General features: G+C 34.3%; 3 protein-coding genes across 4 annotated transcripts; 2 read left to right on the forward strand and 1 right to left on the reverse strand.

The window, feature by feature from the left end:
- Positions 1-30,774: 30,774 nt before the first annotated feature.
- Positions 30,775-33,718, forward strand: LOC111369753 (protein NRT1/ PTR FAMILY 5.2-like). Its single transcript, XM_022991393.1, has 4 exons — positions 30,775-30,942; positions 31,184-31,401; positions 31,866-32,437; positions 32,604-33,718. Exons 1-4 carry the CDS (start codon positions 30,828-30,830, stop codon positions 33,499-33,501), a joined length of 1,803 nt encoding a protein of 600 aa, XP_022847161.1. The 5' UTR covers positions 30,775-30,827; the 3' UTR covers positions 33,502-33,718.
- Positions 33,719-36,555: 2,837 nt separating this feature from the next.
- On the forward strand, positions 36,556-43,998 carry LOC111369754 (BRCA1-associated RING domain protein 1-like). 2 transcript variants are annotated; one of them, XM_022991395.1, is made up of 14 exons: positions 36,556-36,707; positions 36,985-37,038; positions 37,126-37,196; positions 38,282-38,377; positions 38,472-38,716; positions 38,786-38,875; positions 39,738-39,977; positions 40,145-40,245; positions 40,582-40,768; positions 40,867-40,976; positions 41,469-41,559; positions 42,265-42,430; positions 43,065-43,183; positions 43,465-43,998. In XM_022991395.1, exons 1-14 carry the CDS (start codon positions 36,619-36,621, stop codon positions 43,819-43,821), a joined length of 2,016 nt encoding a protein of 671 aa, XP_022847163.1. In that variant the 5' UTR covers positions 36,556-36,618; the 3' UTR covers positions 43,822-43,998. The 2 variants fall into 2 exon arrangements, with proteins under 2 accessions (XP_022847163.1, XP_022847162.1); XM_022991394.1 differs by having other exon boundaries at positions 38,472-38,875.
- Positions 43,999-44,124: 126 nt separating this feature from the next.
- Positions 44,125-47,905, reverse strand: LOC111369755 (protein NRT1/ PTR FAMILY 5.2-like). The gene is made up of 4 exons (XM_022991396.1): positions 47,736-47,905; positions 47,070-47,287; positions 46,021-46,592; positions 44,125-45,136 (listed from the first exon to the last, which is right to left on the reverse strand). The coding sequence occupies exons 1-4, from the start codon at positions 47,860-47,862 to the stop codon at positions 44,233-44,235; spliced, it is 1,821 nt and encodes a 606-aa protein (XP_022847164.1). The 5' UTR covers positions 47,863-47,905; the 3' UTR covers positions 44,125-44,232.
- Between the last annotated feature and the right edge of the window lie 24,184 nt (positions 47,906-72,089).

Below are 72,089 nucleotides of genomic sequence, written 5' to 3' on the forward strand. Positions count from 1 at the left end.
CCACCAGTTCCTCCATTTGCTTCTTGTAGGAGGAGGAAGAGGAGGTTTTCAGTGCCCGTGCCTTTGCCATCATCCTCTAGATGGTCTTAAAGTCGGGGCGCACGGGCATCTTCTTATTAAAATTGTCTGCTAGGAACGAATCACGAATTAGTACAAGTGTTAAAAGTTCAGAATAAAGGGTAAAGACTTCAGTCCAGTTACCTTGGGATGCCATCAAGTCGTGTGTAACGAAGTGAATGTTCTTTCGAATCAACCGATGGTATGACCTCTTCTTTTGAGGCAGCTGATAGATGATGCAGATGGTGTCGAAACCTTCGGAAGACAGTTCACACCGAGGAAGAGTACCTACAAAAGAAATGTAAATATTAGTCACAGTTCGAACCGAAGAGAAATATAAAGAAAAATAACTACTATACTCACTAAGTGTTGAGTACTTCGTCGGGACCATAAGAGGCACCAGGGGGTACCCCTCCATCATGTCCCATCGTCCAGCGACCCAACACCACGAGCTCTTCCATTCTTTTATGGAGCTCGACAGATTGAGTAAGAATAGAGTGTAGGAGCCCATGAAGTAAAGTAGTACCACCTCGGGGTCTTATCCCCCCTGGCAGTTACCTTAGGTATGTAAAGGGTCTGGAAGACGGAGAAGGGCATCTCCACCCCTAGTGACACCTCTTTCCACAACATCTAGGAGCCCACCATTTGGTTCCAGGAGTTCGGATTGAGTTGGGTCAAGGCTAGCCCATAGGATCTAAGCACCATCCTAAAGAATGGGTGAATTGACAGCCTAAGTTCGGCCCTAAGGATCGCCTCACTAATGGCCACACAACCCGGCTTAGGGTAGCAGGCCCTCTCTTTGGGCCTGGGGAGGATCAGATCTATGCTATCTGAGATCCTATACTCTACCCTATGTCTCTCCAGGTCGGCCTCTCTTAGTTTAGATGAGTAGTTCGACGCACCCGAGTGCACAGAAGTATCTGCTGGGCTATCCGATCGCTTCCATATATTTTTCCCCTATTGTTGCCTTAGCTATTTCTGAAGAGGTCGTTACAATGGGCTCGTCCATCCTCACTAGTTCTAATCCCCTCCTCGAACCAGAACTCCCCTCAGAAGCCATTTTTCAGAAGTTAAAAATCCTAAAAGGTACTGAAACTTACGAGTTTGAAGGTTTTCCTAGCCGAAAATGGTGTAAGGTCACCGGATGTTGGTATTTCTCACCGGAAGTTCAAGTTTCTCGCCGGAATTGCTTAGAAAATGTCGAAAATCGCAAATGGCTTGAGAGCAAAGTGTATTGTCTGTTTTTGCAAGGATAGAAAGCTTGAGAAAAGCTCAGAGTCCGCCTTTTATAGATAGACCCATCCGATCTTCACCGTGGAATTCAAATGCGATCAATCTAAGCCGTTCGTTGCATCTTCATTTTAGGCCGTTGAAATGAAACGCCATATTTGATCTATGCCCAAGATGTCGCAGTGACCTTCACGCTTGCTTAAAACGCGTCACCTCGGTCACCACCAGCCGTCAATAATAATTAGCCGCAGCAACCTTTTAGGAGAATGGGCATGGCACCCAACTGTCACCTTGGAAATACGCAATAGTTGTCAAATCATTTGACGTCTGAATCGCCTCGGATCGAGCTCCTAACTCAACTTTACAATATTTAGACGCACCTGACGTGAAGTCTCCTATTGGTCATCACCTCGACCACTACGTTCCTTCCTAAGTTTTACAAAGTTTTAGCCATCTCCCAAATGCGTCGTCCCCTGTGGGTCAGCGCACCGATGGCAGATGAGCTCCTCACTCAACTTTACAAAGTTTAGACGCACCTGACGCGGAGTCCCCTGTGGGTCATCGCCTCGGCCGCTGCGTTCCCTCCTAAGCTTTACAAAGTTTTAGCCATCTCCCAACGCGTCGTCCCCTGTGGGTCAGTACACAGGTGGCAGATGAGCTCCTCACTCAACTTTACAAAGTTTAGACGCACCTGACGCGGAGTCCCCTGTGGGTCATCACCTCGGTCGCTGTGTTCCCTCCTAAGCTTTACAAAGTTTTAGCCATCTCCCAATGCGTCGTCCCCCATGGGTCAGCGCACCATTGGCAGATGAGCTCCTCACTCAATTTTACAAAGCTTAGACGTACTTGACGCGAAGTCCCCTGTGGGTCATTGCCTCGATCGCTGCGTTCCCTCCTAAGCTTTACAAAGTTTTAGCCATCTCCCAACGCATCATCACCCGTAGGTTAGCGCACCAGTGGCAGATGAGCTCCTCACTCAATTTTACAAAGTTTAGGCACGCCTGACGCGAGTCCCCTATGGGTCATCGCCTCGATCATCGCATTGACCTTTTTTCGTATTAATCTTCCAGTCTTGCAATGCTTCGACCTCACGTCGGTTATTGTTTCCCTTACGCAGTAACGAAGCTTTAGCGCATCTGTCTAAGATCATGGCTTCGGTTACTGCAGAAGATCGACCCACAAGCTCCCATGAGTCGCGGTCCCCAGTACCAAGGCATGCACATCCGATCAGGAAAGCAAGTCCACCCATGATATAAATATTCATACCTGGACTTGGGGGACCACTGTTACGCCCTTGTCTGAACCTCCTTGGAATGCCCACCACCACACATTTCGACCTAATAGACACCCATTCGAAGTGTTTTCGAAGTGATCTCACCAATGTCAACGACCTGATAGCACACTGCGAGATATAGGCGATCCTGCTGTACTGATCGAAGCGCCATTGTCCCTGAGGTCGAGGCGAAGTGGACCTTTGTCGGAAGGTCCGCCGTCAATTTCAGAAAGAGATTTTTGTCAAGATCCTCTCTGCACCTAAGGTTTAAATTGATTTGACGTCTCCATGAGGCTAGTTGATGTGACTTATCAACTTTATGTCAACTCAATTCGGGAGAAACAAACTTTTCTCCCACTCTACAAGCGTGGCTGATTGACGCTTATGAGCGGACGCCTCATACCGTCAGATGTATACATGTGTCCCACATCCAACGGTTCATCCCACCTATAAATACCCAAGGTTTGGTAAGAGGCAAAGGTAATGAAACTCTCACTACATAGCACTCCATAGCAAGTCTATATATTTTCTCCTCCCCCTTAGTGTTTTTGACACAACCTCTGAGTACTGTTCCGACCACCCGAACCTGATTTGATCGTCGGAGTGTATACGGTCGCCACCACCCCCGCTAGTCTCGGTCATGTGCTTCTGACCGTGCGTTGATTGTGCTCAAGGAGGAATAAGTAGAGTAGCTATCGGTTGGTCACGTAGAAGGTCCAATTTTCGAGGTCAACACATAATATTATTTTCTGGTATCAATATTGGTTTTTTTTCAAAAATTTCCTAAGTTCCAATCTAAACATGCATTTATTTCTAAAGATAATTTTTTAGATAGGATGGATTTTATACCTTTTAGTTCTAATAAAATAATTATTTGATTATTTTCTAATTTATTTTCATTAAATCTTCTTATAAATATGTACAAATTAACAAATTACCTCATTTCTTTTCCTTTTTGTTCTAGTAAAATAATTATTTGATCATTTCTAATTTATAATTAGTATTACTATTTTCACTGAATCTTCCTATCAATCCTGTACAAATTAACAAATTATCCGCATCTCTTTTCATTTGACATCCTTTAGATTTCACTCCTATTTTAATGTATATATAAAAACTTTTTGTTTTAACTAAACAATATGGTGTAAGGTAAAATATACCTCCTTTATTATTCATATCTAATTTTATTCTTCCTAATAGTCCTTATTCTAAATTTGTAAATCTGCTATCATACAAACATATTTACATTTTAGCTCCTAAATTTTCTCTGTGTAGTCTCTTTACTACTACTATAATTAATCCTAAATGAGGTCATTGAAGATTTTTATTAACAATTTCTTTATACGATTATTTTTCTATTAGTTTTGAAGATACGAATTGGTCTTCATGTGTACATGAAACATATCTTTCTACATAACATGATATATTACAGATTTGTTAAAGATATTTCCTTTCTTATAAATGTCTAAAACTTTCTCAATTTTTTAACGTATTTTGTCTAAAAATTTTATCCATTCCTCAACATCTATTAAAGATTATAATCTTGTTTCTGATTCCATTTTTTTCTTAACTTAATGATCTTATTAAAGGATTGCCTAATATTCTACTACTAGCCACAATTTGTTTTCCTTTATTCAATACGTATAAATCCACTTAGTGTTCTTAAATTTGCTAGATTCTTTAGTTTTCCCAAGTCTAAATTTTCTAACTTATTTATTAAAATGTCAGTCTTGTTTATAGTATCTATAGATTTTTCTTTTTCTAATTTTTGTATTCTACTTTCTAATTTGTTGAAGCCAATCTTTTGCAAATTATTACAGTTTTCTTGTAAATTTTCAATCTGTTATAGAGATTTTTCTATATATATATATATATATATTTGTTGAAGCTAATCTTTTGTAAATTATTACAATTTTCTTGTAAATTTTCAATCTGTTATAGAGATTTTTCTATGGAATATATATATATATTTCACTTGTGTTGCAAAACTTCATTTTTTGTATTTCACAATTTTGATTTCTAATATATTCTAAATTATTTTCTAAGGTCTTTATTTTTTTACTAATTGCTCGTTAAGATTTTTATTTCTAAACTTTCTCCTAGATTTACAATTAAATCTACAATGTTATTAACTGTTTATCTTCAAAATATAAAAGATGTTAAAACTTCTCTCAACATATGCAACTGTAACTGATATATTAGTAATATTCTATAAACAAACCACACATTTAAAAAAAACAACCATTATTTTTATGTAGTCTAAAACTTCGTTCACCTTTTTGGTGCCTTTTGACAAACGATTTTTAATCATTTGTTGCTTAGAAAATAAATTTATGTTTATAAATATCATAATCCTTATCATGCTTAATTTTTTTTTTCTAGCTTATGACATCAACGCCTCAAACAATTATCTTCTCAGTTTACAAGTCTTATTTTTTTTTTTTTTTAAATCAAACAAAAAATCAAAAGCATTTTCATATTTTAAACATTGTTCAAAGATTAACCTAGGAGAAGAAAGAACTTAATCAACTATAGAAAATAAATAATGAACTCTAAAAAATTTCTCAGGTTTTATCTCACCTTTAACATTTTGATCAAAGTGCTTCTTTCTATGATAATACATGAAATGTAGATTCAACCTCAACTCAAGCAACGATTTCTTTAAGAGTAATCTTGTCAGATTCAAATTCAGTTTCTCTACATATTTCAAAGAATAAAATAAGTTCTTTTAAGTTAATAATAGTAACACCAATATACATATTCTTATTTTGGAACATTTTTCTTACTCTAATAATAGTACACAGTGTATTATACCAATAATCATGTCAAACAAGAACTCAAAATTATTATTATCATAAGATAAATTTTTAGCATCCCCAAATATCTTAGCATCATCACATGTTTTTCCTAAGTGTCTTAAAGCAGTTTTTATTTCTGACGATTAAATTTTATTGCTTTAACATTTTCAACTTAGCGTTCTTAATGTGTTTGTGAATGTTTCTTAAGTCTTAGATCTTTCACATTATACTGAAGAATTTTTCATATACATATACATATATATATATATATAAGTCATTGACCTGAACGAAGTTTTGAGTTGGTCCCATGAGTCATTGTCGATATTAAACTTTAGCTAAAATACATTCTTTTCAAAATAAAATACGTGTAATATATATATATATATATATATATATATATATGGAAACAAATGGTGTATGGAAACTCTATTCTCATTCTTCTTCTCTTTAGCATTTCATTTTAAGTTGGTGGGAAAATATTAAAAGAGCGTAACTTTGACAAAATCTATTAGACCTTGATTGCAAGACTCAATGGTAAATATACCAGCCTACTCTTGGTTGCTCCAAACAAATGGGTGCATATTACATTAGATTGCACAATTTCTTAAACAAAATGACAATCGTCAGATGTTTAGTTCGCTCATATATAGGATATGAAGCAATTGTATAGCTTCTTGATTGTCACCAAACAATTTGGGTGAAGAAAAAGTGGGAAGCCCAAATCTCGAAGTAATGTAGGCAACCAAGTTACTTCACTAGTGATTGAGGACATAGCGTGATTTATGAAGCTTCTGCACTAGAGTGCTCAATAACATTCAATTTATTGCTTTTCATCTCACTAACTTACCCCCAAAAATGAATAATATCCAATTGTAGATTCGCAATTAGAATCATTAAATGCATCAATGTCTTTCCTATCTCTTACAGTAGATCCAACACATTCTCAGAGTAGCAATTGCTATCCCTAGAAATATTTTCTCATTCCCAGATCCTTATTAAATAACGTTTGTGTAATAGTATTTAAGTTTTGAGATTTTAACGTCATCAATATATACCAATATGATCGTGGCACATTAAGTAGAGATCATTTTAAAGTTATTTCCCAGTAGAATAGTAGCTTTAGCATGTTGAAAGTTGATTCAGAAATTATCCAAATTTAATTTAGTCTTTAATATCTATTTTTCATGCAGATTCTTGCTCCTTAATTCACTATTTTTGGTTAAAAAGTAAATCTGAAAGTAGTGGCAATAATATCTTATACCAATTAAGGTTTTTTAACTTTTCAATTTACTTGTAAGTCAAAATTCATGTAGGCACCTTCAATTATGGAATAAATGAAGCATCAAATAACTTGCATATTCTGCATTCTTGAGTGTTATTTTCTCTTTGCAATTCCTTTTTCAATACTTGGCTACTCTAAAATTCTAACATTTGTGGTATCAGAGCATGGTTCAGACTCAACTGAGCTTAGTGAGGTAAAATAATTGAGAGAAAGAGAGAAACACCATGGCTTCAAATGGAATTCACTGAGAATTTCACAACTCGCCATCCCTATTTTCAAAGGAGAGAGTTATGAATTTTGAAGCATCAAAATGAAGACTCTATTTAAGTCTCAAGACCTATGGGACTTAGTAGAGAATGGGTTTACTGAGCTAGATGAAGAAAATATATTGAGGAAAAACATAAAGAGAGACTCAAAAGCATTGTTCTTCATCCAACAAGTAGTTCATGATACTATTTTCTCAAGAATTGCAGCAGCTACTACTTCAAGGGAAGCATGGACAGTTTTGCAAACTGAGTTTCAAAGCTCATCAAAAGTAGTAGCCATAGAACTCCAAAATCTTCCACGTGAGTTTGAAACTTCACTCATGAAAATTAATGAATCAATGCAAGATTTTTTGTCTAGAGTGGTGGCAATTATTAGTAAAATGAGGTCATATGGAGATAAAATAACTAATCAAACTCTAATTGAAAAAGTGTTAATGAGTTAAACTCCTAAGTTTGATCATATTGTAGCTACAATTGAGGAGTCGAAAGACGTGGAATATTTCATTTGATAAATTGATGGGTTTTTTGCAAGCTCATGAGGAAATGATAAACAGGCTAGTTGAAAAACATGAAGAGAAAACATTTCAAGTGAATGTGGAGGCACTCAATTCAAGAGAATTTGATAAGACAATGGGAAGAGCTGCATTTCGTGGAAAAAGTCATGGCCAAGGTAGAGGTGATGAGCAAAGGCACTCCACCAATGAGCAAAACGGCTACAAAAGTAACATCTAATGTCATCATTGCAAGAAGTTCGAGCATGTAACAGCAGATTGCTAGTATAAAGAGAAACAAGTAAATTATGCAGAAGAAATTGAGGAAGAAAATAAGTTATTCATGGCCCATTATGACACTAACTAAGTTCCATGTGATGTATGGTTTATAGATAGTGGCTGCTCCAATCCTACGTTAGGGATGAAGGCATTATTCAAAGAGCTTGATGAGACTCAAAAAAGAATGCCAAGCTTGATGACAATAAAGAAATTCAGGTTCAAGGAAAAGGCAGAGTAGCAATCAAAACCAGCCATGGTAAATTAAAGCTTTGCATAATGTTCAATGTGTTCCTAGTTTGGCGCATAATTTATTAAGTGTTGGGCAATTAATGGCTAGTGATAAACAATCTAGACAAACAATGGTTAATGTTCACATGACCAAAAATAAAATATTTCCACTTGAAGCTTCAAATGTGGAAAATTTTGCTTGCTATTATTAGTGAACAAAATGACTTGAGATTGTTGCACTTGTGATATGGGCATCTTAATGTCAAGGGACTAAAATTGTTGGGTCATAAAGGTATGTGAGGGAAGCATTTATGGGAAAACAAACTAGAAAATCATTTCCAATTGGAAAGGTTCGGAGTTCTTCTACTTGTCTTGAATTAATTCATGTTGATTTGTGTGGGCCTATAAACACCGAATCAATTGGAGGGAGTCTCTATTTTCTACTTTTTTATTGATGATTTCAATCGCATGAGCTGGGTGTATTTTTTGAGGTATAAATCAGAAACTTTTGATAATTTCCAAAAATTCAAGACTGGTAGAGAAGCAAAGTAGGTCCTACATAAAGATCTTTGTACAAATAGAGGAGGTCCTACATAAAGATCTTTGTACAAATAGAGGTGTTGAGTTAATTTCTAATGAATTTAACCACTTTTGTGAAGAAAATGGGATTCACATGGAATAAACAGCACCTTACGCTGGAGCAAAATGGGGTGACTGAATGCAAGAATCGCAGCATTGTTGAAATAGCAAGAAATTTACTAAAAAGCATGGTACTTCCAAATCAGTATTCGGCAGAAACAATGACCACTTCATTGTATCTGCCGAATATTTCTCCTATCTTGAATTAAACATCGTATGAAACTTGGAGAGGTACAAAGCCTTTTGTAAGCCACTTAAGAATTTGGTGAATTCTTGAACTCACCAAAAAACTAGATCAAAAATCTGAAAATTGCATTTCATCGATTATTGTCTTGAATCCAAAGCATATAGGTTATATAACCCTCTTTGTCGCAAAGTGATTGTTAGCATAAATGTAATCTTTAGTGAAGAAGCAAGCTGGAATTGGAATAACAGCAACGAGGGAACTTAACTTGAAACCTTACTGAATAAAATAATAGACCCAATAACTGCAAACTCAACAAATTTCTCTCCCTCAACGTCAAGTAATAGTAGCCTAGTAAATTCACCGGTTCATCTACTACAAATTCAACAGACAACAACTCATCTTCCTTAAATGAGTTATTCAATGAGACGCCTCTAAGGAAATTCCAATCTCTAAAAGAGATCTATGAATTTGGTGTATTTACTTTACTTGCTACGAATCCTACAACTTATGAAGAAGCGGCAAAATGCAATGAAGGAAGAACTCATAGCAATACAAAGAAATGAAACTTGGGAGTGGATAGACTCACCTAACGGAAAATATGCTATTGGCTTGAAATGGATATTCAAAATAAAGTACCATGTAGATGGAAGTATACAGAGGCAAAAGGCTTGACTAGTGGCAAAGGGATACTCATGACAACATGGTATTGATTATGAAGATACATTTTCTCCTGTTGCTCGATTTGAAACTTTCATAACAATTTCAGACTTGGCTGCACAACTACAATGGGCTATTTATAAATTTGATATAAAGTCTGCATTTTTGAATGGTTAATTCAAAGAGGAGTTTTATGTTACTCAACCTGAAGGTTTCGTAGTCAATGGCAAAGAAAAAAAGGTGTACAAGCTAAGAAAGGCACTCTACGGGTTAAAACAGACTCCATGAGGATGGTATAACAAGATTAATTCTTATTTTCTGCAAAACGGGTTTGAAAGAGAGAAAATGACCCACACTTTACTTGAAGAAGCAAGGTAACAATGATATTCTTATAGTATGCCTCTATGTTGATGATATAATTTAAGTGAGCTGAAACCAAATCTAGTATAAAAAGTAAGTTTGAAATGTCAGATTTAGATTTGCTACATTATTTCCTTGGACTAGGAGTGAAGCAAGGAAAAGATGTAATGTTTATTTCACAAAGAAAATAGCAATAGACCTGCTCAAAAGATTTAATATGGTAAATTGCTATATTGTAGCAATACCCATGAATGAGAATGAAAAATTGCAGCTTCAAAATGGTACTGAAAAAGCTAATGCAAGAAGTTTAGTTGGATGTTTGATTTATTTGGCTCATAATCGGCCAAATATTTCATTCTCTATTGGTGATATTTTAAGGATTATGAATAATCCATCAAAGTATCATTTTTGAGCTGCAAAAAGGATCTTACGTTATGCTACTAGAACATTGGCTTATAGAATTTGGTATACCCATGTTTGAGATTTTAGATTATTTGGTTTTATTGATAGCGATTAGGTAGGCTCTTTAGATGATAGAAGGAGCATTTCAAGCAATGTTTTTAGTCTTGGATTAGATGCAATTATATGGTGTTCAAGGAAACAAACTACAACTCATTATCATCTTCATTGGCAGAGCGTGTCGCAACTACTACTTTAGCCTGTATATACGGCTTAGGAGACTTCTTGCAGATATTCATCAAAGGCAAGAAAGTGAATTGAAATCTTTTGTGACAACAAGGCCACAATTGCAATGACAAAAAATCTTGTATTCCATGGAAGAACAAAAGCACATAGATATTTGTTTCCATTTTATTTGTGACCTGGTGGCAAAAGAAGTGATTATATTGAAATTTGTAACATAGATGAACGAGTGGCAGATGTATTTACGAAGGTTCTATCATGTCAAAAGCATGCCTACTTCAAATCACTACTTGGTATGTGCAATTTTGAATCAAGGGAAAGTATTGAAAGTTGACTTAGAAATTATCCAAATTTGACTTAGTTTTTCATTTTTATTTTTCTTGCAGATTCTTGCTGCTTAATTCACTATTTTTGATTAGTAAATAAGTCTGAAAGTAGTGGCAATAATATATGATATTAGTTGAATTTTTTTAGCTTTTTAGTTTGCTTGTAAGCCTATAAATAAGCACTTTCAATTTTGGAATAAACGAAGCAGCAGATAACTTGCATATTCTGCATTTTTGAGTGTTATTTTCTCTCTGCAATTTCCTTTTTTAATACTCCGCTACTCTAAATTCCCAATATAGCATACCAAGCTAAAGGTAACTACTTGAGCTTATACAAAGCCTTCTATCGAAATGTGATTCTTGCGTATGACACGGTGGGACATAAATATAAACTTCTTCTTGCAAAAATGCATTTTTTTCACATTCTTTGAAATATTTTTTATCCTTGACCGTGAAAGAGATAAGTTCTTTAGCCATGTTTGTTGTAGTTAAAATTTAAATATTTGCTACAATTTTATAAAAGTCGATGAGATGTGTAGTTGAAAAGTTGTGAATTTCATAAAATGTATGATTATAATTAATTGTTCACTCTAACTTACATCGGACAAAGGCTAAACAGCAACATGAACAAAAGTTTTCTTCTAGCATTTTGCACATGTTCAAGTAAAACCAGTTACAAACTCATGTCATTCAATAATGTCACCACTCTTGTATTTATTCTTGCAAGTCCAGCTACAGCTCAATGTTTTCTTTACCCATGGCAGCTTAACAATTTCCTAGGTTTCGTTCTTATCAAGAGCACTTAGTTATTTTTCCATAGCTTTTCTCGAATGATGTCTGAATTTTCTTTGACATAATCTTGGTTTTAGATGGTCAAATAGCTAAGAATACATAATATGATTGTGCCACATTGTCGTATGTCAAATATGCTTGCATAGGATAGTTGACATCAGTATTTTAAGATGCACGCATATGTTTCGTAGTGATGGCAATGGGTAGAGCTGGCTCGACCCTTTAACCCACGAGTTTGGCTCGGGCTCGTGGCTTGTGAAAGACGAGTCGAGCTCGAGCTCGGCTCGTTGCTCAGGGGCGAGCTTAGCTCGTGAGCTCACGAGCTTCATGGATCAAGCTGAGCCAAGTAGAGCCCACAAGCTACTCGCGGGCTCGATGAGTCGAGTAGGTTTGACTAGTAGGATTGAGCCCCCTGCCCGGCTCAGCTCGGCTCGGCTCGAGCTCATCACGAGCAGAGTTTTAACGAGCCGAGGGGCCGAGTCGACGAGCCACTCGGCTCGTTTGACATCCCTAATGTTTCGCATATGTCAGCATATTATCGATGCATTTTCAAAACGCCTTGTATATGGGATATGCACGTGATAATGCAGTCAACCGATTTTGTTGATCGCATATGCACACTTAAAATGCCAAAATGCACATGCATTTCTATTAAAAATCATGTCAAAATTAGTGTGGCAAAACCAACCCATTTTTATCTTTAAAAAAAATGTAAATTGAGCTCAATAAATATCAAATTAGTCCAAATCACCCAAGTCCATGGATTATATACAACAATATGTAAGTATTTATGTTTAAAAAAAATCAGAAATCAACAAATTTTTCATAGATTTGCAAACTGTATACATTGAGCTCGAGCCTTCTTCTTCTTATGTCTTCCGCTAGTTCTACTAGCAAGTGATGCTAGTTGTGTCCAATTTTGAATTGTTGATGATTGTGATGATGAGGAGGAGATTGCCAATAATATCTTACCATCTACAAGAAGTAATGCAAGTTTTTCAATTGAAATGAGGGAGCATGATAAAGATGATTTCGTACTGGAGAAAACGAAAAGATGATTTGGATGAAAAAGAGGAGAATGAATTGGATTCAGATAAACAAGTAGACAAGTTTTAGAATTTTTTAAATCGATGTTCGTGTCTAATCTAATTATAAGAATTGATTATCAAGTAATTGCAGTATTTATATTTTTGAGCAATATATTTTTGTTGAAATTATGAAAAACAAATATAAAGTTCAAGAATTGTAGTGTTTATAATTTTAAGCGATACATGTACATACATGCATATATATATTGGAAATTTGAAGAACATGTATAAGGTTTAAAGAATCCATTATTTTATTTATTTATTAGTTTAGAACATTTAAAATAATATTAAAAGTTGGAAAACACATAATTACGTATATGCTTCGCATAAGCACGCATATGCTTGTAATGCTTGACCGAAATGCATTGCTATGCATTAGCATTTTAGAACTTTGGTGACATTATAATACGTGAGAAGCTATCTATCTACTTGATTGTCTTTGAAGTGTAGAGTCCACTACGAGTTTGAATTTCTTCATTGTAAGCTACAATTTCACTCGTAATCTTCGATTCTAAGAATTTCTCAAGTTAAGTTCTTTCCTTAAAGAAATAAAACTACCATCATGGGAGAGAAAGCAGATCATATACATTCCCTTCCTAAGTTGATTGTCAAATCTTATTACTTCCATCACGGGTGATGTTAAAATTAGGGTGTGACCCGAATTCTATTTTGAAGATAATTGGAGATTCTACTTAAAGTCAACTTAAGAAGAATTCTATTTGAAATGCTTATTGGAATCTTATTCAAAGTCTATTTGGCAAATTCTGTTAAAGTTCTATTTGAAAGCCCAATTGAGAATTAAAATTTGTGTTGAACTTGAAGAGAACAAGATATGGACAAAAGGAATGATGAAAACATCATTGGAGCAATATTTCCCAAGATCGGGTGCTCCAACGCCATGTTGCGGCTCTAGAAGAAAAAAGGAACACTGGCTGGGAACTCTGGCACCGGTTGGGTGCCTTGGGCCAAGAGGACAATGGTACCCTGATGCCGCCTATACAAGAAGAATCCTATTTTGATATTGATTCTTGAATTTTACTTCAACTAGAATTTCAAAATTAGACTCCTATATATACTTAGCACTTCATTCTTTTTAGATTATGTTAGACAAAATATAAATATAAAATCATTGTATTCTTTCTCCATATTTGAGTAAATTCTCATTTCCTCTGCAAATTATTTTGTTCTTGAGTTTGTGATCAATTACTAATTACTTAATATTGTGCCATGTTTTATTTTTTCGCCCATTACTACAATAAATTAGTATCTGAGCGAAGGTTTTATTCATTGGAGTTTGATTTTGGGATGGCAACCATGAAGTAGGATATTTTTCTTTTGGATTGCAACATAAGATTTTCATTGTTGTAGGTAAAAATGTGAGCAATAGGGCCGGCCCTGAAACTTTTGAGACCCTTAAAAATACTCTTTTTTTAAAGCCTAACAAACTTAAATATATAAATATCAACAATTAGCAGCAATGCATCAAAACTCATAAATGATAAATCATTAACTCATAAAACAATAAAACATAAATTATTTATCATAAATCACAATTCTTACTTCTCAGTCATAAATCATAACTCATAAAAAATAAATAAAAACATGAATTATATGATTGATAACACAGATGAAAGTTGAAAGAATCATAGGATGCTTCAAAATGTGCCTTTCAACAGTAACTAGATAACTTTTTACTTAGTTGATTAATAGCTCAAACTCTCTCCCACAAGCCCTGAAACAAAAAAGTAAAGATGGAATAGAAAATAAAATGTGGTGGGATTACTTATTTATAGGATATTTAAGAAAAGTGAACCTATAAGAGGCGGTGGGAGAGATGAAGAGAGAGGCAGTGAGGTAAAATGCCTTCACTTTACAGCAGTTTTAAGCTCCAAACAAATGATAGTCTTTTCATTCTTCTTAACATCCTCATGAATTAATCAAGCGTTGAAGAACTTGTCTATCAAGAGGGTCAAAAACCACTCAGAAAGTTGTGATGAATTCTCTCACTGCAACAAAATTCATCAAATCAAAAATCATCAATTCAACCATGAAAATTTAAAGACTAGGTTACACGAAGAGATAGAAATTAAACCCACCACGTTCACTGTTCAACGTTCGCACAAATCGCTTCGAAGGGTTTCAATGGGAAATGGATTTGGAAGCTTGGACAGTTTGCTAGATATTGGTTTGGGGTAAATGGTAATCAATTTAATATAAACGATTTGGGCTAATATTTTAAACAAATGAAAGCCCATGTTAATTTTCATTAGCCTAGATAGAAATAAAAAGAGGAAAAACCCAGATACCTAACACAGGCATTTCATCTTCCTTGCTTCTTTTCCCTCTTTCGAGTTCGGACTGCAACTCCAACACCCAGCGGCAATGGCAATTAAGGAAACCCTTTTTCTATTGGTGCTGGTATGTATTTTGAGGCCTTGGGCCTAATCCACATTTTTGAAGCCCTAGGCGTTTGCCTAGGTGGTTTGGCCTCAAAGTCGGCTCTTGTGAGCAATATTCACTCAGATGAATTTGGACAATACATTGTTGGGATTTGACAAGATGTCCACAACTTGGAATAAGGAGTAGAAACACGTAGGAATCTAAATATCCTACAACAAACTCATCTTTATCTTTTGAATAATATTCTTTAAGAGGTTTTGAAAGAGAAGTCCAGGCTGCGTTATGGTTGATATTGCAGTAATTACGTATGACAAAGAGTCTAACTAGCAAATTGTACTTAAAGCAACACCTTTATTCTCATCGTAAGATAGAATTTAAAAATCTTAAATAACACCTAGCTATTTTTAATGATATCGTAGTTGATTTGGAACCCTTGGAGTTTAAACATGATGAAGAATATTTTGGTTTGATATTGTTGTGTGTGTGTATGTATGTATGTATGATCAAGCATCTCGTTAGAACTGAGGCTCATAGAGATGCCCTTATTGTTGATAGTAGTTGTACAAAGAGCCAATAAAGGTCTAACTTTACAAACAAAATTTGTAATTATTGCAAGAAGAAGGGACACTTGGTTACACATTGCTATAAGTTACAGAATAAAGAAAAACTGGCTACATATAATCAAAAGAGAAAGCAATAAGGTACTTCAGGTGAAGCTAGTGTTGCAAAAGCGTTTCAAAATGATGGAGATATTTTGATTGTTTCTGATGGCGTCATGGCGACTTCAAACATATAGATGATTTGATTTTTGATATGGCTTGCACTTTTCATATGTGTTCCAGTCAGGATTCATTTATAACATATGAAGAAGTTTCCAAAAGTGTTGTGATGATCGATAATAATATACCTTGTTGGATTGCTCTTATAGGAAGGATTAGACTTAAGTTCTTTGACGGAAATGTCAGAACACTTGATGTAGTCAACATGTTCCTAATTTAAAAAAGTAAAAAAAAAAAAAAAAATCTTACCTCCTTAAGTACCCTTGACTTGAAAGGGAACAAATTCATTGGTGAAGGCGAAGTCTTGAAGGTTCGTAAAATTGCTTATATTGTGTTGCAGGGATAGGAAAAGACCCAATTATATGTCTTGCTAAATCCTACAAAATCTTTGACCAATCATCACAAATTTGGAGCTCAGATGGATTGTAAGTTTGGTTTAGTATTGTCAGAGTTTTGCTTGGGTCTACTTTGATGAATATAGGGATGTAAATGAGCCAAGTTGAACCGAGCCGAGTAATATATTTGTATATTTCACTACAACAAAAACAGCATTTTGCAAATTTCAAAAAACATTTCCAAAGACCTTTTGCAACGTTCGGCCGTATGTTGCAAATCCTGATGTTGCCGTAGAGTAAAAGATAAGGCAACGTTTTTCGAACGTTGCAAAAAACACTTTTGTAACATTTTTCGAACGCTGACAAAAACCTTTTCGCAACGTTTTTTGACCTTTTTGTAACGTTTTTCGAATGCTTTTAGCATTTTTCGACCGTTGCCAAAAGGTGAAGAGATGAGAGTTGCTGGTCACGAAGAATGAGGAGTAAAATTTGTCGTTTGAGGAGTATGATCTATGTATGTTTTTTTTTTCAAGTCATCCATTAGTAGTCCAAAACTTAAAAAAATGATAATAAAAGTTATTTTGGTTGGGCCCAAATATCATTTTAGGTTTTTGCAACATTTCATAAACATTGCGAAAGAAAAAACTTTTGGAAACGTTGCGAAAAAAACTTTTTGTAACGTTTCATAAATGTTGTGAAAGATAAAGCTTCTTGCAACGTTTATTTAATGTTGCAAAAAAACTTTACACAAATTTTTTTGGTCAATGATTATCATCTTGAATACCTTGTTTAAAAGTTTAAAATCAAGTTGTACATTACTTAAAGTAATGAACATTGTTTGTAAAGAGGTTGGTTGGCCTTGAAAAAAACTTTTTTTCGGATTTGCTAAGCTCGGATTTCATCGTCGATGATTGCATAAAATAATGTGTGAGTACATGTTTGTTGAGACACATAGTTTATCTATGGGAGTTGAAATATAAGTCAACATTAGAATCCAAAATTGTAAAAGGAACATGGGCTTAATACTAAACTAAAAGATATTAGTTGTCTTTTTTTCCCCAAATATACTTGTGAATAATGAAATGTAATAAAACGTACCAAAATATAGGCAATACTCAAGATTAGTAACGTAGATATACAATTTTGCAAATTTTGTTATGCTTGAATCTTCGTTAGAGTCTAATTTGACTATGTGAGATTAATCATTTTCGATAAAAAGCCAAGAATTTGTTTGTTTTCTATAAGTATTATGCCCTAGGTCCAATCAATTTTGGATATAAATACTTTTGATATATAATTAATGTAATTTAATGGCAGATCTATTATTTAATTAATAGACAATTAAATAAATAATAGAGTCCGTAGATTCAAATCTTCATTATTTGTTAATCATAAGGAGTTGTGATCGTGAGATACAAATTACATCTGATTGAATCTTAAATCGTCCGTGGTCGTAAGTAATAACGAGATACGGATATCGTTATTACGGATAGACCATCACGTGTGGCATTTCTTACTTGTGAAGTAAGTAGCTGATCTCACAAGTTAAAGTATGGTGACATTTAAATCAACACGTGGATGTTTTATTATAGAATAAAACATTGGAGACCCGCTAAGAGATTCCACATGGATAACTATCTGAGTGTAAGTGGTTAATCTCTTACGTTCGGTACTGGAGTTGGTCCTATGACTTGAGGTCATCATAGTGCCTTGTATGAGGATAGTCATGCTTTGACGGTGTTTGATGTTGCTCTGTCAAGAGCCGCTAATACGATATCGTTCGGGTATGTCAAGAACCATATGAAGGTTGTGAATGACCAATAGAGGATTCGTCACTCTTATATAGTAAAATATTGTGATCTGCATTTCGTTCGATTAAGTCAATAACGAAATCCTTGGTCAAGGTATACATATAAGTCGAAAAGGAGTTTTCGACTCATATTGGCTTAATAGTAGAATGAAAGATATGATCGATAATCGAAATTAACACACTTCCATATCTCGTAGTTGATCGGATCATATTGACGAAGGGATTATAGTTTCATGGTAAACGAACAGTTTTGGCTTTGTCACACCACGTGACATTTTTCGTCACATGTATTGCCCTGATACATTGCTAGATGCCAATTTGGGACGGCGAGTGTGAATTTGTGATAAATTAAAAGGGTGTTTAATTTATCAATTTTGATTAGATCAAAATAATATTTCACGTCGTTAGGTATCGTGGTCGGGAACTTGATGGGTCGCACACAAAAGAGAATTAGAAGATTGTAAATTACCAATTAATTAATTTATCCAATCGTTGGATAAAATTAATTAATTTGATTGGTTATTTATAGCCCCGAATTAATTAATTGGATTAATTAATTCACGGACCGGATTTAATTAAATGAATTAATTAAATATTGGACCGGAACGGGCCGAGCCCATTTGGTTTTATATAAATACATAGCTAGGGTTTGAGATCCATATGATTTTCATAATTCTTGCTGACACAAGAGGAAAAATCCTAGAAACTGTAATCTTGTTCTTTGTGTGGATCACCGTTGGAGGCTGGACAATTGGACAACTGCGTGTGGCGAATCAAGATTGCTAGAACGAAAAGAAAAGCAACAGGTTTGCAAAATTCTTCAAAGATATAATCTTTATCAAGATTTCTGTCTAAACACAAACGGATCCTCGGTGGAAATCGAAATGATTTTAATTTTTCACTGTGCATGTATAAGTAGATTCCCAATAGTAGTATCAGTGCCTCCTTTGTGTTTGTTAGAAATTGATTTGTGTGATTGAACAGTCAAACGTTGATTGTGACTATTTTTCTTGTTTCTAGCAATTAAGTGGAAATTTAATTTTATATTTTTGAAATCTGATTCGAAAAAAAAAAATTTAGATCCGCGGCATTCTCCATCACCGGTGGGCAGCAGCAGCCGACGGGAACAACGTGCTGCCCGCCGACAACAGCAGCTGCACCAGCGCCTACGGGGCGCCTACAGCGACTATCTGTCGTTATACCAGCAGCGGCACACAGCCACTGCTAATTTTGATTGCAAGACCCGTCGCGTGTTTTTTTCCAAAATTCAGTCGGTGATTGAGATTTGGAAGCGGGGGCCTCAGTTGCAAATTTTCAAATTACAGGCCCCCGCTTGCAATATTATGAAAGGGATCAAATGTAATTTTCTGAATAAGGGCATATTTGCAATTTCGAAATTTGAAGGGTTTTGTTTGTAATTTGAAATTTGGGTCAATTTGCAAATCTCAAAATTGTTTTGAATTTGAATTTTTAAAATGGTTTTAAAATTGTATTTTAATGGGTTTGACCTATTATTTTAATTTTGATCCAAATTAAAATCTTATTTAAAAAATTGACGACATTTTATATTTTCGTTAAAATTGAATTTTAATTTAAATATTAAACTTTGATTTCAATTGAATTTTATTTTATTTAGGAGTGTTATCCTAATTTAAAATATTGATTCAATTTAAATTAGAGTTGGACTCTAATTTAGGACTTAATTAAAATTTATTTTTAATTAATTTTTCACCTGAAGATATTTTAGAAATTAGAATTGGATTCTAAGTTGACGTTTAATTAAAATTTGATTTTAATTAAGTTGTTTCGCCCTAAACTTTTCTTTAAATTAGAGTTAGACTCTAATTTGGTGTTTGATTAAAATTTGATTTTAATTAAACGGAAATTTTAATCAAACGGATTTGCCCTAAAAATCTTAGATTTAGAGTTGGACCCTAATTTTGCTAATTAATTAAAATTTGATTTTAATTAAATCTAACCGCCTTATATTTTGAAATTAGAGTTTGACTCTAATTTGATATTTAATTAAAATTTGATTTTAATTAAATTATCCCCCCTATAATTGTTGAATTAGAGTTGGACTCCAATTCGGTATTTAATTAAAATTTGATTTTAATTAAACATGCCGGCTTATTAAATAATCGATTAATATGATTAATTAATTATTTGATTATTCCGATCCATTTGTCTAAAAGAGTTTAGACGACTTAATTGCTAGAAACTTGAAACTTATTTGTATATAATATTAGATATTATATAGGTATACATTTATGTGATGAATATATTATTAGTGGACGATTATGGACTCGATCATATGGATGTGTTGAATGGTTAATTTTTATTCTTATTGTTTTCTGGGCCTGCAAGCTATTAATTGTTTTGGGCCTGCGAGCCCGTTATTATTGTTATTATTTTGAGCATGCAAGCTTTTGATCATTTTGGACCTGGGAGTCCATTATTATTATTATTATTATTGATGTGGGCCAACGAGTCCAATTTCATTTAGGCCTACGTGCCTATTAGTATAGGTTACAGGTTGCAACTGGACTAATTGAAGAGACAAGAAGAGGAGGAGACCATGAAGGTGGTGCATTGATACTGTTTAATGCTATACCCCCTAGGAATTGACCAACTAGTCTTTCTTATGGCTCGGGAAGACTAGATAGTAAAAGTCCATTATCGCCACACTATTATATTATGTTATATATGTTTATTTGCATGGTAGATGTATAATAATATATATGTGATTGTATCGTTGTTGATGAGACTTTTGAATGCAAAATCCCTCCACAAAATATTAAGTCACATTTATAATTTTCTTCCATCATTATAGTGAAAAATCAGAGTCCTAAATCGTCTCAACTTGTTGAGTACACTCAAGGTTGGTCTATTAGGGATATGTTTGACACTATTAAAATATTAGATATTTCTGAATGATGGGTTCGATTTAACTAAAATTTATTTTTTGTTAAGTACACTCAAGGAGATAAATTTTGGAGGCATGTTAAGCTAACACATAAGATGTGTGAAAATAAAGTGTTGTCAGCTTAATGATTTGGGAGTTGTATGGAGATACAATTGATAATAGTATCTACCCAAATGTTGTATTAAGGCTTGTTGAGTACACTCAAACTCTTAGTATAACAGATGGGATCCCAGCCAACTGGGAGTCGAGTATGGACTCCATAAATTCATGTAAAAGGGTCATAAATTTGAATTAAACAGTGGGAGCATAATTAATTTAATAAAAGTCCATATTAAATTAATTGATGCATTTTATATATTATTCTTTTTCTTTTCGTCATTTATATTTATTGAATTGTGAGTAACCATGTGTATTTGAGAGGTATATTGGATGTCAACAACCAAATTAAATCTTCTTGATTGGCACTGCAATTTGAGAATTTTCTCAAGTATGAGAAAGTTGGTTGTCCTTAAGTAGCCATTTTTCAGAGACATTTGTTGATGACTCGATTAAGGAAAAGATGACTGCTATAATAAACGTAGTGATTACAATAGTACTGCAACGTATGTGATACCTGCAACTATGTCACCTGAGTTACAAAAGCAATTTGAGAGTATAGATGTTAACACATAATTCTTCATTACAAAGAGTTATATGATAATAATCATGTGTGGAAGGATATGAGACTTTCAAACAACTATATCGATGCAAAGTGACAAAAGAATCTTCAGTCAATCCTCATGTACTGAAGATGATTGACATGAGAAATGTCTCAACTGAGTTCAATCACTAACTATGAACTAAGTATTGACTTAGCTCTGCAATCTCTGTTATAGAGTTATTCATACTAATTATGAATTATGATATGAATAAGCTCGAATGAATACTCATTAAGTTACTTAACATGCTTAAGACTGTTAAGCCCAACATCAAAGTTAGTAGTGGGCAAGTCATTGATTCCTCTAAAGATATTAAGAGAAAGTCTAAAAAGGCTTTGTGAAAGCGTCCAATATGGTTAAAACCGTCAAAGCGAAGGACAATACCAAATGTAATGACCCTTGGTTTCATTATAGAATAAAAGGTCATTGGAAGGAATATTGCGTGACTTACGTCTACTTCACGAGTTTCTTAGGTATCTGATACCAGATGTAAATCTCATACTTATATAAATATAGAGAATCTAAATAGAAGTAGACCACTATGAAAGGGAGAAGTTAACCTATACGTTGAAGATGAGCAAAGGTTACTGCATTGCTTGTAGGAATATACTTCTTGCCATTGCCTTTTGTTTTAGTATTGGAATTAGAGAAATGTCGTTTTATACCCACCATAGCTGGAACATTAAAATGAATTTCATGTTCGGACATGAACTATTTTAATTTTAAGGACAATTGTTATTCTTATTTATCTTGATGAAGATCCTATGGCTATGGTAAATTACAAGACGATGTTTATATTCTTTAATACTAAGGACTCTATAATGAGTATAGAAATTATAAGGTATAAATGCGATAATCTAATTATTACCTAAATCTGGCATGACGGACTTTGTCATATAGACGAAAAGCAATTCCAAAGTTACATATAGCTGTATACTTGGGATTAATTGATTTTGACAAGTACAAATTATGCATGTCTAGCACAACGACCAAATCTTCTTTTACTTGAAAAGAAGAAAGATCAGCATAATTACTGGTCTAATGCATATGGACTCGTGTCAGTTAATGTCAGGTAATGTTTCTCTTATTTCATCAATGATCATGTATACTTGATGAAAACTCAAACATGAAACTCTTGAAAAGTTCAAGGGATTCAAACTAGAAGTAGAGAAACAAATAGGTAAAGATACCCTCACATTAAGATTCGATCGAGTGAGAATTTCTTAAAGATAAAATTTAGATTATCTAAGAGAAAATGAGATTCTCTTGCAGTGGATTCCTCCATATACACTGCAGCATAGTGGTGTATCTAAAAGGAGGAATCATTAATTATTAGATATAATGCGATTAATAACAAGCCATGCAAATCTCCTAAAATTATTTTGGGGTCATGTATTGATTGCAGTGTGCAACACACTAAATCATGTCACACCTAAGTTGGTTAACAAAACTCCATACGAGTTATGGAAAGGCAGTAGTCCCAATTTATCTCATATGAAAGTTTGGGGCCATGACGCTTATTTGAAGCGCCTTGAATCGGATAAGTTTGAGACTAAATCCGATAAATACATATTTGTGGGATATTCAAAGCAAATATTTGAATATAAATTCTATTATTGTGAAGAAAGTCTTCATCTCACGACATATCGTCTTCTTAGAGAAAATGTTTACTCTAAGGGAGGACAGTGGGAGCAAAATAGAACTTGAAAGAGTTCAAGAGCCCACAAATATAGTTAGCCAAGTAGATGAATCCGAGTTTGATCTCATATCTGATATGGGACATACTCTTGATCAGGAAGTAAAGACTCCTGAGGACATGTCAGCTCTATGTGAATCTAGTAGGATCATTCAACCTTCAAGAAGGTGCGAATCCATGATTGCTAATAAGATATTACTGATCCAGAATGATGAACCTACTAATTGCACCAAAATAAAGTCAAATGTTGACTTAAAAGAGACAGCAAGAGGCCATGAAACTTGAGATGAACTCGACGTATGTGAACAAGGTTTGGACCTTGGTCAAGCCTCTTGATGGAATAAAACCCATAAATTTTTGTAAATAGTTTACAAAGAAAAAGTCAATATGGATGGGAATATCCATATATACAAAGTAAGGCTAGAAGTAAAGGTTAAGTGTTAACCTTGGTGAAACCTTTCTCCTGTAGCCTTGTTGAAGTCCATTCGGGTTTTGCTTGCAACAGTTGCATACCGTGATTGTAGGCTAAGGGAAGTCTATTGGAGCTGAAATCTTAGATTTGATGAAAAAGTCAAATTGTTTGATTTTATCAAATTTGAAGACGAATTGTGTGTTTACAAGAAGATAGTGGGAGCATTATCGTATTCCTAATATTATAGAAAACGACATCCCTATATTTCAATCGTTGAAATAATGGTTGTTCAAGGATTTATTCATGAACAATATGGGAGAAGCAACTTGATCTATAGAGGTAGATCTAAAAGATTACTTAACTCATCCCAATTTATATAGATGAAATCTTGAGAAGATTTTATATGGAGAAATTGGTTTACTCTTAAGCGGTTTGTTGGAAAGGTTCCAAACGTGAAGCAACCATTGATTCAATAGTAGAAACATAATACATGATTACTTCAAAAGTAGCAAAGAGTTGCAATCTGGATCATGATGTTCATAAATGAACTTGGAGTAGTTCCTGATATTGTTGATCACATGCTATTGTATTGTGATAACAATAGAGCCATTGCGAAAGCAAAGGAACTAAGGTCTCATCAATGATCCAAACATGTATTAAGGCGGTATAATCCCATTAGAAAGATAATGTATAGAAATGACGTAAAGAGAAGAACAAATTCCCACATTTAACAATATTACAGATCCACTGACAAAGAGTTGCCATAGCATAAACATGATTGTCATGTAGACTTATGATATTGGATACATAAGTGATTGGATCTAGTACAAGTGAGAGTTTGTAAGTATTATACCCTAGGTCCGATCAATTTTGGACATAAATACTTTTGATATATAATTAATGCAATTTAATGGCAGATCAATTATTTAATTAATAGACAATTAAATAACTAATAGAGTTCGTAGATTCAAATCTTCATAATTTATTAATCACAAGGAGTTGTGATTGTGATATACAAATTACATCTGATTGAATTTTAAATCATTCGTGGTCATAAGTAAAACGAGATACGGATATCGTTATTACGGATAGACCATCACGTGTGGCATTTCTGACTTGTGAAGTAAGTAGCCGATCTCACAAGCTAAAGTGTGATAATACTTAAATGAACACATGGATGTTTTGTTATAGAACAAAACATTGGAGATCCGCTAAGAGATTCCACATGGATAACTATCTGAGTGTCAGTGGTTAATCTCTAACGTTCGATAGTGGAATTGATCCTATGACTTGAGGTCATCATAGTGCTTTGTATGAGGATAGTCATGCTTTGACGGTGTTGGATGTTGCTCTGCCAAGGGCCACTAATACAACATCGTTCGGGTATGTCAAGAACCATATGAAGGTTGTGAATGAGCAATAGATGATTCATCACTCTTAGATAGTAAGAGATTGTAATCTGCATTTCGTTCGATTAAGTCAATAACGAAATCCTTGACCAAAGTATACATATAAGTCGAAAAGGAGTTTTCGACTCATATTGGCTTAATAGTAGAATGAAAGATATGATCGATAATCGAGATTGACACACTTCAATATCTCGTAGTTGATCGGTTCATATTGACGAAGGGATTATAGTTTCATGGTAAACGACCAGTTTTGGTTTTGTCACACCACGTGAGATTTTCCATCACATGTATTGCCCTGATACATTGCTAGATGTCAATCTGGGATGGCGAGTGTGAATTTGTGATAAATTAAAAGGGTGTTTAATTTATCAGTTTTGATTAGATCAAAATAATATTTTACGTCGTTAGGCATCGTGTCAGGAATCTGATTGGTCACACACAAAAGAGAATTGGAAGATTGCAAATTGCCAATTAATTAATTCATCCAATCGTTGCATAAAATTAATTAATTTGATTGGTTATTTATAGCCCCGAATTAATTAATTGGATTAATTAATTCACGGACCGGATTTAATTAAATGAATTAATTAAATATTGGATCGAAATGGGCCGAGCCTGTTTGGTTTTATATAAATACATAGTTAGAGTTTGAAATCCATATGGTTTTCATAATTCTTGCTGGCACAAAAGGAAAAACCCTAGAAGCTGCAATCTTGTTCTCTGTGTGGATTATCGTTGGAGGCTGGACAATTGGACAGCTATAAGTGGCGAATCAAGATTGCTAGAACGAAAAGAAAAGCAACAGGTTTGCAGAATTCTTCAAAGGTACAATCTTTATCACGATTTCTATCTAAACATAAAGGAATCCTCGGTGGAAATGGAAATGATTTTAATTTTTCGCTGTGCATATATAAGTAGATTCCCGACATTTTCTTTCTGTGATATATGTTCCAATATTCTTTGGAATTCAAACCTTGTTAAGAGTTCCATTAAAAATAAAAAATTGCCGAAACAATAACTTGAAGATCCTTATCTTGATATGATGGTGTAATCAATTTTACAGGCTGACTCCATCTTCAAGGATTAGAAGGATGCTTCTTATCTTGCAGTCATATTTGGCACAGGAAGTTCACGTAGACAGCAAAATGGATGGAAGCATGCATTCATGTTGGTGTTTTGTTACTAATAAACGGGCAAGCTTGCAATCAAATGCTAAGAACCTATATGGGAACATTTTAAGAAAAGATGACTCAAGAACATTTTTTAGTATATTTTGAACTTCGAAGTAGTGTTTATAATTTTATCTCATGAGGGCAATATTGATGAAAAACGAAAAACATGTTTACTTGCTCCATTCCAAAGATGTTACAAATACGATTTTAGTTTTCCTCTTTCAATAGAAATTCAAAAATCAGCAAATGCGTACCTGATTGAAGATCTAACATTTGCACCAGCATAAAAGAAATATTGATGCCAGCTACGTCGAAAGGATACTCCCATTCCGACCTATCTCCAACTCTCTTGTGCAACAAGTTTTGAGATGCTTCCTGTTAAAAAGAGAAGTAGATACAAAAAAACTATTTTAAAAATTTTTCGAGTCGAGCTAGCTCTTTTTTCTGAAATTCTAATTTTTATGTTTGTAAAGATAGTCATAGCTACCTCGGAAATTAAAGGCAATTGTAAATGCTTTTTTCATTTCAAAAACATGGGCCAAAATGGCCCGTATTGGTATGACCGACAAAGGCTAGCTCGGGCTCGAGGCCAATACTCAAAAATGAGGCTTGACCCAAGTTGAGGCTTGATTCCAATGAGCCACGAGACGAGCCAACACAGATTTTTCCCGGGCTGAGCCTTGAGCCACTCAAGCCGAATTGACATCTCTAAATGAATACATTGAAGTCAAGTTTGAAAGTTATAGATAATTCCGCTACCACCATTACCAGTGGTTTTTTTAATCACTTGCTAGAAACAGAATCGTTTGTGATATTTTGCCTTTACATAGGTATAAAGATGCAGATATAGTTGCATACGTTTTGAATGTGGTTGAAGGTATTGATTCTAGCCAAGATTTTTTTGTCGAAGCATTTTGTGGTGATTCTGTTATAGGTTATTCGTGATTCGAGCAACTTTGGTGTCCAAGGTAGTTCTTAGACTTTTGTTACTTAGTTTTTGGAGTTTGAACCTATTTTGGGTTTTGTGGTAGAGGTAGATGATATTTTAAAGTTGGAAATTTTGATAGAGAATTTCTTTTGTGTTTTTGACACAGAGTTGAAGTTTAATCCTTATAGTAGAATTGGAGATTCTTTAAACTTTATTCATGGCAGTGAATTTGTGTGAAGGTAGAGTTTGTAGAATTAGGATGTCATCTAAATTCTATTTTAAACATAATTGAAAATTCTAATTAAAGTTGACTTAAGAAGAATTCTATTTAGAATGCATTTTGGAATCTTATCCGAAGTCTATTTGATAAATTCTAGTTGAAGTTATATTCGAAAGCCCAATTGAAAGTAAAAATCTATATTGGACTTGAAGAGAATAAGATACAGACAAAGGAATGAAGAAAAATATCAATGGAGCAATATTTTCCAAGATTGGGCACCCCAACGCCTTGTCTCCGCGCCTAGAAAGAAAAAAGAAATAGCGGTTGAGCGCCTCGATGCTAGGAGAGCTGATTCTTGCATTCTACTTCAATCGGAACTCCAAAATTGGACTTCTATATATATTTGGCTCTATATCATATTTTAGATTAAATTAGACATAGCATTTAAAAAAAAAAAAAAATTACTGTATTCTTTCTCCATATTGTAATGAATTTTTCTTTCCACCGCTAATTATTTTGTTCTTGAGTTTGTGATCAATTAGTTCATATTGTGTCATATTTTCTTTTCTTGCCTATTATTACAACAGGTAACAAAACTTGCGATAGCCACATTCAATAAATATACATATTTCTTTGTTCAAGAATACGAAGAGAACATACACTTCAATGCCCCAGCATCAAACTTATGGTGCACAATTTATACAATCAAATGCTCCCAAATGAAAAATATTTGGACTAAAGCCCTAGCTAATTTAAGAATATGTTGTATTTTTCTTCTTCGTCTCACCATTTTATTGTGGGTTCAAGTGCAACTATATGATGTATAATTCCATGTCTATGGAGATGTTCGTGAAAAGAGTTAACCTTCTATCTAGTGACTAGTGTCATTGTAAAATCTAAAAAAATAAACCTTGACATGGAATTAATTAATTAATTAACAAAATTATGTTAAGGACGTTAATAAATAAAATTCTTGCAATTTCTAACTATTTGAGTGGGTAAAGGATATCATCCAATATCGTGTTAAAGTTAATATGGTGCAAATTCAAGTGAAAATTGGGAATCCGGCATGTATGCTTTACTACAAGAACCATGAAAATAACATGATAGAGAATTTTTGAATTTATTTATTATAAGGTGGAAAAACCTATGGATAGTTACTTGGAGTGTATATTTCCATTTGTACAGAAATTACAATATGTTTGAAAATAACATGAATCAATATTTCTATCTGTACAGAAATTTTTCTCACAGAATTCTACCAGAGTACTCCCTTGTGTGTAGGCCCCATATTTTGATAAAAAAAAAAAATGCCAAAAAACTCTCTCTCCACTCCTCTGTGAGTCATTCATATCAATTCGGTGAGCCTCCATCTGTACATGTTGAAGTGCTCCTATAGAATATGAATAAATAATATCCTTTCTTTCTCGATAGTCTAAGCGCCTGTCCGGCACCAATTTCTCCCAGATTTTCATTAATTTTTCTTACCGTTGGAGCAGATTCCAAGTGTAAGAAGCAAGTCAACAAAGCTGTCTAATTTGGCTAGAAGTTGACCGAAGTGTACGGTAACCTACTTGTTGAATTTTCTTTAGTATTCTTTATTGGTTGAATCAACAAAACCGGCAAAGCATTTATGCTTACACGGGAAATTTGGGAATTTGTCGACATAACACACCTATAGCAAAGTTGTACGCTCAAAGTGCAGCTTTGCCCCCGTTTTGGCCCCCATTCATTTTTATTTTATTACATTTTATTTTTCTCTCTTTTATTTTCAATCACATAATCTTACATAAAATAATATTACACATAAATCGAAAACTTTTCTTTCTTTTTTAACCATTCATTTTTTAAAAAAATACTATTCTATCCATTTTCATTTCTACAAAATGGAGGCCAAACGGGGGCTTTATTTCCAAGAGCCTAGGACCATTTGATATGGCCCCACTTCGCTTCCATCAAATATCATTTTATTTTTTTCTCTTATATTTTCAACCACACAATTTTTTATAAAATAATATTACACATAATTCGAAAAAAATTTCTTTTTTTTTAACCATTTATTTTTCAAAAAAATACTATTCCACTTATTTTCATTTCGAAAAATGGGGGCCATGATGTTATAATCAAAATATTTTGGCAAAAAAAGTGCACCCAAACAAGGCTAAGTTGTAAGTAAGTAGTCGTATCAAAGCATGTAAATGACATAGATGGAAAAAATGAATCTAACGTGTATATGAAAAAATGTAAAAAAAATAAATGATTGTATCGTAATTTAAACTCTTAGATTTGATATGAACAAGTAACAATATCCTCAAGTACACATATTGAGTTTTTGTTAAATGCAAGTGTGCTGAGCATAATACTAATGCAAAGTGCATACTTGGCCCATTGAATCGAACGGACTTTAAGAGAGAGAGAGAGAGAGAGAGAGAGAGGTGTGAAAATTTTGTGACTTGTTTTCACTTTCTAGCACAATTCCTGGACCTAGCCGATTTAATACATCTATTTACAACATATTTGATAAGGCGAAATGGAGATATTAAGCACTATTAAAGAGAAAAAGATAGTCCAATCTTATAAAAGATTGTCGAAAATTGAAAATTGTTGCATATCAAACAAGCCCGAAGAACTAACGATTGAAATTTTTGACAAGACAACTTTATGATATTATAAATGTACTATATTCACTGATCCTATATAGTGAAATACTAAATTAAGTGAAAAATAGAATTCATCTAATCGACTCTAAATTCATTATAAATAAGATTTCACTCGCTATTATTTGTTATTGGCGATTGCATATTAACTTATATAAGTATATTGTGAATAACTTGGCTGCATTTCATTGTCATTTTTTGCTTTCTTTTCCTTATTTGGCAGCCTAATTATTTGCACCATAAAATATTAATTACTTAGTTGTGTTTGAAAATGGGATATGTTTTTATCATCTAGAAAACAAAACTATAATGTTGAAAGCGTTACTCAAAGACTCATAAACTGATCCAAAATATCAGGAATTAACTTTACAAACTACCAATTACTGAGTTGACTTATGGTACACGATTCCTATAAATATCAAAAGGAAATGTTCAAAGAATATTAAATTGTAGACAAATATTGTTGAAAATGCAATTTAACTTGCTTAAAATCTGAAAAAAGAGGGAAAAAAAAGCATGGAGTATCCTTTTTTTTCAGACAGATGTTTCTAACACTAAACTATTTAATAATAATAATATACCTCCTGTTCTTCACGTTTTACAACTTATGACTTGTCCATGCTCAACTCCTACACTAATAATCTCTCTCTCTCTCTCTCTCTCTCTCTCTCTATATATATATATATATATATATATTCAATATGCCTACTGCTTCCAAATTTTACAAGTTTTACACATATAATTTCTCATTCTCTCCATCTCCTTTCTAGATTTGTTTCATACTTCCACGATGAAGATGGAAGAGAAAGGCATTGATTACACACAGGACGGGACTGTTGATCTAAAAGGTAGACCTATCCTCAGATCAAACACTGGCAAATGGAAAGCTTGTTATTTCTTTGTTGGTAAGTAAAAATAACTGGTAGGGTCTACCTACTATTCGATTCTATACGTTCCATGATATCATTTTATCAAGGTTTGCTTTAGATTTTCTACAAACTGAGAATGATTAGATTTAAACGCAGAAGTTTTGCTTCATAGTTTCGTGTGCTAATAGAAGCAGAACTCTTTTTTGCAAGTTAGATCTTTTGTTTTGAGTATGAGAATTTAGAATAGAATTTATGGACCCTCATTGTGTTATTACAGGGTATGAAATTTTTGAGAGGATGGCATATTATGGGATTGCATCAAACTTAGTAATTTATTTGACACGGAAGCTCCATGAAGGCACTGTCACATCTTCAAACAGTGTCACCAACTGGGTTGGTACTGTATCGTTGACACCCCTTCTTGGTGCTTATATTGCTGACACTTTTCTTGGTCGATACTGGACTTTCATCGTTGCATCAGTCATTTACCTTGTGGTACTTCGATTTCATTTTATCTCAATTCTCAAGGTGTATTTTCATCGTGCAAGCTATACACGAACAACTAGACAATATAATGAACAAGATTTGCTTAATCTATCGGATCATGCTTTTAAGATAATGTAAAAATACACTAGTTTTGCTTGGTATTTTCGACACCTCACATGGAGGTAGGTGGGTTAATTTTTTAGCACTGTTTATTCAAGTGAGGCTGATGCCTTTGTGAGTTCCTTGTAAAAATTCTGTCAAGAATTAATCACACTGATTTATTCAAAGTACACAGCTTTAAACACGATTGGACACTAAAATGGACATGGTTTTACTCTCTTTCTCTCTTTTAACATTCTCTCGTATTATATAGTTCGGCTTACACCATTAGTATAATCATTTAAACACGACCACGAAATCCTTATAAGACCGGGGAAAACAACTCTTGGTCATATTTCCATTCCTTGTAACAGGGAATGTGCTTATTGACGCTAGCCGTTTCATTGCCCGGACTGAGGCCTCCGTCTTGTGAGCACCAAGTAAAGGAGGCGGATTGTGATAGACACGCCTCAACATTTCAAGTCGGCATCTTCTACTGTGCATTATACATAATTGCAGTTGGAACAGGTGGAACAAAGCCCAATATCTCCACGATGGGAGCAGACCAATTTGATGATTTTGAGCCTAAAGAAAGGTTACAAAAGCTCTCATTCTTCAACTGGTGGATGTTTAGTGTCTTCTTTGGCACCCTTTTCTCCAATACTTTTCTTATTTACATTCAAGACAATGTGGGGTGGGAACTTGGCTATGGTCTCCCTACACTTGGGCTCACAGTATCGATACTTTTCTTCATTGTGGGTACACGTTATTATAGACACAAACCCCCATCTGATAGCCCGTTGAATCGAATGGCTAGGGTGCTCGTAGCCACCACAAGGAAGTGGAAGGTAGTCGTCCCTGACGAACCAAAGGAACTTTATGAGCTGAGCTTGGAAGAGTACTCCAAACCTGGCATGTTTAGAATTGACCACACCAATTCTCTCAGGTGCACATTTTTCTCCTATTCTTAAGTCTTCTTAGCATGTATAACAAATACTATAAGTCCCACGTCTCTTGTGGAAGGTCCATCTTATGGGCTTATAAGCACATTACTACCCTCCTCTTTCAAAGTCGGTTTTAAAGGTAACTCACTGTCATTTCACTTTCTGCAGCCTCCTGGATAAAGCAGCAGTCGAAATCGGGCAAAATTCACCATGGATGTTATGTCCGGTGACACAAGTTGAACAAACCAAACAAATGATAAAAATGATTCCAATTCTGCTTGCAACTTTCATTCCTGCTGTTATGTTTGCACAGACAAACACTCTCTTTATCAAACAAGGCACAACTTTGGAAAGAAGCATTGGTCCCCATTTCAAAATTCCACCAGGATGTCTCTCAGCATTTGTTACTATTTTCATGTTGTCCAGCATCGTACTATATGACCGGGTCTTCGTTCCCTTTGTACGAAGATACACGATGAATCCTAGAGGGATCACCATGTTGCAGAGGTTTGGGATCGGCCTCGTGTTGCATATCATAGTCATGGTAACTGCTTGTTTAGCAGAAAGAAGGCGTCTAAGGGTTGCTAAAGAGAACGAAATCTTTGAGAAAAATCAAATCGTTCCTCTTTCGATCTTCATTCTTCTACCACAGTTTGCTCTAATGGGGGTAGCTGATACCTTCGTAGAAGTTGCGAAAATCGAGTTCTTCTATGATCAAGCACCTGAAGGCATGAAAAGCCTCGGAACTGCCTATTTTACGACTAGTTTTGGAGTTGGATACTTCATAAGTAGTTTTCTGCTGAAAACTGTGGCTGACATTACCGAGAAACGTGGCAAAGGATGGATTTTGGACAACCTAAACGTCTCTCGTTTGGACTATTATTATGCATTTTTTGCTGTGCTATGCTTTCTCAACTTACTTTACTTTCTGTTAGTTGCAAAACTCTTTGTTTACAATACAGAACTGGGGGATACCGAAACGGAGTTGCATGGAGCAATCGAGGCTCGATCGATCAAGTGCACTCGATCGGAGGAAATAACGTTGGATGATAAAGCAAGCTCATAGAAATATCAAAATATCCCATGAAATTTTCCAAGTTTTTGTTCTTGAGCATGTTTATGGTTTTCCTTTTCTTCTATTTTTTCATTGTATCCAAATGTATTTCCGCAATATAACAGTTTAGATCACATTGTAACACAAGAATAAGATTCACAAATTCATGGCTTGTTTTGTAAGTAGATAGTATTAAATGTTGTACATCATATGGCAGTGTCTTATCTCACACTATGACCAAAAATTCATTGCTTCTTTATGCTACCATTTGATCTTGTTCTCAATGGCATCTCCACAAGCTGTAACTAAGTGCCTGCTCGGTAAGGATTATGCGAATTGATTTTTTGGCCGTTAGAGAAAAAAGTATGTCCATTTTTGAGTAAAGAAGTCAAAATTGACAATTAGAATAGTAAAATAACAGTTAAAAATTTTACCATTCGAGAGTGAAAAATTGTTTTCAAACGGGGGGCTAAATCTAAGAGGTCACTCTCGTAGGCCAACACAAATTCCATGCTAAATAACGACATGTCTGACTAAACGTATTGTACTTGTTATATCAATTGGAATAAAAGAAAATATTAAGAGCTGACTATTTTACACCCCAACAATCTCTTCTTGAATATCAAACTTTCATTTTGGTCCCAACCTAATTATGGTTAATTACGGGATAATGACACAGATCCCCTTTACCTTAGAAGAGAGGATGCCAATATTATTATTCATCTTGAGCTAGAGCTTTCACACTTAACTGGTTCCCTACTGTAGTTAAACTCGTTCAGCAATTTTCCATTGAAACGAGCCTTTAATTATTTCTACTGTTCATCCACAAAAATGAAATTAATGCGATTGCTTTATTGCTTTTAATTATTGACTTAAACAAGTAATTTACTGTAACTCTATGTTCATTCCCTATTATCTATTTCTATTATCCCTACTACAATAAATCAATTACTGTTCATTCATATTTTAAAAATTGGGACCGTTTTGAAAAGTCAGCATAAAACTTAGGCTAGCTAGAAATTACTTCTAACTACATGCTACTATCGTAATATAAACTGTTAAAGCAAAATGGGTTTAAAAAAATTTCTTTAAATGAAATTGAAAGTTAGCTAAACATGAATTTTTTGTGACTCAAATTTATAATTCACTTGTCGGTATTGAATTTCAACTATCTCAAAAAGTCAATCGGTGAGCGCTAAAGGGTAAACTAAATACTTTATAACATTCGGTCGTCATCATTTGATTGACCAAACTTATGGACTTTAGAGTGATATTGTTGTATTGTTGTATCAACAAAAATAAATAAGTTACATTTTAAATCATTTCACTGATTTAGAAGATCAATAAAACAAATAACAAGGCTCATTTCTTCAAAATTTCATTTATTCTCGATGTGGATATACTCAATTTTGTGCTACTCTATGTCACACCATCAATCATTTGACAAGTCAACTAAGCGCTTCGATCTAAGTGGTTTACTAAAGAATTATTTATTTAAATTTAATAATTAATACACCACTAAGCACTTCGATCTAAGAGGTTTATTTAAGAATTGTTCATTTATTTAGTTAAATTTAATATTTAATACTCCTCTTCACGTGCACACCTAATTATTTTTTTATTAAATATTTGACATATGTAGTATGAGATTTAGGCTTCATTTGTCTACCACGCTATCACATTATTTTTTTAACAATACTCATTTTCAGCCACACATTCTTCATTAAAATAATATTACACGTAAATAAAAAAAATTCCTTTTTTTCTAACTATACATTTTAACATTAATCATTATTTCATAATATATTACTCACAAATAATGGGGGCACAAAAAAGTACTTAAACTTAATATCTTTATCAATTGGAACATCTTGTTTGACTAAAAATGGCATCTAAGACTCAACTGTATAATAAAATTAAGAATAAAGCCCCTCGTAACTCCCCACACATGAGGGGAGGTGTCCACGCTCAATTAAAGTGCTGGCCCTGCCCCCATGTGAGAGGGTTAGGGATGGCAATCGAACTCAGGTTGAACCGGTCTGCCTCGAGCTTGGGTCGAGCCCCATTTTGGGGTGTTTGGCCAAGCTCGAGCCAACTCATGTGGCTTGCGAGTTTTTTTTATTAAAACAATAAAAAAAAAATTGTAATGACAATAGCAAGAAGCACTCGATTACCTTTTTTTAGGCAGTCGAGTGCTTTTTTTAAGCAACATTAATATTAATAAAAAGAACAGAGCCTGTTCGGCTCGACTCGATAAGGCCTGAGCCTAGATTTTTTGGCTAAGCAAAAGCTTGGCTCGAGTTCGTTAAAAAGTTAGGACCATTTTAATTGAGTCGACTCGACTCAATTCGTGGACACCACTAGAGGGGGCTGTACACCAAGTTTGCACCCCCCAAAAATTAAAATGTTGGATACATGATCACACAAATGCACTTTTGGAAGTCGGGCATCTAAATGAAAATAACTTGAAAAGTTAGGGAAAACTCTACTATTTTCCCTATTTTTTTGGGCTGGTCTTAATTTTTTAGTAAGTGATTAAATTGTCAATATTATGTCACTGTTTGTTTCTCATTTTTTCTTCATTAAAATGAAAAATATGACCGTTAGCCATCATATCAAGTCACAAAATTTGAATTTCTATATTTTATGTGGGCTCTAATGGCTATATTTTTCATTTTTGTTCTTCCAAAAATGAGAAACAAACAGGGGCTATATTAGCAAATATTAAGAACCTTAAATAGTAAAAACAATTAAAATGTGATTCAAAAAATCAAAATTGTTGTTTGAATATAATTACTTTTTAGTAGCTATTAAAAATAGGAAAACCAATTCCTTGTCCACATTTGCCCCCTTTATCTTTTCTTAATTCCATATATACCATTGACGAAACGAACATGGCGGGAGTTAAATTCCCGGGCAAACCCGCCAATATTGATGGCTTAGCGCCAAGTTCGAAAAATTCGATGACACCAAATCTACCGTTAGATTCGCCACGCAGTGAATCACAACCGTGCGTCCATTTCAATTTGACATTACATATGGGCAGTAGCAGATTTTTGCTTCACACATACACAGTGTATTCAGAATCTTTAATTTTGTCAAAATCCTCAAACCCAACTGAAAAAATCAATGTTGGAGACTCAGAAAATGGTACCATTGCTGAATCCTTGGGCTTTTCATCTCCAAAAACTTGGTCTTGAGCTCAAATGCCCCCTTTGGTATATTCAACATTTGCCATTTTTCTTGCAATATGTTTGTATGTTAGACAAGATCAAACCGTACAATGAAAAATTTCATCACTTGCCTATCTTTCTTAATTTTACCGCGTTCTGTCCATTTCAATTACGAGATGGGATTTTTGTTGGTAGTAGTAAGTAGACAGGATTAGACAAAGAATATGTTTGGTTATTTTTCGTTTTAATTATTGTTTAGTTCTGTCCATTCCGTCTCATTAAAGGGGTTTTGTCTCATGGATTTTGCTTGTTTGTATTGCAGTCTGAACTTGCTAGATAAGCCCATTTTGCTTCCCTGCAACCACATATTCTGCAAGTAAATTTTTTCTTTCTTTATTTCTTCTTCTTCTTCTTAATTTTGTCTCCTTTTTCTTAATATAATTATGTGTTTCTGTTTGTGTAGATTCTGCATCCCAAAGTCAAACCAATTTGGATCAGAGTGCCCTGCGTGTCAAAATCATTATACTGATCGAGGTATTAAGTTTCTAATTTCTAGCTTCCATTAATTTAGGCTTTATAAGTTTAACAAGAGATTAATAATCCGATTATTATAGATTATCTGGGGTTTTCATTATGATTGCATAATCGTTCATTATTAGTTTTAATTGTTCTGTCAAATTACACAACCAGTATTATGTGTTAGATCTAGCAGTAGCTATGCACAGTGTGAATTCTTCCACAGTAAAATTTGAAGTATTTTCAAAATTAATAAAAACAAATGTGTTTCCGTTAATACAATGTGACAACTATTCTTATTATATTTTAGATATCTATAACATTATCCAAATCAAGCTGCTTATTTTTCTTTGTATTATGGCATACTTTTATACTGTTACATAGATTTTTTGGGTTATACTTGATACTTTCTTCGCTAGTAATATAATGGTAAAGCTTATTGTCTTCTCAAACATATCTGGCTTAATTACAGAAAGTCTCGAATAACTATTCAGCTTCTTCAAAATAATTAATTCCACCTTACTCATTTTCAACGGGTTCTTTTGAGTCCACTGTATTACACAGGCTTTCATTATTTCTAGACATTAATTTGCAATGATAAAAATGTATGAGATATAATTAGAATAATTTCTTTAAGGTGATTCATATTGGTCCCAAGAACTTGCTATGGTGTGCAGCAGGTCATTAGCATAGTACTCTAGAATATAACAGTCCAGCTTCCACAATGCTCTCTCAGGTCCATACTTTTTTGTAGAGATCCCATAAAAATGGTTCTGTGCAGCATTATGTTTATAATAGTAAGAAAAATTTATGCCAGAAAAGTTGATAGTAGTATCCATCTCCACAAATTTCTCATCCATTAACGTTTTATGCAAGTGTTCAAGAGCATATATCTATGTCAGTAATCGTTATGTAAATTGCCAAAATTAACTATTCTATTATCTTACAATTAGCAGGAAAGTATATATGTAATTCTTTCTTATCATGATAGCATTAACTAACTGGATGTAGCACACAATATAGGCATTTTTCTTGCATTAAAGATTAGCATCGATATTTGTATTTTTTGAAATTTTCCAACATTAATTGATGGAATGGTACAGAAAGGAGGCCTACTCCATTTATGGAGAATATTGTAGCCGTTTACAGAAGCTTGGATGCTACTTTCAATGCAACTATTTCCCCGCTCTTTTCTTCTGGTAATTACGCCGAAATCCCTTACGAAGAATGGTTTCTAGAATTCTTGATTATATTTGACCTCTCTAATTTTGTGCAACTCTTGGATCACCCTAGATGCTGGAAAATCAGGAAATTCCCCAGTTTCAGTATTAACTTCAGACATAAATTTGAGAAGGAAGCCCAACGAAGCTGCACATCGAGAAGGAAATAAGAAGTCCAATGCTTCATTTATCAACTGTGTTCTTAATGGAACTGATTCATCTGAGAGAACTGACAAAAGCGTGCAATTAAGTGATGGTAGCAATGGAGAATTTGAGAAGCAAGGTGGATGTGACATGCTTTTCAAAGTTGGCAATCAGGTATCTCCATTGCAGTCTACTGATTGGAATGACAAAATGAACAGTGTTGAAGAACTAGATGTGAATCAGGTTTTGGAATTTTCACCTGGTGGCTCTCCTTCCTTTAGTGATGCCAAAGATGCAGATGTTTGCACTGATGATATAGGTAGTAGAAATGGGGTAAGATTCAAACCCTCATTTCATCTAAGTATAATTGGAAGTACAAAATTTCCTTCGATTATTCAACTTGCTGCATCATTCCTTTATCAATTGAATTCAAGGTAACACAAGTTGGGTTCATCTGTTAACCACAATATTGATTGCTGGGTGAATTGTTAGAGTAAAAATCTCAGAAGGAAATAACTATGAACATTTTTCCTACTCTCGTAATAGAACTTACTACCCATCAGTAGAATTTATACACCATGAAAACAAACTCAATTGTTGTAAAATGATCGACTTGTCAGGACTTTGATCATGAGATTGTTCTTTCCAATTGAATATTGGTCATATTGAAATAGCTTTCCAGTTGTTTTAGAAAATCGATATGAGTTAACTTCAATATCCCTTGGAATTATGGAGTACTCTTGTCCTCTTTCCTTGGTCTAAAGCCCTACATGACGTTTCTATCCACTGAAACTTTAATTTATAATCGTATGTCCGACTACTTCGATGTCCACATTCTGATACTCATGCTGTTCATGGTGGCGTTCCATGTTCAGGAAGTTAAAATGCTTATTAGACCAAATTGAAAACCCAACTGAAAAAAATGGTACTCTTCCGGAGAATAGGCAGAGGAATCACCTCTGTCCATGTGTAGTTTAACTTTTCATCTTTTAATGTCCACATGCATTGAGAACTGAGAACTAAAGAACTGCTTTATTATTGCATGGTATAGGTTATCATGATTTCACGTGCTTGACGACAAAATTCAACTAGCATCTTGTTTAAGCATTTGTTAGAATCTTAAGTCAACGTAAAACCTATTGTGAACATATGCTCAACTGATGTGTTACCATATCATGCATCTATAATTTATCAGGAATCATTCCTGACAAGGGAAGCCAAGAGACAAAAGAAGCTAAGTTATGGTCTGTCAGGGGAAGTTTTACGAAGAACTGGATACAGTCAGATTATTCCTCATAATTTAGCAGTTTCTGACTGTAACGAGGAACCTAAGTTTAAGGAAAATAGTACTGTCATTCCACCACCTGCAATCTTTGATGCATCAGATGTGAATGGAAACGTTTGTGCCTTCTGCCTTTCTTCCAAGATCACAGATGTAAGTGTTAGACCTAAATTATCTCCCCAAGTTCCATTAATTATATTTTATTATTTAACTTCTATAAAAATTAGCATAATGTTGATGAAGATATGAAGTGTATCCATTTTCTTTGATATAGTCTTCAAAATTAATAATTTCTTCACCATTTTAATTGGTTATTGTAGGGTACAGGACCAATGCTTCACTATGCAGATGGAAAGGAGGTAACAGGAAGCCTAATTACTGTTTCCAGGGCCATCCCTGTTCACAGTAAATGCATAGAATGGTATGACATTTGTGGGATCAGCCTGGTATTCCGAGCTGGGTCTTGATAAATACTGATAACAAACTGTAACAATAACCTATAACAATTAATGTAAAATTTAAATTTAAATTTCAATGAAAAGTTTTTGGGTTGAAATGATCATTTATGATATTTTTAGAACAAGAGTATCTGTAACTGTTAAAATAACCTGCTCTCTTTCCAGAGATACAGGTATGTTTCTTAAAAGGTTCAATGTTAACTCATTACTCAAAAAAGTATTTGCAAATGGAAGACCATTCTGTAAATACAAATATTAGACCTTGCTGTACTTTTGTTCTCATAAGTTTCTTATTGCAGGTCCCCTCAGGTATATTATGCAGGAGAAACTATTAAGAATTTGGAGCCTGAACTGGCAAGAGCTGCTAAGCTGAAGTGCAGCAGATGTGGGCTGAAGGGAGCAGCTCTTGGCTGCTTTGCTAAGTCCTGCAGGCGAAGTTATCATGTGCCTTGTGCAGTAGAAATCCCAGGCTGCAGATGGGATTGTGTACGTAAACTTTAATAAATTTGAATTGTTTTGTGATAATGAGTCCTATAATCTCTAGACTGACCTTTTTTTTTTTTTTTGTCAAAACATATTTGCAGGATGACTTTCTAATGCTATGTCCAGTTCACAAATCTACTAAATTTCCAAGTGAGAAGTCCCATTCTAAAAAGCAGAAGCATGGTGAACATTATTCAGCGTCCGCTCGAATGTAGGAGGCTTTTCATGATTATCTTTTTATACATAACTTCTTTTTATCAATTGGTATAAACAATAGGTACCAAATATAAAACATAGCTGCTTTTGAGAAAAATCTTATTCTATCGATTGCAATCTCTCTCTATCTGCTCTACAAACACATCTGTTAATTTATTAAAACAAAATTCACTTGTTTTGAGCAATGTCGGAGACATAGTAGGAGTTCTAAGTGGCCGAACATGAAAAAAAATCTGCCTGCTTATATATAGTCTTGACACCTTTTCTAAAGCATTGCCAATGCAATTGTGCTTTGCAATGGTTGCGTCCACTAAAGAACTCATTCTTTTTTCAGTTTCCATGGCTTCAAAGAGATAATATAAAAAGAAATACTTGGTCTTTTATCTTTCTTAAGTGTACTGATCTAGTAATGTCTTGTATAACGAGAACTGAGATCACCATTATTAATCACTTCTAATTTATGGATACGTTTCTGTTTTGCATACAGATCTTCTGTTAAGTTGAACTTTTGGGCAACCTCTCCTAATGGGCCAAAGGAATTGGTTTTTTGTGGGTCTTCCCTGTCTTCCAAAGAGAAGGTTGGTATTTTGTTGGTTACTTTACAATGTGTATAGTTTGAAAAAAATTGGACAACCACAAGACTTTATTTGGCTAACAGTGTTTAAACCTCGTTCTTGGAATGAAAATTTATTTCGGAATAGTGTTTTTTGAAGAATATGTGGTTAAAAAATAAGAAAAAATTTTAGGGTCACGTGTGAATTATTTTATGCAAGAATATATGGTTAAAAATGAGTTTTGAAAAAATGGAAGCCAAACGAATGCTACATTTAGCCTCTGTTTGTCACCCATTATATGGAAAATTAAAGAGTTTTGAATAGTATTTTTTTGGAGAATGTGTGGTTAAAAAATAACGAAATTTTATTGATTTGTGTGTAGAATATTTTATTGTGTAAATGTGTGGTGGAGAATAATATTGTAGTAAACAATTTATAATTTTAAAGAAGGCCAAACAGGCACTTAATCTTTTCCTCAATATGCATACCAAAAGATGGTATTGAAATGCATTATATGCAAATTCACCTGAGAGAAAAATGTTCATAATTTGTTAAAATTTTGGCACTGTGGATATCTATATTAGAATAAAAAAACATGTTTTGCATTGGTTAGTATCAATTTATCTTCTTGGATAATGGTCATTTTTGTTGGAATTCTTGACTGTATACGGCCATGTAAAAAAATTTTAATAACATAATTGTCATACTATTTTGATTAATGGTATGCAGCATTTGCTGTTCAAATTTGCTACCTTGTGTGGTGGAACTGTGTCCAAGTCCTGGAGCCCAGATGTTACCCACGTCATTGCAGCCACAGATGAGAAGGGTGCATTCAGTAGAACTTTAAAAGTTCTCATGGCAATTTTGAATGGAAGATGGATCCTTACAATTGATTGTAAGCTCTATATACCATTTCGTTTATGGCATATAATTATATTATTTTAGTTTTACCATTTCGTCAACTAAAAAAGTTGTAAAATGAATTGTAATTACAATTAAAGCAATAGAAAAATATCTAAACTATAGAAGAGTGTCCAAGCATTTGTTTAATGCTTGTTTGGGTAATAGCAATGATTTAACAGTATCTTGCTAAAGAACAGCTAGGATTTTCAGTCCAAGAGGCATGACTCTTTGATAGAATGTTTCCATATCTTGAGACATGTGGCCTGGTATTAGTTTAAAAGGCCCATATAACTTGATTTCAAAAGATTCATTCTTTATGAATCAAGCGCCACTCAAACAAAGAGTGCATTGCCTCTCTTTCTAGTTATTTTGGAAAACTAGGATATTCTCTGGAAGGTGACTGCTGAGGGGCATTTATTCACTGTTTACGCTTTTGCTCTTGGAGACCCAATAAATCTTATACTTAATTCCTTGACTTACTGAATTATTCACGGTGTACAATAGACTGGGACATAATTGAATAGATGCTCCACAATAGACCAAGAAAATCTCGAAGAATGCAATTAGATATTTGCTTTTTTGGTCTGGATTCGTCTAATGTTTTGTGAGTAACTCTTACATTACAGGGTTAAAAGCTTGCATGGAAGCAAATCGTCCTGTTAATGAAGAACCTTATGAAGTCAATATGGACAATCATGGTTGTTGTGATGGCCCCAAAAATGGCAGACTTAGGGCATCAACTAACGTAAGAATCATGATTCTGTTCAAGAATATTTTGCTGGTTATTGATGCTTTTTCCAGCTGTTATAAATATTTTATCGTTAATCATATATGTCCCTGGACTCCACCAACCATGTGAATCTAGATATAGAAAAAATGTCGGTCTTTTTTTTTTTTTTTTAATTGAGAATGTAACCAATCTTGCTCTATGTTCACTAAATTTCTTTTAAAACACAATTTGGTAGATGTGATCATAACTAGAAAGTTGGCATTATATGCTGAATATTTTCTTTATTTGTTGCACAGGCACCAAAGCTTTTTGATGGTTTTCAGTTTTATTTTAGCGGGGATTTTGTGCCAGCCTACAAGAACGACCTCCTAGAATTAGTTACAGTTGGTGGAGGTACCATTATTGAGAACATGGAACAAATGATTGCAGAAAGACATAATGAGCAAGCGATTTCTACACTTTTGGTTGTTTATAATCAAGATTCCCCACAAGGATGCCTTGCAGAAGAAGCAAGTTCGTCTTTGCTACAGAGATTTGAAGACGCAAATAATTTAGCCACCAAAATTGGTTCCCTAGTCATTCCGCACACGTGGATTCTAGAAACTATAGCTGCTTGTAGGTTATTGCCTTCTCCCTCTGATCAGGCTGTCTAGTAGTTAAAGATGTCAACTTACAATGAATGATTCCATCTATTTGGATGTTCTATTTCGATGTAATCTAGATTGTCATGTGTTAGAAATGCTTTCTAATTGTGTCGAATCAAATGGATTGGCTGAAATGTTCATTTTTCATCTTGAAATGTGGAATAATAAAAAAAAATTTTGGATTCATTTTATTTTGCTGAAAATTACTGTAATTTTTGTTGATTGGTTTCTCTCTATGCACCATGATTTTTTTTGGTACTAGTCTAAACAGTTGTTCAGTTCTCATATTCTGCCTCTGTAAACATATGAAGACATTTCAAGGAAAAAGATAAAAAATCGAAAGCCTTGTACATGTAATGTGATTGAGAAAAGCTTGGATTTGCATTTAGGACATGAATGTACATTTCATCACAATTTCAGTTATGAAGATGTCAGCGAGCTTGCTTTATCATCCGAAGTTATTTCCTCTTTCTGTGTAGACTTGTTCGGTTGAGCTCCCAAGGCTTCCTGTAACTCCCTTTCATTATTACTCTCTGCATTGTAAACAAAGAGCTTTGCAACGATCAGAAAGAACAGTAGATTGAGAAAGCTCAGGACAGCATTGAATGCGTAATAATAGTCCAAATGTGAGGCATTTATGTTGTCTAAAATCCACCCTTTTCCATATTTCTTGGTAATATCAGACACAGTTGACAGCAGAAAACTACTCAAGAAGTATCCAACTCCCATACTGGTTGTAAAGTAAGCAGTTCCAAGACTTTTCATGCCTTCTGGTGCTTGATCGTAAAAGAACTCAATTTTTGCAACTTCAAAGTTATCAGCAACTCCCATAAGAGCAAACTGTGGGAGAAGAATGAAAATTGAAAGAGGCACGGTTTGATCTTTCTTGAAGATTTCGTGCTCCCTGGCAACCCTTAAACGCTTTCGTTCTGCCAAAAAAGCAGTGACCATGATTACAACATGCAACACGAGGCCAATCCCCATCCTCTGCAGCAATGTAATCCCTCTTGGGTTCTTCGTGTATTTTCGTACAATGGGAACAAAGAATCGGTCATATAATACAATGGTATTGAGCATGAAAATTGTCACAAATGCTGTGAGACATGCTGGGGGAATCTTGAAATGGGGACCAATGCTTCGATCCAAGGTTGTGCCTTGTTTGATAAAAAGTGTTTGTGTCTGAGATATCATTGTACTAGGTATGAATGTTGCAACCAGAATTGGAATCATTTTAATCATTTGCTTGGTTCGTTCAACTTGTGTTACTGGACATAACATCCATGGTGAATTCGGCCCGGTCTCCACTGCTGCTTTATCCAGGACGCTACAGGAATTGAAGTGATCAGTTATAATTTTTGAACATGATTTCAACATCGTACCCCAGTAAAATAACAATTAACAGATGATTTTATACAAGTATGCATGTTGTCAACCTATCTTTACAGAATTTATGTACATATAGCATAATATTTAGTTTTCAAGTCCCGCAAATGCTAAGGGAGGTGGGCCCCCACTGAGTTTGAGATTTTTTAAAAATATTTTAATATTTTGCGTTTAGAAAAACTCATAGTTAGACTAGCCCCATTGAATTCGAATTCTGTCTCCATCACTAAGTCCTGCCACCACTCATTATATAAATTGTGTAGGTTTCATAACTTTGATGAAAGAATAAATCCACTTGCGCATTTGGAATTTACTATTTGTACATTCGAAGTTGACATCCAGGATGACACTCCCCTCACAAGAGGGGGGCTTACAATTATTTTATAACGTGTGGACCCCCCTCTCTTGTGAGGGGAGTGTCAACATCGAACGTACAAATAACTTTATTGTTATTGTAAATGGACTTTACTATTTGTATATTCAGGGTTGACACCTAGGATGACACTTCCTTCACAAGAGGGGGGCCCACAATTATTTTATTACGTGTGGGCCCCCTTCTCTTGTGAGGGGAGTGTCATCCGGGGTGTCAATACCGGATGTACAAATAGTTTTATTGTAAATTTAAATATATAAATGGATCACATCTTACTGCTTAAATTATAGACGAGGTGATTCAATAATTAATGAATTGAATTTAGTATCCTATGGCTGGATGTCCATTGAATCATTTCATTAAAAAGTATATGTTTTAGCAATGACGTAGTTAACTTTACACACGGGAGAAATACGCTAAAAAAGACAAAGAAAATGGAAGAAAATATGTACCCGAGTGAAGCGGTGCGATCGAGTCTAAACTGGCCAGGCTTAGAGTACTCTTCCAAACTTAGCTCATAAAGAAGCTTTGGTTCGTCTGGTACAACCACCTTCCGCTTCCTTACTGTGGCTATGAGCACCTGAGCCATCTGAGTCAACGGGCTACCAGACAGGGGCTTATGTCGATAATAACGTGTACCCACAGTGAAGACTAGTATCGATACCCCGAGCCCTAGTGTTGGTAGGCCATAGCCAACTCTCCACCCCACATTTTCTTGAATGTATATGAGGAAAGTGTTAGAGAAAAGAGTGCCTAGGAAGATGCTAAACACCCACCAGTTGAAGAATGAGAGCTTTTGGAACTTTTCTTTTGGCTCAAAATCATCAAACTGATCTGCTCCCATGGTGGAGATATTGGGCTTTGTTCCACCTGTTCCAACTGCAATTATGTACAAGGCACCGTAGAAGATGCCGACTTGTAGCACCGAGGCATGTTTATCACAATCCGCGTCCTTTACTCCATCCCCACAAGATGGAGGCCTCAATGAAGGCAACGAAACTGCTAGTGTCAATAAGCACATTCCCTGTTACAAGGTAGAGAATATGACTATGAGTTTGTTTTTTCTTCCTACTTCAGGGCTTCACTATCCTTTTTTAGTGGATTATTCATTTTGGCTTGTTTGAGTAAGGTGGACTCCATGACATCGGACAATATAATGAACAAAAAGAAGCTAAAATCTTATTCATCTGTAGAATCAATTGTCTTGAAAAAGACATGAATATATTTATTTGTATTGTTTGCTGTTAGAGTCATAGGCTGGAGCACTGGAGGACAATTACAAGATTTAATTTTCATTTTCTACTTAATTTAGTCTCTTATTATACAAATCCATCTTACCAAACAAACCATTAGCTTATAGAAAGGAAAACTAGAATTAACTTGGCATCAAACGGTCTTGGAAGCACGACCATACAGGAAAGAATTTAAAATTTTAGTGTAATCAATTATGCGTACCAAACATGCACTGAGAATCGAGTTCGAAAGAAATTAAAGGAATTACCGCAAGGTAAATGGCTGATGCGATGATGAAAGTCCAATACCGACCAAGGAAAGTGTCAGCAATATAAGCACCTAGAAGGGGTGTCATCCATACAGTACCAATCCAGTTGGTAACATTGTTTGAAGATTCCACAGTGCCTTCATGGAGCTTGTCTGTCAAATAAATTACTAGGTTTGATGCAATCCCATAATAAGCCATCCTCTCAAAGATTTCATAGCCTGTGATAGAGTCCACATAATTCATAAAACTGCAAAATGTGAGAATTCCATGAACGGTGTAATTGAGGATTGAAAGAAAGGCCTGGCATGAGAAACTTCAAAAAAAAAAATGAAAAGAAAAAAAAAAGAGTTTTGTTCCAGCCCAAGAAACATGATGCTGCAAACAAAGCTTCTGAATTCAAGTCTAACTGCCATTGAAAACTTATTACTTATATAGGACTTTTAGTAATAACTTTGTATCATCAGAGCAAACAAGATCCTGAATTCCAGTATTACTGTCGCTTTAAAAAATTGGTCACGTGTCATGCTTTTAATAAAAAATGATGAGATTTATAGAAGAGTCTTTTCTTGTGTATAATCGAGATGACCTTTTTGATCTATGGATGTACATGTCTTTCCATTTCGTAGTGTTAGATCTAAGGACGTGTGTCAGGTATTTGTTACTTACCAACAATGAAATAACAAGCTTTCCATTTCCCAGTGTTTGATCTAAGGACAGGTCTCCCTTTCAGGTCAACAGTCCCATCTTGTGTATAATCGAGAAGACCTTTCTCTTCCACCTTCATCATCGACATGTTTGAGAGAGAGAATTAAATTTATAGAACACGAAAAAAGCTCAAAGCCATAGATATTTTGAATGGTAAAAGCTTACAAGTGATGATGTTTATATAGACCTTGTAGCCAGTATACAAAATTTTCGTTGATATATACTATAATAACTTCCCCAATCATTTCTGTTGTTATGACTTTGTTGGTTTATTAACAACTAAATTTGGCTTTTTCCTTGATATTATCGAACTCATAGGTCAGCCTTGTCGAGCATTCCAAACTTTGGCATCAGAAGTCACTGAGGCTTTTCTTTACCTAGTTTTCATTTTGAAAATATATATGTGGTGTGCCCGTTGTGATTTTTCATCCTAAAAAATTGATTTTTTGACCGTTATTTCACTATTTCATTAGTCATTTTTGACTTTTTCTCTCATAGGTGGTCTTCATTTTTCTCCTAATGGTCAAAAAATCAAAACCTCAAAATCCCTGCCGCATAGTAATCTATTTTTAGATTATAGATTATTTTGGCAGTGAAATGTGTAAAATTCATGTCTGCAGAACCAACCAACCGATTCATACTTGTCAAGTCAAAATGGGCATCTCAAAATTAAAAATATAGATAGATGCTCATATCAATCAGAACAGAAACGCCAATTTACTTGAGCTTGTACCTGGAATAAAATAAAATAAAATAAAATAAAAAATGTACACTGGGCTGGTACATTTTTTTAACTAAAAAAATAAAGTGGGAAAGCTTATGCCGGCTGCGGCTGCTAGTCCAAAAGGCACGAGCTGATAGAAGGTGATGGGTGATGCATATTTTATGAATTTTCTAAAAGATCCTAAAATTGCTTGGCAAGAATATCATAGAATTGCTTGGCAAGCAAAAATAATAAAAAATCAGAATTATATAAAATTCACTAGAGAAACTTGAGTATCAAGAAAGTTTCTGTGGTTTGTAGACATATGTAGAATTATCTAGAAGAAATCATATGTAAGCTATGGTCTATAAATAAGACACGAGTCTCTCATTTGTATGCGAGCAAAAACCATTGTCATTCTAGTAAAGTTACTTTCTCCTACCCACTTTGTCTACTAAATTACTTTCTATCAAAATCTTCCATACTACTAACTTCCAACAAAAAACCAACTATTTTTTACCACCAAAATTATCCCATACAAAACATATTAAACCATCTAATCTAATCCATCACTACAAGAAAAACCATCAGAAGGTAATAATATATGAAGTGTTAACCTAAGCAATAACTTCGAATTTTCTAGTGGATTTAATATTGAACCTAATGGAGTTTCGAGATAAGATTCATATAATAGTTCTAAAACAATGGTGGCTGGTAAAATGAAAAATTGGGCCAATGGACAAACACTATTTATTTGTGGGAAAAATGGAGTGTTACTCATGTAACAGGGCTACTAATGACAAGACACGTGAAATGGAGAAGGGGTTGGAGATTATTCGACGAGCTCCAAACACTATATATTTGTGGAAAAAAATGGAGTGTTACTCATGTAACAACTAGCCCTGCTCAATCAAGTCGTGTTTTTGAAAAAATAACGAAAACCGATGAAACTATTTTCAGTAAAAAATATAAGGCCTTTCAAATAAATTTAATATAATAATTATTTGCACTTTAGCTATTGATGTTTGACAGAAGACGAGATATTAGAGTTTAGGAGGGCGAAAGTCTAATCTATTGAAGAAACAATATGTTAATTGTTCAGTGTATATTTATGCATAAGAAGAATATACAAGTCGTGTTTTACACAACAACGCCTACTATTACCCTTTAAAACCCTCCCACAAGCGAACGAAGAACCAGTAAGCTTGGCAGTTGGCAAGAAGAACTTCAAACTGAGATGCCAGTAAGGCATTGGTTGGTATATCAGCAAACAGATCAGATGTAGCCACATATTAAACTTTCAACTACTTCGAAATAACTTTTTATCGCAAAAAATGTATGTCAACTTCAATTCGTCTAGTCCACAAATCAGGGAACTTGCACTCACATCATCATGCCAAATAGCATGACAAGCTGCAATAGACACACCTAACTCATGAAACAAACTTTGAAGTCAAATAATGTCAGTGGCTGCATATGCTAGTGCTCGATATTAGACCGTGCGATTAGCGATGGATCCAGGATTGAATCCAATATCGGGTTACAAAAATTCAAACCAGGGTAATACACGAAAAAAAAATTTACATATAAAAAAACTGTTTTTACAAGAAAAAAATGAAAAATTCCTTAACAAAATTTTTTTTTGGGCCTTGGGGGGACTAAGCCCAGCGCCGTCCCCCCCCCTCCCCCCCCGGCCCTATCTATCCCTGAGTGCGATCACTTTTGTTTTCTGGAGAACCTCGTAACATATTCCTCCTTAGGAACAGACAATACTAGTGGTAGGGCAGATCTAACACCTGGCGAGCCCCGCGATCGTGCGTGCTAGATCCGATGGAAGCCATTTTTTTGGTTGGCAATAGATTAAAGGTTTAGTTTATATTACTGCTAATTCAGTTCATTTTCAAACATTTCTTGTGGCTCACTTGGTTAGAGCTTGAATGTACATAGTGCAAGTCTCGAGTTTGAATTCTGTAACGATAAAAAAATAATAATAAATAAATTATTGTGCAATTTTTAAATTCTACAATTTTTGCCAAAATTCAATAGGGAGGGAGGACCAAACGGGATTCAAACTTGTGACTTCTTGTTAGAGGTATTGTAAGCGTGACCATTATAGCATCCCTTGAATGTTGACAACAAATTTAGTAAAATAATATTTGTTAGGTTTTATCTGTTTTAATACAAGTATAATTATAAAGATTCGAATTCATACTCTTCCATTATATAAAACTTGGCAACAATGTCATTTGATGAGTATAATTTATTTTTATAACGGAATTATATATATTCAATTTGAATAAAATAAATATTAATATTTAAACTTTAGACCTTGTTTGATTCTCATTTTTTTCAAAATATGTTTTTTTCTTTATTCTTTTCAACCACACATTTTTTAATAAAATAATATTACACGCAGATTCAAAACTTTTTTTTTGGGTTATTTTTAGTTACACATTCTCTATCAAATCATTATTATAAAATGTATTTTTATTTATTTATTTTTTTTCAAAAAATGGGTATCAAAAGTGCTCTTAATATTTTATTGCGGTCGACGATAGACGGAAGCCAGTGTTGACACAAACTCCTAGATTCACCCCTCGATTGGTGGACCTACGACCATCTACAATTGTGAAATGATACATACTACATCATTTCATACTACTATTTGTAAAAAGACTGAAAGTTCTTTCAAGTTTAAACCTCCATTGTCTCTGTTGATTTTAATTCAAAAACAGATCTCACTTTATTGTCAGAGCTGAATATGTCCCCACAATGGTCATGCCGTCCTCAAATGTCTAATTTTATGAAGTTAGAATTTATTTTGTAACTTGGACCTATACCGATAAATTTGAAATGAAACGTGTTTTCGCCAAAATCACAAGACATTTAAATAAAGATTTGAATGATTTCTACCTATTTGGACTAATTTTTTTTATTTTTTTATTTTTTATTTTTTTGCTTTTTCTGTAGTCTAGAACAACGGTTTTGTGTCACTATGGATGCCCGCCTAAAAGAACCTCTCACTAACTTCTTCTTAGAAAATGTGCCAGTGCCAATTATTATGATACTAGTTTATTATGAAAAATGAGAATAGGTAATATGAAAAGTAATAAGAATAGGAACACAAGATTTACGTGAAAATTCAATTTGAAAAAAAAAATTAATAATTCTCGAGTAGAATAATAGAATTCACCAATTTTAATAATGGAGGATTACAACAGATCTCTTTGGACCAAATTAATAAGTTGGATAATTAGTCAATCTCAATATATTTTGTACACCACATATTTATAATCAAATAATACAATAAGTAAAATCAATAATGAAGTATTTGAATTGAAATTGGACTCCAAAACACCGCCAAATCACGAAACCTTCTCCTTATCCATCTTGGACTCCTTCAAGACTTCTTCAAGTCATACTACGAACCCCCAATAGAACTTTGGTCATATCTAAATTCCAACTAGTTGGGACATGATCTAGAGACTCACTGATAATCAAGACTTTCAAACATAATGCCCATATTCCAAACGAACAGAAAAAAGGGCTCAAATGGAAACTAAGACAAGCCGAGAAGAAACCGAAAAAAGCACGGGAGAACTTTAATCTCAATTGAGAAATGACAATGTAGGTTTGAACTTGAAAGGACTTTCAGTCTTTTTTAGTCGGTAGTATGTGTAATTTCACAGTTCTAGATGAAGCTGTATAAAATGTTCTTGCATTATGTTACCTTCTCCTACAGATTTCTCGCCTCGGGTAAGCAGGAGCTCCTTGGATGTCATTATCCTCAGGAGAAAGAACTCTTCTTGGAGTTGGAGGGTTCGACCTTCTGGAGGAAATGACTCCTTTTATTGGCTTGAGGATTTAAGTAGAGAAATTGAGCTCTGCCATTGACAATGAGACTATCATCTTTTCTTCTAGTCATCATTAAGCAGTGCTCCTCTCTCAAGTTTGATCTAACTGGTGATAAACTATAGGTTTTTCGATCGTTGGAAAAAAGTATTCACCTTCGTCATGTTCCATTGCCTCCTATCTTGGAGACATTTTGAAAAAAGAGCTATCATTTTGTTGATCCATGAAATTGTTGGGCAACTCTAGGTCCAAATTGAGTGAGTTGAATCTATCCACTAGGCAACAAAATCTTGCTTCTTTTACTTTCTCTTCAGCTTAGACTCTGTAAAACTTAATTTACTTAAGAGTGCACTTAGTTCTGTAGGAATTGGTTCAAATATTAAATGAAAAGGTGTGTAAAAATTGGAAAATGAAAATGTGTGTAAAAAATGGAAAATGAAAAGGTGTGACTACGTGTCAACTTCGACCAAATATTCAGACTGGATCCGATGGTCAAATTACAAAAGTAAATAGACCAACTTATTCTACTCATCGAGTAGATCGTCGTGGTATATTTGGAATCTCAAAACCAATTCCAGATGAATGAGAAATTGCGGACCAAAGTTGGAGAAAATGAAGTGTTGCAACTTTTCAAAAGGTGCAGGTTTTGACCAAGTGTTGCAATTTTTTTGAAAGGATGCATGTATTGGCCAACACTACTTCATTTGTACCCTTTTTACATCTATAAATAGAATCATATGGACATAGTTTTGGACACATCAATTGCATTGAGCATTCATTCTCCTCTTGCAATTCTCTTCTTTCTAATTCTATAGTATTTCATACATTCCCTTTGTAGAAGGGAAATTCTGTCAAAAGTTCGTCGGTTTCTTGTGGTTTGAAGTGCTGCTACCACAAGTTGTGAATCCATTGTATCTTGGGAGACAAGTTCCATTCACCGTGAGCACCGTAGCGGGGCAATTTGTCTTAAGGAAAGAAATGACATCTCGCCTTGGATTATTCTCTATTTCTACTCCTTCTTAATCCTTGTTTTGCGTAATCTTTATCCCGAAAGTCTGTCCAAATTTTCATTCATATAAATTACATTTTGATCACACTCTTGCGGGTTAAAACTAGTCAAATAAATATATCAAAAATCAACCCTTACATAACCCATTTTATAAGTCATCTCTAACAATTTTAAGACAAATTCGTGTGTCTTTGTGGTTGGTTGTGGACAAACATTACTTTGTTTGAATAGTGCTTTGCGTACTATTCCTCCACGGATATTATCATCATTTTGTTGAACTTCTGTTTGTGTAACAAAAATGACTACCATCGGGATTTCGTCAAGTTAAAATGGTTCCAATAATGAGGTACCATCCGTGGCTATACCGTTGCATAATACTACTATCCCACATGGGGAAAAGCCAGAAAAATTTGCAGGAGTAGACTTCAAGAGGTGGCAACAAAAGATGTTTTTTTTTATCTCACCACTCTTAATTTGGCTAAATTTTTAAAGGAAACTGCACCGACTGTACAAAAAGAGGAAAATAATCGTGAATCGATTATTGCTTTGGATGTATGGAAACACTTGGACTTCCTATGCAAGAACTATATCCTAAACACATTGGATCATACACTATATGGGGTGTATAGTTCAAAGGAATCAGCCAAGGAACTATGGGATTTTTGAAGACAAAGTACGAGACCGAGGATGCCGGAACAAAGAAGTTCATCGTTGGCAAATTTTTGGACTACAAGATAGTGGATTCCAAAACTGTAATTAGTCAAGTGCAAGATATTCAAGTCTTGTTACACGACATCCATGCCGAGAAAATGGAATTGAGTGAATCATTCCAAATGACTGCCATTATTGAGAAACTCCCTCCTACGTGGAGAGATTTCAAAATTTACCTCAAGCACAAACGCAAGGAAATGAACTTGGAAGAATTGATTGTGCCCTTGAGGATTGTAGAGGACAATCTGAAAACTGAACGGAGGTCGGTTGATCAAGATTGTGTAAATTTTGTTGAAATGGAATTAAAGGCAACAAATAAGAAACGAAAGGCTCTTAATTATGCACCACGAAGAGACAATTCCAAGAAAGCTAAGAAGTTCAAAGGGAATTGTTACAACTGTGGCAAGGTTGGATATCGTTTAAGTGAATGTCAAAAGCCAAAGAAGAATACTCAAGCCCACATGGTTGCAAATAACACTCTATCCGATGGACTGCAATAAATGAGTTTATCTGCAGTAGTGTCCGAATGCAACATGATTGAAAATACTAGAGAATAGTGGATTGACACCAGCGCTACCCGCCATGTGTGTGCGGACAAGGGAATGTTCTCCAACTATCAAGAATTGAATGGGGAACAACTATACATGAGAAATTCTGTAAGTTCAAAAGTGAAGGACAAGGTAAAGTCACTTTGAAGATGACATTCGAGAAAGAACTCGTCCTCAACAATGTCCTACATGTGCCGGTAATAAGAAAGAATTTAATGTCCAGGTCTTTACTTAGCAAGAATGGTTTTAAACTTGTATTTGTATCCGATAAATTTGTGTTGTCTAAAAATGAGATGTATGTAGGAAAATGATACATGTGTGATGAAATGTTCAAGTTGAATGTTCTTACAATTGTACCGAAGCAAGTCGTTATGAATAAAACTATAAATTCCATTTACTTGCTTGAGCCTTCATGTTTGTGGCATAATCGATTAGGACGTGTGAATTACAAATCGTTGCGCAAACTAATGAATCAAAGTTTAATTTCGACGCATAAAATCAATCGTAATCATAAATGTGAAATATCTGTTAAAGCAAAATTGGCTAAAACACCATTCCATTCAATATAAAAGAACACAATCCCTATTGAATTGATCCATAGCGATATATGCGATCTAAAATTTGTACAAACTCGAGGTGGGAAGAAATACTTTGTGACATTATTGATGATTGTACAAAGTTTTGCTATGTCTTTCTTTTGAGAAGTAAAGACGAAGTTTTAGATACATTCAAAACCTATAAGGTTGAAGTTCAAACACAACTTGAAAAACGAATAAAAAATATTCGTAGTAATAGAAGAGGTGAATATGGGGCACCGTTTGAAGACTTTTATTCTGAACATGGAATTGTTTATCAAATAACGGCACCTTACTCTCCTCAATCAAATGGTGTTATAGAACGCAAAAATCGAACACTTAAAGAAATGATGAATGCCATGTTAATAAGTTCGGGTTTACCACAGAACATGTGGGGAGAGGCTATTTTAACGGCAAATAGTCTTCTTAATAAAATACCTCTTAAGAAAATGGAAGAGACACCATATGAACTATGGAAAGACTATCCTCCATCCTACCAACACTTGAAAGTGTGGGGGTGTTTGGCTAAGGTTGAGGTACCTAACCCTAAACAAGTGAAAATCGGTCATAAAACGATAGATTGCATACTTATTGGATACGCTAATAATAGTAGTGCATATCGATTTCTTGTATACAAATCCGAAATACAAGACATACACGAAGGGACCATAATTGAATTAAGGAATGCGACATTCTTTGAAAATATTTTTCCTTGCAAAGATAAGGAAAATACAAGTTCTAACAGGAGATCATATGAAACTACCAATGGAACTTCACATGAGAAAGAACTAAGGCATAGTAAAAGGGTTAGGACTTCCAAGACATTTGGCCCAAAATTTCTAACCTATATGGTAGAGGATGATCCAAAGACTTTCGATGAAGCAATGTCTATACCGGAAGCACCGCATCGAAAAGAAGCTATTAATAATGCAAAACCATACATGGGAGTTGGTTGATTTACCTCCCGGTAACAAGCCTTTAGAATGCAAATGGATATTCAAAAAGAAATTGAAAACTGACGGATCCATTGATAAATATAAGGTTAGATTGGTTGCTAAAGGATATAGGCAAAATGAAGGACTTGATTTCTTTGATACCTACTTACCCGTGACTAGAATCACGTCGATAAGGTTGTTAATTGCAATTGCGGAAATACACAATCTTGAGATTTATCAAATAGATGTAAAAACAGCATTCCTAAACGGTGAGTTAGAAGATGAGATTTATATGGAGCAATCTGAAGCGTTCGTTTCTCCTAACTAAAAACACAAAGTGTGTAAACTTGTTAAGTCCCTGTATGGATTAAAACAGGCTCCTAAACAATGATACCAAAAATTTGACAAAACAATGTTGCCAAATGGATTCAAGATCAACGAATGTGACAAATGTGTATATATTAAACATACACCGTATGCCTATGTAATTGTTTGTCTATACGTGGACGACATGTTAATAATGGACAATAGTCACGAAATGTTGCTTAACACCAAAAAGATGCTAACAAAGCATTTCAATATGAAAGATATGGGTGTGGCAGATGTAATCCAAGGGATTAAAATCTCTAGAACGCAGGATGAAATTGTACTTTCACAATCTCACTACATAGAAAAAGTACTTAAGAAGTTTGACGTTTTTGAGGAAAGTCCTGCGAGAACTCCTCTTAATCCAAGTATGCACTTAGTCAAGAATACGGAAGAAAGCATATCACAACTAAGGTATTCACAAATAATTGGCAGTCTTATGTATATTACAAACTGCACTCGACCGGATATTGCTTTTGCGGTGAATAAATTTAGTAGATTTACAAACAATCCAAACTGTGATCATTGGAAGGCTTTGACGAGGGTTTTAAGGTACTTGAAGTATACCTTAACCTATGGATTACACTTCACAAAATATCCTGCGGTACTAGAAGTATATTGTGATGCGAATTGGATATCCGATATGAAGGATTCCAAGTCCATTAGTGGTTATGTATTCACCATTGGTGGAGCTGCTGTATCATGGAAATCAACAAAGCAAACGTGCATAGCTCGATCAACGATGAAATCTGAGTTTATTGCTTTGGACAAAGCTGGAGAAGAAGCAGAATGGCTTTGAAATTTCTTAGAAGATGTTCCATGTTGGCCCAAGCCAGTACCTGTGATAAGTAGACATTGTGATAGTCAATCAACAATTGAAAGGGCTCGATGCAGCACGTATAATGTTAAGTCTAGACATATTCGTCGTAGACACAATGCCATTAAGCAACTGATCTCAAATGACGTTATCTCCATAGATTATGTGAAATCAAAGGAGAATATTGTGGATCCACTGACGAAAAGTTTGACTAGAGATCAAATGCGTTGCCTATAGAGAGGAATGGGATTAAAGCCTACTACGTAAGAGTTTTTGCAATGGTAACCCTACCTTGTTGACTGGAGATCTCAAGATCTTGGTTCAAAGGGACAACTAAATGCTTTCCGCAGAGTAAATAGAGGCTAAGATTATCTTTTAATGATTCATATATCTTGATTAAGTCAAGTGGAGTAGGACATAACACTCCTAATAGGATGTCACTTATATAAGTGTAAAGTGGGGCCGCTTTGATAAGAATTGTTTAAGGTTTGAATTCTTTAAACACTTATGAAACCAAGAAGGGTTCAGGGCCAAAATGAACCAAGTCATGAGAACTAAGTACAGAATATGGAAGATATCTGTGTGAGTACTGTTGTCTTGACTTACACCAAAGGCTGAGTGGTTCAAGATCTGTGGTTCAAGACCTATGGTTCACCAATTAGCCAAGTAAGTCCGATAGTATATCACTAAGGAAGGTTCAAGGCCAGAAGCCACCATCCTTGATGCAGTATTTTTTCGCACCCTCTCTACATTGTATCATATCATCTTATTTTCATATACGTACCCGAATTTCCATTCATGTGGGAGATTGTAGGAATTGATTCAAATATTAAATGAAAAGGTGTGTAAAAATTGGAAAATGAAAAGGTGTGTAAAAATGGAAAATGAAAAGGATTGACTACGTGTCAACTTCGACCAAATATTCGAACTTGATCCGATGGTCAAATTAAAAAAGTAAATAGACCAACTTATTCTACTCATTGAGTAGATTGTCGTGGTATATTTGGAATCTCGAGACCAATTCCGGATGAATGAGAAATTGCGGACCAAAGTTGGAAGAAATGAATTGTTACAACTTTTCGAAAGGTGCAGGTTTTGGCCAAGTGTTGCAATTTTTTTGAAAGGATGCATGTTTTGGCTCACACTACTTCATTTGCACCATTTCTACATCTATAAATAGAATCCTATGGACATGGTTTTGGACGCACCAATTGCATTGATCATTCATTCTCCTCTTGCAATTCTCTTCTTTCTAATTCTATAGCATTTTATACATTTCCTTTGTAGAGGAGAAATTCTGTCAAAAGTTCGTCAATTTCTTGTGGTTTGAAGTGCTACTACCACAAGTTGTGAATCCATTGTATCTTGGGAAACAAGTGTCATTCACCGTGAGCACCGTAGCAGGGCAATTTGTCTTCAGGAAAGAGATAACGTCTTACCTTGGATTATTCTCTATTTCTACTCCTTCTTAATCCTTGTTTTGCGTAATCTTTATACCCAAACTCTGTTCAAATTTTCATTCATATAAATTGTGTTTTGATCATGCTCTTGCGGGTTAAAACTGGTCAAATAAATATATCAAAAACCAACCCTTATATAACCCTTTTTATAAGTAGTCTCCAACAAGTTCTACTTGAGTGATTATGTATATTTGATTAAAATCAAATGAATAACAATAAGCTAGTTTTCATTTGATGAAAGGTTTGGCTTTTTTAAGATTTAGCATGTGTGGTTCTACAATTTTATAGGAAGCTTTAAATAAAGGTCTAGAAGGCATTACGTTCTTACATTACATTACCTCTTCCCTTTTAGATGGCCATGACGGAAAATCATGGGTTAAGAGAAAAGTGATATACGGAAAGAAATCGAAAGGAATGGATGACATAGATTGGGAGGGGTAGGAAGAGAATGCTATGAAAATAATTAGGCTTTGTCTGGCTGATGACATGATGTATCATGTCATGGATGAGAAATCACTGGCGAAAATCTAGTTGAAGTAAGAGAGTCGGTATATGTGACAGGACAAAACTCGAATCACCCTAGTGGACCCAAAACGTGATGTGCGCCGATGGTAAATGTTGACTAGATGCCAAATCCATTACCAAGACTAACCATGAGCTGCTACAAAATAGGCACCAAAATAAAATATTTACGAAAAGAATAATGCTATTTACAGTCGCTCACTGCAGCAGTCGTCCTACGTTGCATACACATGGCAGGTGGTTATTTGATGCATTAATGCATAAAAAATTACCACATTAATACATCAAATAATCACCTGCTATGTGTATGCCACGTAGGGCGACTATCGCAGCGAGCGACTATGAATATCATTACTCTTATGAAAGATATAATGCAATGGGCCCAAAATAATTGCTTCATATTTTACCAAAATGAATCGTATCACTCAATATGTCGTGTGGGTTCTAATTCTAAAACCACCAGGCTCCTCAAGCTATTAATAACCAATACTACCTGTAAGAAAAATTGCGGAAAAAAATATGAGTTTATAGCTCAGTGTAAGAGTTCGAAAATAATTATACTTTCTCATTTAAACATTTTTCTCATACAAAGACATCAAGTTCATATCGTTTAGTAATTTACACGATGACCACATACAATTATAGCAAAAAATAAGACATTCTCATAACTATGTAAATATCATCTCATATTCACGATATAGCCATCAGCTAATATCTATACTATCATCTTATCACATCACATGTGATCCACAAAAAATGTACCATCTGACTAAAATCTGTAATCTCCCTCTTAGGCTAATAACTTTCGTCATGGGCCTATTGCCCCCCTCCGTGAACGAAAGCGGGTCTCAAAGACCTCTGATAATCAATTCTAAAATAGGGCCAAGGCCCCCAGTGAACTATAGTACACGATCACGACCCCTTCATCCCTAGTCGACTCCTCAGTGTAGTATAGAACACGACCAATGCTCCTCAGTGAACTAAAAGAAGTATATAATCATGAGTACTTTTCTGATCGATCTCAATATCACATATGTCACACAATCCAATTCTCAAATATACTATATACACTCATCGAAATTCCACACATATCATAGTGAAAGAAACTTTCATGGTAATAATATAATTGAACAAATAATTCACACAATTGTACGTAATTTACTAATATACTTAATTTTTAAATACTTTGAAATTATTTAAGTTTTTCCACTCACAGATTTATGGATCGAAATCTGATTAAATTGACGAGCCTTTTCAAGCTTCCACATCCCTACCTGGCATAACAGTTTAATTTCTCGAATTAAAACCTAACAATTAAATTAATACAAATCCACCACTTAACTTATCAACTTCTATACTTACTCTTACATCTCCAATTCCCCAACTTTCTTCTCTTTAATGATTTATCAACTAATCACCATACACTATCAAATCCATTACACCACTCACACTTCCTTAAAATCACTACCTTACACATATACAACCCCTATACTTCCTTAAAATCGGCTTTCCTTTTCTTTCTTCCTTTTTCTTTTCTTTTTTTCCCCCTTCTTCCACCGGTTTCTCTCCCCTCTTCCTCATTTTCTGTCATCCTCTCGTTCCTTATTTCCCCAAATGAAAGATGAGCTCGAATTGGTAGCATTTAAATTATTTAATGGAGCACCAATAAACTAATTAAAATTTAAGTCCCCCAATCTTCATGCCATATACTTTTCAACCCTTTAATTTCTAGTAATAGAAAGCTATATCCCTTGAATTCCTAATTTATTTATTTCTAGTCCTCAAATATTTGTAATTACAATTTAAGCCTCATGAAAATAATTTATTCAACTTAATTCCTTCTTTGACTTTGACTTTAAACTAATGGTGTGTGACAATCTGTCCAAGTCATTGACAAACAAGCTTTATCTTAAGTATAAATTTTATAGCCTTAAGATGACAGAGGGCTTGGATTTGAGCCAAAATATCAACATGTTTAACTACATTATTAGTGATCTAAAGCGAACTGATGTGAAGTTCAAAGATGAAGACAACGCATTAATATTATCGAATACTCTACTTGCTTCTGCTACGTATGAAAGTTTCGTTACAACTTTGATGTAGAAAAAAATAATGGAGTTGGAGGAGGTCACAGGTTCTCTATTAGGTTTTGTTAGAGGAAGAAAGCTAGTGATGAGAGTTCTCATGGTGAAGGGCTTGTAGTCAATGGTAATTATGAGCGTGGGGAACATAAGTCTTGAAATGCATCAAGTGATAATAAATCTCCATCTAAATCCAGGAAGAAGTAGGACACACAATGGTGCAAGTTTCGAAAAATGGGACACATAAAGCGAGATTGTCCACAGAAGAAGAAGTGAATTGATGAGAAGAAAAATGGTTCATCAAAATCTGTAAATATAGTGGAAGAAAACTCAAAGAGCGGTGATGGAGATATGCTTTCTGTTTCATCCAGTACAGATCATTTCACAGATTCTTGGATTTTTTATTCAGCATGCTTCCATCACATAACAACTAATAAAGATTGCTTTGATACCTATAAATTAGTAAATTTTGGTTTTTTTTTTTTTTTTTTGATAAAAAATGATGCATCTTGAAGAATTATTAGAATAGGAAATATCACCGTGTGTTATTAGACATGTGCCATATTTGAGGAAGAATCTAGAGCTTGTTTGAGCCCCCTTTTTTTGTCAAAAATGTATTTTGGAATAGTAATTTGATGGTGAATTTGTGGTTAAAAAAATAAAGAAAAGTTTTGGATCTATTTATGATATTATGTTATTGAAGAATGTGTGACTGAAAATAAGATAGAGAAAAATGTATCTTGGAAATAATTGGAACCAAAGAAGGACTAATTTTGTTAAGTAATTTAGACTCTAATGGGTTTAGTATAAGTCTGAAAGTAGAGTAATGAATGTGAGTAGAGGTGTCATGATGGTGATAATGAGGTAAAACCAAGCAGGAAATATATATAAATTGTTGGGTACTACAATTATAGGTGAGTTACTATTGTATAACCTGAGTCAAAAATTATAGTCTTGTGACAAATGTAGTTGGGTCCCATGGATGAGCGTTGTATGGTGGAGCTTTATCAGAGAAATCAATTGAAAAGTGTTAAAACATGCAAATTTGATTTATGCAAATATTGTGTTCTTGAAAAACAGCATAGGATGCAATTTAAGACAACTACACATAATAAAGAGTCTCTTGACTATTTTCATATAGATGTTTGGGAGCTAGTAAGGGTAGCATCACGAAGAAGACATGTTTTTCATGAGTTTTTATAAAGGTTTGGACGTATTTCATGCGGCACAAGTAAAAAATGTTTGCCATGTTCAAGTTGTGGAAAGCTGAAGTAGAAAACCAAATAGAGAGGAAGATTAAATGTCTCAGGTTGGACAATGGTACTGAGTGCACAAATTCAAAGTTCATAGAGTTTTATGAGCATCTTGAGATTAAGAGACACTTTATAGTATGCAAGACACCACAACAAATGATATATTGGAAAGGATGTCAAGACAATGTAGAAAGAGCAAGGTCTCTAGAGTCGAATGACGGCTTGCAAAGAACTTTTGGGCAGATACAGTAGATATGGCTTGTTTCTTGATTAACAGGTCACCTAGAGTAGCACTACATGGGAAAGTAGTAGAACATGTATAGTAGGGTAGACTACTCTAGTTTGAGAGTGTTTTGATGTCTAGGCTACATGTATGCATCTAGTGAGGATAGATCAAAGCTTGATGTAATGTCTAGATAGTGTATCTTTTTGGAGATAATAACCCAAATAGTCATTGAACTTTGTAACAGGTTTCCACGAAGTCACTGAACTTTAAAAATCACCCAAGTCATCATTAAACTTTACACAAGATTTCCGTGGGGCCACCAAACTTTAAAAATTGCCCAATTCATCACTAATGTTAGTGACCACTGGAAACCTTTTGAAAAGTTTACTGATGAATGAGGTGATTTTTTTGCAAAGTTTAATGATGAATGGGATGATTTTAAAGTTCAGTGACCCTGTGGAAACCTTTTGTAAAGTTTAGTGACGACTTGGGCGATTTTTAAAGTTCAGGAACCTCGTGAAAACTTTTTGCAAAGTTCAATGATCATTTGGATTATTATCTCTATTTTTCTAGGTACTAGAAATGGTGAAATGATTTAAGCTCTAGAGACTAAAGGTAAATAAAGCAGTGATCAGTAGAGATGTGATTTTTTTAATGAGAAATCCATGTTATAGCATACTTAGGGATAAGAGAAACAGGTGCCAGAAAGCTACATTAGTAATGTGCATGTATTACAAGTGGAGCTAGAGACCCACTTCAGAGATGATAATATGTAGAATACTGAGAGTTCTAGCTTAAGAGATGAGGAACATAACAGTATACCAATAGACTGGCCCAAACGTACTTTCAGGCCACCAAAGATGTATTGTTTTAAAGATTTAGTTTCTTAAGCACTTATTATCAATAGCAGAGATCCTACTATATTATTGAAGGCTATAGTCAACCAAAAGAAGAGCAAATAGATGTGTGCTATGGTAGAAGAGATGAAGTCTCTGCATAACTCTAGAAGGGAGGAGGATGATAGGATGCAAATAGGTACGTAAGAAAACGAAGCAGTATCAAAAAAAGGAAGAGATAACATTCAATGCTTGTGTGGTAGCAAAGGTTTATTCATAATGGAAAGAGGTTGACTATTATGAGATTTTCTTCATAGTGGTTAGACAAACTTTCATCAGGGCAGTGTTGGCTTTAGTAGCACATTTGGACATACAGTTGGAATAGACGGACGTAAAGACAGGTTTTCTTAATGGAGATTTATACGTAGCAACCAAAGTGGTTTAGTTAGCTCGGACAGGAGCACTTGATCTATATATTGATGAGATCACTTTATGGGCTAAAGCAGTTTTCGCAATAGTGATACAAACGATTTGACTCCTACATGATTAGGATTGGCTACAAGAGATATGCGTATGATTGTTGTATTTATGTAAAGAGCCTTGACAATGGTTCTTTTATTTTTTTGTTACTTTATGTGGATGATATGTTGATCGATCTGATGAGTAAAAGTAAAGTCAACAAGTTGAAGATTTTGTTGATAAGAAAATTTGACATGAATGATTTATGTGGCAAAGAAGATTTTTGAGATGGAAATTTGTATGGATAGAGATGGCAAAAAATTATGGTTATCTCAGCAGAGTTATATATGCTAGGAAGGTGTTAGAAAGTTTAGCATAGGTAATGTAAAATCAGTGAATACACCATCAGTAAATCATTCTAGATTGTCTACTGTTCAGTGACCAAAGACAGATGCTGAAAATAAAGACATGTCAAAGGTTCCATGTGCTAGTGCATTGGGTGTCTAATGTATGCTATGGTTGTATACGATTAGATTTGGCATAAGCTATTAGTGTGGCGAGTTTTGGCAATTTTAAGACGATAGCATTAGGATGCAGTCAAATGGATTTTCAAATGCTTGAGGGATACAACAGACTATGGCATCATGTTTAGCAGGCAAAAAAATGAACCTTTCATTGTGGGATATGTGGATTCAGATGATGCTGGGACTTGGATGACAAGGGATCGACTACAGGCTATGTATTTACTATGGCAAGTGAACATATTATTTGGAGGTCTATGATTCAATCTTTGGTGCACTGTCTATGATAGACGCAAAGTATATGGTTGTGGAAGAGGCTACTAAAGAAGCTTTGTGGCTTACAAGGAGGTGGTGTACAACAAGGTGGAGTTCAGAAGTGAGAGAGTCGAAGTGCCACTTATTTGGCAAAGAACCAAGTGTATCATGCAAGGACCAAGGATATAGATGTGAGGTTTCATAGGATTAGGGAATTTCCCAGCCTAGTCTTGCTTAATATACCAAAATTTTTATAGGAAGCTTGATGATGTCCACAAGTGGCGTTTTAGTTAGAGATCTATGTATTTCTTCAATATTAGTTTGTGAATTATGACCTAAATTATTCAGATTGCACATTGTTTGCTCTCTTCTAATATAAAACAAACAATAACATGCGATATAAGGTGGTTAGGCAACATGTCCGTGTCCATCGGAGAGAGAAATGTGTTTTTATTGTGTGCACAAATTAAATTGTCACACACATATATAGCTATAAAGTGTAGCCCAATAAGGAAACAGAACAATATATGGAAACAAACTTCGTATTGAAAATATTAGAAGAGCCTAACTTGGACAAAATCTCTTGGAACTTGATTGCATGACTCTTAGGTAAAGATACCAACTAACTTTTGGTTGCTCTAAACAAATGGAGTGCATATTACATTATCTTGCACATTTTCTCAAACAAAATGACAGTCCACTGCTTCATAGTCACACAACAATTTGGGTAAAGAAAAAAGTAGCAAGCCCTAAATTCAAAGTAATGTAAGCATCCAAATTACTTTACTAGTGATTGAGGCCATAGCGCATTATTTAAGCTTCTACACTATAATCCTCAAAAAAAACTCAATTTCTTGCCTTTTCATGTCTCTAAACTCCACCTTGACATAAATTTCGATACAACCAATGAATTTTCAAATTTTCTCCACCTGAAAAAATAAATTCGATTGCAACGAAAAATTTAAACTCTTTAACAAGATTCAAACTTTTTTCAACACAAAAATACTCCTCCTCTTCCAAGGTATCCAATAAGGATACATGAACCCAAATACCAGGTTTTCCAAAATTCACAGAGAACTAGAAATTACCAAACAGTGTCGAAGCACAATTTGTAGCAACTCTCAATGTTTTCATTGAAGGCCTTTATCTAGTCTCAATACCTTAAAAATGCTAAAAGTATGTATATCTGAATCAGCATCCATGCACCTATATCCAATGAGTCTATTCCTAGCAGTTGAATATGATGGAATTGTAGGTAACGGTGATAAAGCAAAATTTCTCATATCCTTTAATCTCGATCGAGTAGTATTCTTCAATATGGGCCCCGAACCAAATCTTAAAGGTATAATATCAAACTGAATTGCCACCATGGTACTAAATCCATATTGACTTTTCTTCACAAATCCTGCCCGACCTTGTAAGATATATAACTGGGATCTCTTTCGCCCCTTAAATAAAACACAAACTCCCTTTCGAATCCTCAAGACTTTACCACATCCGAAGAATGTGTGTCTTTTTGAATTAAGAGTACTCAACAAAATAAGATTCTTCTTTAAGTCTAAAATATGTCGAACGTGATCAAGTATTCTACATTTTCTTCCACAGTATCAATTCGACTATACTAATACTAGCTACAAGACAAGGTTCATTGTTGCTCATGACAATGGCACCTTGCGTCACTATTTTATATGTTTCAAAAACATCTTGATTGGGACACATATGGAATGCACAAACTGTATGCAAAATCCACAACTCATTGGGTTTGGATTCCATGTCAGAAATTGTTAAAACATTTCCATCACTCAAATATTTCTCAGTTATGTTGGTCTCATTTGAAGTATTTGATTGCTTCCCATAATTTATAATCAAATTACCTTTGTTTTACAATTTATCGCAATTATTCTAAATATGCAATAATAACAAAATCAATTACTGAAATTTTAACTCGACTTACCCTTTCTCCAATCAGCATAACCGACAAGACGTTCTCCATCTTTGACCTCAGATCTAACCAGATACTTCATCTTTTCTTTTGAAAATAAAACATCATATGCATCTTCAACGATGAGAGTATCACAACTGTACAAGCGTATCTCTAAACGAAGTGGACAGTGAACACAAAAGGATTAAGGCCCAATCTTTTTTATCATGCTTTACCTCTAAAGTCTCCAAATTAGAGATGATCTCCTTGAAAAGAGTCAGATGATCTTTCAAAGATCCGCCTTGTGCCATGCGGTAAGAATACAACCACTGCTTCAGATGCAATTTGCTTGTTAGATTTTTAGTTATGCACAATTACTTCAACTTCAACCATAACGCAGTTGCAGTTTTCTCCTTCAAAATGTCCTAAAAAATATCGTTAAAAAGATGAAGATGGATCTGTAAAAGTACCTTTGGATCCTTCCGTTGTTTCTCATCCATTGTCCAAATTGTGGGCATTTTGTTAAATCCTAACAATGTATCAACTAAATTCATCTGGACGAATATAGCTTGCATCTTCACTTGTTGCAACGATGATCTTGTATTGCGATCCAAGAGTAGAATTTCATACTTTATGGCTACCATCAATAACAACAACCGCAAACAATTCACAACCAATAGCTATGATACCATTTGTTGGGAAATAAAACGAATCGAGATAATATATGTGACACAATATGAAATATATGATTGTAAACAATCAACAAGATAAAAGATAAATAATTAATTGACAGGGAAAAATGCAGTATTTTATTTATTTGACTAATATGTAGAAAACAAATGTAATAACTGCGTTGGCACAAGAAAAGTCTAATAAATTTATTGGGGATGCATACTAAACCCAAGAAATACCACAAAGATGGAAATATGATAAAAAATTAAATGGAATAAAAGAAACAATAATTTTCCAATAGAAAAAAAAAAGTGGAAAGAAGGGGAAAAAAATATTTTCTCAAAAATTTAACTTAATTTGGGTCAAAAAATCCAACATAAACTATCAAAAATAAATATATAATATCCAATTGTGGATTTGCAATCAACCGGACATCAAGGCCAATCAACTTCAGTATATGAATCAATATCTTTCATGTCTCTTGAAGTTTATCGAACCATATCTTTGCTTATTAAGGAATATACCCATCTTAGAGTAAGCAATTGCTATCCATAAAAATATTTTCTCATTCCTAGATCTTTATTAGCAGACCTTTTGTGTAATAAAAATTTAAGTTTCGAGATTTCAGTTACATCATCATCACATGTAATCACCATCATTAACATGTATCAATATGATCATGGTAATTTGTAGCTCCTTTTAAGCAAATAATGAGGGGTCTGTAGAGATCATTTTTAAGTTATTTTTCCAAAGAATAGGAGTTTATCTTTAGTATACCAAGCTAAAGGTGACTACTTGATTTCATACAAAGCCTTCTTCTACCAAATGTGATTCTTGCAGATGACCAAGTAGTACATTTATACAATAAACTTCTTCTTTGAGTTCTTCTTGCTAAAATATACTTTTTTACTTTCATTCAAAATATTATCTAACCTTCACCATAGATAAGTACTCGAAAAGTATTAGTTTTAGCAACATGAGCAAAAGTTCTCTTATATTCTTTCGTATATGTTTTAGTAGAACTTTGAGCAACAACCTAATGTTGTTCAATAGTATCACGGCTCTTGTATTTAATTTTGTAAATCTAGTGACAACATATTTTTTTCTTTCCTCCATAGCTTTTCTCCAACGGTGAATTTTCTTCAACAAAATGTTTGGTTTTTGATTGTTAGATAGCTAAGAATACATTATGTGAATGTGCCACACTATTTATGTCAAATATACTTGCATAGGATAGACATTATAATACGTGAAGGGACGAATTTGGCAATGGGTTGCACTTGGCTATAGTCTATTGTTGCCCAAGCCCTGATACACTACAAATGATAAAATTAGGTTTTAATTGTAATCTATAACCCACCAACAATTAATTTCAATGGGCTAGCCCAACTCAATTCCTCAACTAATTTTTTGTTGGGGAAAAATCGTATTTGCATATAAAATAATAAATAATTCATGTAATTCCACTTATTTTCTAATTTATTAAATATACTGCATAATGTATAAAATATAATCAAAACTACTGCCAGTACAACTTTCCCCATTTAACCAATGTAACTGAAGTTCATTAAATGGATGTAAACAAGGAAATCAATTAACTCTTGTGCAGCTGTTATGATAATTTAAAAAACATGAACTCTTCTTTCAACCTCATAACATTTAGAATATTTGATTCTCCTAGCACTCATCTCCAATTTGATATACATCGTTTTTCATATTAGACTTTCCTTATAGTTGATTCTGGTTGTGTTACATCAGCATACATATATGGATTTTTCACAGCAAAACGGTAAATTATAATTTGACTAACATCTCTAGTATTTTAGATTAAATTTTATGTTTATATGTTTCAAAATTTACTTTCTCAAACTACAGCATTCCAATCTATGTTTTGCTCTTGATTTCATCCTATTTTCTAAACAAATCGAAGACAATCCAATGTTGAAATTTGTTGAGTCATAATGTTGAAATCAGTCGCTGGGAATATTATGGTTGAGCTACCATATAATTACTGCTTGCAATATCATATAAATGATTCTTTATTTGGCATCCTATGTTCGATGTATTGTTCTTGCATAATCAAATTTGGTTAATACATGATTTGTTCCGAATGCAATATATTCCTTTTAATTAATTATGTAAGATGTAAATATATTTGTCATTTATCCTTGTTGCTCAGATTTTTCAAAATTAAAGTTCCAGTATGAAATATTTGCCACATTACATTTTCAGCCACCTGGTGTTTCTTAGGCATTTGCTTCTTCAGATTTACGCTTCCCGTTGAGTGGTGTTTTCTTTTTTAACCCTTTTAATCATAGCCTCTTTTTGTGAGAAGCATAGTTGAGTAGGTTTAGGTTCCAGCCTTTCGGTAATATAAGTGATGACTATAGATGAAACTAAACTTTTGAAATAAAACTGGCCTCTCCAATTTATAGTGTTTCACTAACCCATGTTTGTTAAGTATAAACACACCAGGGACAATGTCACTACCACCTGTATAGTAAAATAGACGTAGATGTTTGACACGAGTTTTAAGAAATCAAAAGCTTCTCAAATAATAAGCACTTTTAGAAATTAATTTTCAGACATCAACTAAGGTAACTTCCTAAGAAATTTTTTCTACCTAAAGAAGAAATAAAAGGAAAAATCATGTCAAACAGGCCGTAGTCTAAATTGATAAAACTTATTATGACAGTTAAGAAAGCTAAATTTGATTTCTAGTAAACAATACACGTTACAACAAATTCTTCCTGCCGCAATTGTAAAATGGAACATTCATCAATGCCAAAGACCAAATAAATCAAAACTAACAACAATTTTCACAATACCTTATTTCCCAGCCAACAACTAATTTCACCTCACAACCATATGAAAAGAAGATGAGAAATTACAGAAAGTCATTTAGAGTTCACCCAAATATATTTGCTTATCACTACTGTAGGAGCCAAAAAAAGGCTCATTAGGATGGAACACACACTCAGTAACTGATCCAGTATGTCCTGGAAACTTATACAAAATGCGACAAGAAGTTGTATCCCATATATAGACCATGCGATCACTACTACCAGAAGCACTAAGAAATAGATGTAGGATGTTTGACATGAGTTTCTAATTTTCGCCATATGCAATTTTTGGTAAGATTTGGAGAAGGTAGTAGACAGAATCTACCAGCACAAAATTAAAGAGTGAAACTCGATCGAATAATCTAACAAGATTTTACAAAGAGTGAAATACGAAATTTGCATTACAAATAAATAGATGAACATATTTCTGAAGATTATATACCAGTGGTACTAGAATTCAATTAAATTTAAATGCAGCATAACAGTTCTGCAGCCAAAAATACATCGTTCATATCAGTTCGTTTCATCACTGCATTCAAAAACTACCAAGAACAGATTTCGCATAAGGTAGCAACCAAATCTACCTAAAAAAAAAAAAAAAAAAACTCAAAAAGATTTCTACATAATAACCAACTAGACAATGCTGCCTCATCACTAAACATATATGAATAGTACTGCGCCGGACATTCTTCAAATTACTTATCTTTCTCTTCCTCCTCGCACTACGTGGGATGGGACGAGGTCAAAATCTGTCTCGTAACCTCATTTTATCTTCTCACACGTATGCTTATAAAGATGGACTGCCAATTGCGACTCCAAACTATTAGGATCAGCATTCTCCGACATCATACTTATCTTTTGATGCATAACAAAATCCGTAAATCCGTATACTTAGGAATGGCAATTTGGCTTGCAGACCTAGGCTGCCCGTGAGTCAGTCCCAAAAAAGTCCGACCCGACCCTGCTTGAGGCTCGATAAGACCGAGCCCGAACCAGCCTTCTGGTTCGTCAGGTCGACTCATTAAAAAAATAGGCAGCTGTGTAGCTGCCTTTAAATAGGCAACAATGTGTTATATTTAAAAAAATGGAGCTGGCTCGTCTCGATAAGGCCAAGCGAAAAGCTCAAGTTGAGTCTCAAAATTTTTGTTGAGTTTTTGCTCAGCTTGGACCAAAAAAAGCCCGACTTAATTTTACTCGACGGAGCCCGAGCATCGAGCTTCGACTTGCGAGCCGGCTCACCTCAACTAGTTGACATCCCTATGTATACTTTATGACATATAGATGACAATTGTGCTTGCAAGAAGAAAAGTGGACATTTGTAAGACAATATACCATTACCAACAACATAGAATGGTAAACGATCATTTGTTTAAGAAGATTCATGGTATGAGGGTTAAAAATGAGTGATCGATCATTTGGATGATTTGTGATATTTTAGATTATTTGATTTAGTGCTTGTGACTTCAGTCAAAAATGGATCTCTATAATTTGTGGTTCAGCTGAGATAAGAGTAGAATTATAGGGATTTTGGTCATTTATTGTGTCTTTTAATAGGGCTTGTATGTAGGAGTGATATGGGCTGTGTAAAATATATTAATGTGTAACTTTTGTGTTTCATCTTGTACTTCGTAAAAAGCAGTAAAAATTGAATAAAAAAAAGGTATATTGTATTATATGAATTATTATAATAATATAGGTATTACATGTAATTCCCTCGTTTTTGTTTTACTCTTTGACCCACCAAGAGCCG

The sequence above is a fragment of the Olea europaea genome, chromosome 20 (genome assembly GCF_002742605.1).
Source record: "Olea europaea var. sylvestris chromosome 20, O_europaea_v1, whole genome shotgun sequence".
NCBI lineage: Eukaryota > Viridiplantae > Streptophyta > Magnoliopsida > Lamiales > Oleaceae > Olea > Olea europaea.

Coding starts and splice junctions, on each gene's coding strand:
- LOC111369754 (XM_022991394.1), top strand. CDS start 36,619: ATGTTGGAGACTCAGAAAATGGTACCATTGCTGAATCCTTGGGCTTTT. Junction 36,708..36,984: donor GAGCTCAAATGCCCCCTTTG/GTATATTCAACA, acceptor TTTGTATTGCAG/TCTGAACTTGCTAGATAAGC. Junction 37,197..38,281: donor AAATCATTATACTGATCGAG/GTATTAAGTTTC, acceptor GGAATGGTACAG/AAAGGAGGCCTACTCCATTT.
- LOC111369753 (XM_022991393.1), top strand. CDS start 30,828: ATGAAGATGGAAGAGAAAGGCATTGATTACACACAGGACGGGACTGTT. Junction 31,402..31,865: donor CATCAGTCATTTACCTTGTG/GTACTTCGATTT, acceptor TCCTTGTAACAG/GGAATGTGCTTATTGACGCT. Junction 32,438..32,603: donor GACCACACCAATTCTCTCAG/GTGCACATTTTT, acceptor CACTTTCTGCAG/CCTCCTGGATAAAGCAGCAG.
- LOC111369755 (XM_022991396.1), bottom strand. CDS start 47,862: ATGTCGATGATGAAGGTGGAAGAGAAAGGTCTTCTCGATTATACACAA. Junction 47,288..47,735: donor AGCTTGTTATTTCATTGTTG/GTAAGTAACAAA, acceptor ACTCTATCACAG/GCTATGAAATCTTTGAGAGG. Junction 46,593..47,069: donor CATCAGCCATTTACCTTGCG/GTAATTCCTTTA, acceptor ACCTTGTAACAG/GGAATGTGCTTATTGACACT.